Genomic DNA, 64,887 nt, shown 5'->3' on the forward strand with positions numbered 1-64,887 from the left:
TTGATGGAGTAGCTACGCTCAGGAGTAGAGAAGGCCTTAGAGAAGAAACCGAGGAGGATTTCTGAGTGAGCACAGCTCCAGCCCCTAACGAGGATGCGTCCACCTCTAGGAAGAACTGCTTGTTCAAATCCAGGAGATGCAGGACGGGAGCGGTGCAGAAGGACCGTTTAAGAGAGTGGAAGGCCTCTTCAGCCTCGGAGGACCAGTTCTTGAGATCAGCTCCCTTTTGGGTCATAGCAGAGATGGGAGCAGTCCGCGGTGGAGAAGTGAGACGTTTTGGTCAGTTATTAGAACTTCTTCAAATGGAATATGTGCATAAATAGACCCGCAAAGAAATGACTGCTTAGTGAAAAATGGCTCATGTATGCAGAATGCTGTGTCTCCCAAAAGGATAGTGCTGCAAGCACTTTCATTGCTATTCCACGTTGGCCCTGGCGTGGTTGAACACATTATGGGAGTGAGAGGATCCGATCCCATCATTGGCTAATGGTGTCATTGTAGCAGGCATAGCCGGATGGGACTAGTAGTCCCATTGGACGATGCCTGCCTACACACACACACACATACACACACACACAGCCCCGTAGACCTCTGCACACAGACACAGATTCACGTAGACACCCGCACACAGACATGCACATATTCTCCGCACACACACATTTCCCTCCGATCTGCAGCGTTTCTCGCACCCACATCCGCAGCAAATCTGCAGATCTTTTTTAACATCTGCGGTTTTACTGCGGATGTGCCTGACTCAGTGGAAGTCAATGGGTGCAGAAATGCTGCAGAGCCGCAAAAAGAATTGACATGCTGCGGGAAAAAAAGCTGCAAATCTGTGCGGATTTTTCCGCAGCATGTGCACACCAATTCTTAACTTCACATTGACTAACATTGGCTGTGCATTACACTGTGGATTTGATTCAATTCCGCGAGTCCAAAAATGCTGTGGAAATGCATCTAAATCCGCAACGCGTGCACATAACCTTAAACATCCTCTCGTTTTTTTTGCAGATTTTTTTGCGTTTTTTTTTTTCATGTGGATTTGTATGCGTTTTTGTCAGCTAAATAAAGATCTATTATTTAACAAAAAAATTGTGATGTCATTTCTTGTCCAACCTCTTCTTTTACATACTCCATTGAACACCATATCATCACATACCATGTTCACATATAATGTACACAAAACAAATACACAGTAAGTGAATATCTATAGATACAGCTATATATCTATAGATAGATAGATTTATAGATAAATAGATCTATGGATAGATAAATCTATTTATCTATCCATAGATATATCTATAGATACATATCACTATCCATAGACATATCTATCTATATGTTTAAATTTAAAAAAATAACGGAAAAAAATGGTATGGGCTCCCCTGCAATTTTCTGGACCAGACAGGGAAAGCCAGCGACTGGGGGCAGATGTTTATAGCCTGGGAAGTGGATAATACCCATAGATCTTCCTAGGCTATTAATATCAGCTCTCAGCTGTATATTTAATCTTTACTGGATATTAAAATAGGGGGCCCCCCTATAATTAATAGCCAGAAAAGGCTATGCAGACAGCTGTGAGCTGATATTCATGGCCTAAGAAGGGGCCATGGATATTGGCCCCCTCCTGGCTACAGACACCAGCTCTCAGCCGCCCTAGAAATGGCGCCTCTCTAAGATGAGCCAGTTCCAGCGCTTAGCCTCTCTCTTCCCTCTGCCATGTAGTTGTGGTATATGGGATAATAGTTGGGGGGTTGATGTCACCTTTGTATTGTAAGGTGACATCAAGCCCGGCTTAGTAATGGAGAGGTCTTAATAAGACACCTATGCATTACTAATCCTACAGTTGTGAAAGAGTTAAATAAATACACCGCCAGAATAAAGTAAATAATGAAATAAAATACTACACAGTTTTGCCATCTTAATTGTACCCCTAAGGCTGGTTTCACATTAAATTTTTTTTGCGCAGCACATCATACGCTTCCATGTGTCATGAGTACCTATGTTTAACATGGCGTGCGCATGGTCTTGCGTTTGCATGCATTCATATATGTATTCGTGCGCATGCATTTTTTCAAGGTGTGCGCCTAGGTGCGCCAGACGCAACCTGTTGCATTTTTGGGTCCGCCGAAAGGCGTAAAAAAAGCATGCGCAAGCTTACGCATGGAAGGCAACAAAACAACGCGTTAGTCTATGGGAACGCAGGCATGCGCATGGACATGCGTTCGTCTGCGTTTTCGTGCGCATGCGTTTTTGGCGCAAAAAATGTGTAGACACTGGTTTTAACTCCTAGAGAACGAATGTGCATAAAAAACGCAAACGCATGCAAAAACACTTGATGCGTTTTTTTGCATGCGTTTCTATTGCGCACGATGCGCAAAAATACGCTAATGTGAAATTAGCCTAATTCCTGCAACGCCCTTGATCACCTAAAATAATAAACCAACAGTATACTCCCTGTTCTGATGTAATCCATTTAATAACGAGTGTCCCATGACGATCTCCCCTATTGTGCTGTCACATCAGCAGATGTGACTGCTCTACAGGGCCTTCAATAACACGCTGACCGGTGTGAGGCAGCAACCAGAGTTATATGTGAGGGTCGCTATGCGTCCCCCAGAATGCGCTCAGAAGTGTATTAGATCCGCTGGAGTGCCCTGTCGTTGCAGCAGTGAGCCTGTGACTCACAGGACGGAATAAAAGTGAGTTTGAGCCTGGTCAAGTTATTTGTACCAAGGAGTTTATTCAGGAAAACCCGGTATGGGCTTTTATCTTTGAAACGGACTGCATGAAGGAAGTGGGGTCCGGTCCGTTTCCTCCAGCCCAGGTCTTATAAGTGGCCTTTGGCCACAGATAGGAGAAAGGAAAAAAAATCTCTGCAGAAAGGGTTTGAGTGTGTCAGTTCTGACTTGCACAGAGACAGGCCAGTGGTCTGAAGAGTTCCCTGTGTGAGGCAACACAGGGCCAAGCTGAGCCAAGGTCTGGCACCCCTTTCATATCCGGGCAACGCGGTCGCTCACGACATCTGGCCACGGACTGTTTTGTTGCTTACCGGCTGTGATCCGGAGGATACAGCGTGTTGGACACTGTGGACAATAAACACATTTTTTTTGTTTGAACTTGCTGGGTCACTACCTCATCTCTGCACAGCGTGGATGTCGCTGCTTTACACTTGGTTGGAGAATGCGGGCAGTGTGAACTGAGGCATACCCAAAGCGTGCTGCATGTCGTATATTATGCCTGCAACGCTGCAACTTAAGTCGACTGATAAGTTGGAGGAAATACTGAGACAGTTGGCTGCCTTGCAGGTGCGACAGCAGAAGCTTCAAGAGGAGCAGCAACAAACCAGCAATTTAATTCTGCAGCAGATTGCGGCTCTGCAAGGGACAAGTACCTCTGCCACCACATACCGATCGGAAGCCCGGTACAAGGTCCGCTCAGCACTGAGGATGATGGCACCTGAGGATGACATGGAGGCCTTTCTCACCATTTTTGAACGCACTGCAGAGCGGGAGAACTTGCCGGTGACTCAGTGGCCTGAGGTGGTATCCAACTTCTTGACGGGAGATGCACAAAAGGCCTGCCTGGACCTCATGCCCTGGACTATGGGAAGCTGAAAGGTGAGATCCTTGCCCGACTGGGGGTTAATACATATGTGCGGGCCCAACAGGTGTTCCAGTGGTCCTTTTCTGAGACTCGCCCTGCTCGGTCTCAAGCATATGACTTACTGCAACTGGTTAAAAAATGGCTACAGCCTGAGACTTTAACCCCGATCCAGATGGTAGAGAGGGTGGTGGTCGACCGGCTGGTGAGGGCCCTGCCAGCCGCCATACGTTGGGTGGGGCAAGGGGACCCGGGCACTCTGGACCAGGTGGTAGGACTGGTTGAGCGGTATACAGCCACTCAAGACTTTATATGGGACACTGCCCCACTTCGGCTGTCACGTAAGGCCCCGTCAGCTCAGGAGCCTGGGAAAAGTCTACAACCCTCCACCAAAGCCAATACGGATCGTGCCCATACCGAGGGGATATCTCGGAAGGAGAGTGTCAACCGCCCCGTGTCCCCTAGCATAGACCCAAAGTTCCCTTGGGCCCCAGTCCTTAAGTGTTGGCAGTACCAAGAGCCTGGACATGTGATTACTAACTGCCCCCTAGCAACCGAACCCATGGACTGCAGGTATACCTGCCGTGTATCTCTGTATGCCCAGCCAGTCTGCACTGCCACTACAGACCCTGCCTGTACTGAACCTCAGTGGTGCGAGGTACTTGTCAATGGGTACCAGACGGACGCTCGATTGGACTACGAGAGTTTGGTGACCCTGGTACACGGGTCCCTGGTTGCCGGGGATAGACCTAATGGACGGAAGGTGGGGGTAGTGTGCATATATGGGGACCTCCGTGAGTACCCGACTGAGGAGGTCATGATCTCCACCCGGTGTGGAGAGATAAAACATGTGGGAGTGGTGAAGACTCTTCCGTATGGGACTGTATTAGGAAGAGACTTTCCCCTGTTCTGGTCCCTATGGGAGACCAGGGTTAACCCTCTCATGGTAAAAAGTATTCCGGACGCTGAACCTGAAGATCCCGAGTCAGGGACTCCTGCCGTAGGGGTCACCAACATAGGGACAGAGTGTAACCCCCGATAGGTTCCCCTAGAGGTGTTGGCAGGAGAAGTTGAGAACTCACTGATCCCTGAGCTGGAGGTGTCACCTGGTAAGTTCGGGACTGCCCAGCTCCAGGAGCCCACTTTGACCTGTGCCAGGGACAGAGTAATTGTGGTAAATAGGGTTGCCCAACAACCAGGTGCAGAGAGGGAGTTTCCCCGGATGGAGATCAACCAAGAGTTACTGTACAGGGTTGATAAAATCAGGGATGAGGTGGTAGAACAGCTGGTGTTGTGTTGTGAGTTCATTCTCCCCTTCACCTTTGATGTCTGATGAACTCCCTCTGCTGGTGAAGAGAGGTAGTGAAATTGACTGGGATGGGAAGAACCTGTCATCTGAGCAGGCGGAGTGTGATTGGACATCTGGAATTTCTGAGTGGATATAAGGCAGCCGACGCCCTGCAGGGCTGCTGGTGATCCTTTCTGCTCTGAGCTCTTGCATCCAGCTTAGTACCTGTCTACTAAAAGCTAATTTATTTCCCTGCTATTATTCCATGAGATTTTGTCTGGTTTCCTTAGTGTTTGTATTCAGCCAGTCCTGGTTGGGACTGGCTGAACTCCATTTTTGTCTCTGATTAGTTGATCTCTTTGCTCTGTTTTCAGAATATACCTGAGTGCTGATATAGTGATTTTGAAGTCTAGCGACTTTAGGGCCTTTTTCCCTATCAGACGGTTGGGACATTTTTGGTAGGGTTTTTTGCGGATTGCAGCCAGCATCTTTTCTGTCCTGTCCTATCTAGTTAGTTGGGCCCCATCGTTTGCTCAGCCTGTCTTTCTGTCTGTGTTTGTGTTTTCATCTGTTTTTCACCGACAATACATGTTGGGGGCTGTCTATTGCTTTGGGGTCTGTTCTGGGGCAGTTTAGATTTCCCCTTTCCTTCTTTAGGCTTATGTAGTTCTCCAGCTGTGACGAGGGGTCTAGGGCACCGTAGGAACCCCCCACGGCTACTGTTAGTTGTGGTGTATAGGATCAGGGGTCTGCAATCCGATAGCTACCAACCTCTCCGGTTTTCTGGACTTAGCTTGTATTTTTGTTTTCTCCTCCTCCTGTGACTCATTCATAACAGTGGTGCCTCAACCCTATCATCAGGAAGTGCTCAATATGGCTCACTCTCACATGCTGGGAAGGCATTTGGGGGCCAAAAAGATGCTAGAGCGCATATTGCAGCGTTTTTTCTGGCCTGGGGTCTATATTGCGGTCAAAAGGTATTGCGACACATGTACGGAGTGCCAAATAACCTCACCCACCACGAACTACCTGAGTCCTTTGGTGCCTCTGCCCATTATAGAGGTACCTTTTGAGCGGATTGCGATGGATCTGGTAGGGTCATTAGTAAAGTCCGCCCGGGGCCACCAGCACATATAAGTAGTCGTAGATTACGCCACCCGGTACCCAGAGGGGATACCCCTCCGCCACACTTCGGCTAAACTAATAGCCCATGAACTGTTCGCCATGTTCTGTCACTTAGGGCTACCCAAGGGGGTCCTTACCGATCAAGGTACTCCATTTATGTCTAAGGTGACCAAGGAGCTGTGTAAGCTGCTCCAAATCAAACAGTTACGCACGTCAGTTGGTGGAGAGGTTTAATAAGACCCTCAAAGCCATGCTCAAAAAGGTAATTGCCAAGGATGGGAGGGATTGGGACATGTTACTGCCCTATCTAATGTTCGCCATTCGCGATGTACCGCAGGCGTCAACAGGGTTCTCCCCATTTGAGCTATTGTATGGCAGGCACCCAAGAGGATTGGTAGATGTAGGCAAAGAGACGTGGGAACAGGAGCCCACTCCCCATAAGAGTGCCATTGAGTATGTAACAAAAATGCAGGATCGGATTGCCATCGTGCGGCCCATAGTAAAGGAGCATCTGTTGGAGGCCCAGGCCGCTCAGAGCCGCACGTATAATATAAGGGCCACGGTCAGGACCTTTAAAGAAGTAGACCGGCTGTTGGTACTAGTACCCACCTGTTATGAATGGGTCATCGAGGAGGAAAACAAGACCAAGCTAAGTCACAGAAAACCAGAGAGGTTGGTAACTACGCGGATTGCAGACCCCTGATCCTAACCACACAACTAACAGCAGCCGTGGAGCATACCTACGATGATTCTAGATGCCTCGTCACAGCCGGAGGACTAAATAAGCCTAAAGCAAGAAATGGGCAAATCTAAACTGCCCCAGAGCAGACCCCAAAGGAACAGACAGCCCCCACACATGTATTGATGGTGAGACAAGATGAAGGCACAAACACAGGTAGGAAAATAGGCTGAGCAAATGATGAGGCCCACACTAACTAGAAAGGACAGGAAAGGAAAGATACTGTCTGCAATCACGCCAAAAAACCCTGCAAAAATGTCCAACACTTCTGATAGCAAAAAATACCCTGAAGTCACTAGACTTCTCCCACTATATCAGCACTCTGGCATATTCTGAGAACAGAGCAAAAAGAGCCCAATCTAATAAGAGACAAAAAGCAAACTAGCACATACAATGACATAAGAGTGGAAATTCAGCACAGCCCCAGCCGGGGCTGGCTGACTGCACAAAAAACTGAATAGACCAAACCAAATCAAATGAGAACATAAGCAGAGAACAACTTAGCTTGAGAAGGCAGGAACTGAGCTGGAAACTAAGACCTCAGGAGGTAGGAAAAAATCACCAGCATGGGAATAGGGAGTCGGCTGTCTTAAATCCATTCTGAGACTCCAGCTGTCCAATCCTCTTCCTCATTATCAGGTGGCAGGTCTCTGTTAATTAGATCAGCTTCACTACCTCCTGCCACCACCAGAGGGAGCCCAGAAAGAGAACTCACAACTCCTCTGTCAGCACAACCAGCTCCCTCACCAGAAACCAGAGGCAGACCAGAAAATGAGTTCACAACACCCACCTGTGAAGAAACCAGAGTATATCTTAATTGCCCAGACGGCTATGTTTTACCAGGCCTGGAGGAATTGACTTTTTGTCTGTATATTTGGCTTGTGCATTTAAGTGTGGACACTAGAGTTGAGCGATACCGTCCGATACTTCAAAGTATCGTATCGGATGGTATCGGCCGATCTTTAAAAAAAGTATCGGTATCGCCGATTCCGATACCGGAAGTCCCATTCAAGTCTATGGGACTTCCGGTATCGGAATAAGAAAAACCCTTTCCTGCCCTTGTACAGCCTCTCTGGGGTCTGTACGGGCCTTTCGGGGGGCTGTGCCGGCCTGCCAGGGGGTCTGTGCAGGCTCCGGTGGTCTGTGCCGGCCTGCCGGTGGTCTGTGCAGGCTCCGGGGGGCTGTGCCGGCCTGCCGGGGGGCTGTGCCGGCCTGCCGGGGGGCTGTGCAGGCTCCGGGGGGCTGTGCCGGCCTGCCGGGGGGCTGTGCCGGCCTGCCGGGGGGCTGTGCAGGCTCCGGGGGTCTGTGCAGGCATCGTCCGATGGGACTACAAGTCCCATCGGGCGATGCCTGCTACCATGACAGTGATTGACACATTAGCCAATGATGGGACAGTAGTAGTCCCATCATCCGGCTAATGTGTTAAATGTAAAAAAAAAAATAAAAAAAAAAAAAAATTACATGCTACATACATACAACATGCATACTACATACATGCTACATTCATACTACATACTACATACATGCTACATTCATACTACATAAATACTACATGCAACATACATACTACATATATACTACATGCATGCTACATACATACTGCATGCTACATACATACCACATATATACTACATACATACTACATGCATGCTACATGCATGCTACATGCTACATACATAACACATATATACTACATGCATGCTACATACATACTACATGCTACATACTACATATATACTACATGCATGCTACATACATACTACATATATACTACATGCATGCTACATACATACTGCATGCTACATGCATGCTACATACATACTACATACATGCTACATACATACTACATATATACTACATACATACTACATACATACTACATGCATGCTACATGCATGCTACATACATACCACATATATACTACATGCATGCTACATACATACTACATGCTACATACATACTACATGCTACATACATACTACATATATACTACATGCATGCTACATACATACTACATGCTACATACATACTACATATATACTACATGCATGCTACATACATACTACATGCTACATACATACTACATATATACTACATGCATGCTACATACTACATGCTACATACATACTACATATATACTACATGCATGCTACATACATACTACATGCATGCTACATACATACTACATGCTACATACATACCACATATATACTACATACATACAATACATTCATACAATACATACATAGACATACAGTACATATAACATAGAGTAACATACTTACCAATACTTGTCACATTGTTCCCCGAAGCCATTGTCTTTTCCGGGATAAATATTAACATAACAAACCACAAAAATACTCACCCACGATCCGAAGCAGTCCACGAGTGTGTCCCACGACGATCTTGGGTAGAGAACTGCAGCATCAGATGATGCTGCCGTTCTCTACGGGCTGCAGGAATCCAATGACGGAAGGTAGGTATCCTTCCGCACTGTATTCCTCCGCCACTTAAAAAAAAAAAAGTCCCTAGTCTCACTTTATGCCATTGCTGTGTGGGAAATTCCGTCATTGGACAATGGCTTCGGGGAACAATGTGACAAGTATTGGTAAGTATGTTACTCTATGTTATATGTACTGTATGTCTTTGTATGTATTGTATGAATGTATTGTATGTATGTAGTATATATGTGGTATGTATGTAGCATGTAGTATGTATGTAGCATGCATGTAGCATGCATGTAGTATGTATGTAGCATGCATGTAGTATGTATGTAGCATGCATGTAGTATGTATGTAGTATGTATGTAGTATGTATGTAGCATGCAGTATGTATGTAGCATGTATGTAGTATGTATGTAGTATATATGTAGTATGTATGTAGCATGTAGTATGTATGTAGCATGCATGTAGTATATATGTAGTATGTATGTAGCATGCATGTAGTATGTATGTAGTATGTATGTAGTATGTATGTAGCATGCAGTATGTATGTAGTATGTATGTAGTATATATGTAGTATGTATGTAGCATGCATGTAGTATGTATGTAGTATGTATGTAGCATGCAGTATGTATGTAGCATGTATGTAGTATGTATGTAGTATATATGTAGTATGTATGTAGCATGCATGTAGTATGTATGTAGTATGTATGTAGCATGCAGTATGTATGTAGCATGTATGTAGTATGTATGTAGTATATATGTAGTATGTATGTAGCATGCATGTAGTATGTATGTAGCATGCATGTAGTATGTATGTAGTATTTTTTTTTTTTTTTTTTAACATTTAACACATTAGCCGGATGATGGGACTACTACTGTCCCATCATTGGCTAATGTGTCAATCACTGTCATGGTAGCAGGCATCGCCCGATGGGACTTGTAGTCCCATCGGACGATGCTTGCACAGACCCCCGGACATCAGCACAGCCCCCCGGCAGGCCGGCACAGCCCCCCGGCAGGCCGGTACAGACCCCCACAGGGTGCACAGACCACCGGCAGGCCGGCACAGCCCCCCGGCAGGCCGGTACAGACCCCGGGCAGTCCACACAGCCCCCCGGCAGGCCGGCACAGCCCCCCGGCAGGCCGGCAGAGACCCCCGGAAGGCCCGAAATGACGGCGCATCATGATGCGCACACACCGCGCATCATGATGACGTCAGGCTGTCAATCATTTTGAACTTCCGATTCCGATGCCGAATTCCGATATTGAAAAAATATCGGAAGTCGGTATCGGAATTCCGATACAGCAAGTATCGGCCGATACCCGATACTTGCGGTATCGGAATGCTCAACACTAGTGGACACTGGTGTGTCTAGAAGGCTGACTTGCACAATGATATACCATGTAACATAGTGTGTGCTTATCAGATGTTTGTTTATATTCTGGAATCAGTTTGTTGACTTGCTTGTAGATAGGGAAAGGGTGAGGGTGTACTGAAGGACACTGTGTAATTCTAATAGCTTACCTGCCTTGGGTATAAAAGACCCTGAGACAGAGAGACAGGGTCTCATCTCATCATATAGAGCTACTAGCCGGACATTCTGCTACACACTTAACGGACAAGAAACTGTTCAGGATCCCAGCTGAGGGTATGTCAGACCCGGCTGAAAGAACACAGGACTGCTCTCCCTACGCTTGTCGTAACCTCCTCTCTGTGTGTTATCACAGGTGGAATAGCGACCCTGGGAGCTCTGACATAACATCCACTAGCATCCCGTTGAGTCAGCGGAGGGGAGAGACCTTGTAATGTGCACCATCTTGGGGAAATTGCTGGAATTGTTCTGTTTGCTACTGGGTGTTGTGGTTCAATAAAGTATTGTCACACTGTTTTACCCTAACCCTGCGTTGTCTGTGTAGTATGTTGCCCAGGGGGAGATAGAGCGGGCGCTCATTGGTATGAGCCCTGGTCCATGCAGTCATTCTAAAGGCAGCCGGGCCAGCGGACGAGAACACCCTCTGACCCCGTTTCTCCACACTTGGTGTCAGCAGTGGTATACTACTCAGCCCGGCGGAACCGGGGGAGCTGCAGGGGACTGGTGTTCATAGACACCGTCCAGGGCTTCACAACCAGGGAGGCATACAGACAGACCCAGCAGACCATTGATGGGGCATACACAGTAGGTTTCAGACTGCACCACGTCCAACCCCACCATCTTGGCCTTGGGAAGAGGACCGTAGTGGATGTATAGCCGTAACAAAAAAACGACAACTACAGGAGCTGTGCCAACTACGACGTATTGAATACCGGACCACGGACACTCGTTCGGATTTGATCAACGAAGTAGTTCGTTGGGATACCCAGAACGTTGTGGAGGATGAAAACTCTGCTGAGATGGACTCAGAGGAATTGCCAGAACCAGGACCCTGTGCCGGTCTGGAATCTACCCAGTCACCTGCAGTCCGAATCCAGGAGTTGTGGGTTGCATTGGGACCTGGAGCCTCAATCGGTGAAAGAGCTTGTGTTATGGAATCAGTCTTGGGAGTTCCAGTACCCTTACAGCCAGCATCGAACTCTACCCCCATGGTACTTCCCCAACAAATAATGCAGCTCCGCTACAGAGACGTACCAGTGTTTAATGAGTCAAACACCGAAGTCGATGAACTTCTGCATGATTTTGAGACTCTAGTGCTGATGCACCAGGTGCCCATAGCTGATTGGGCTAAATACCTGTGGACTAGTTTGACTGGTCGGGCACGGGATGCTGCCCGGTCACTTGGGTCTCAATACTGCCAGGATTATGAGACTATTAAGAACACCCTGCTGGCTTATGACGGGGAGGAAATTGAATGTCGTGTATTCTTCTATATGCAATGGAGATGATTTGAAAGCTTTGCTTGAATGTAATTATAACGACATTTGAATATAATAAAAATCTTTGGTTTAAAAAAAAAAAAGAACACCCTGCTGGCACTTTTTACCATTACACCAGAGAGATATCGCACGAAGTTCTGGGCATTGTCTTGCCAGGGGGTCTCCTATGTAGAATTTGGCAGTCAACTTCGGAGACACTGCAACCGCTGGCTTGACGGTAGGGCTGCCCACTCTGCTGCTGCCCTTCGGGATGTGATTGTGCTTGAGCAACTTATGGAGAAGATGGCCCCAGAATTCGAGAGTGGGTAGCCGACCGGAAGCCCGACACCCCAGAGCAAGCAGTGTTATGAATGAGTCACCGTAGGAGACAAAAACAGAAATACTAGCTAAGTCCAGAAAACCTGAGAAGTTGGCAGCTATCGGATTACAGACCCCTGAACCTATAAACAACAACTAGCAGTAGCCGTGGGGGCTTCCTACGGTGCCCTAGACCCCTCGATCACAGCCGGAGAACTACATAGCCTAAAGACAGAAAGGGAAATCTAAACTGCCCCAGAGTAGACCCCAAAGCAATAGGCAGCCCCCAACATATAATGACGGTGAAGCAAGATGAAAAAACACTCACACAGATAGAAAGATAGGCTGAGCAAACTATGGGGCCCAAGCTAACTACATAGGACAGGATAGAAAAGCTGCTGTCTGTAATCCGCCAAAACCCTATCAAAGCAAGAGCCAACAGCTGATAGAGAAAAAAGCCCTGAAGACGCTAGGCTTCAAAAAGACTATATCAGTACTCAGGTATTTTCTGAAGACAGAGCAAAAAGGAATTCAGCTCACCCCAGCAGGGAATGGCAGAAATCCAGAAAAACAAGGCAAAACAAAAACCAAAACAAAAATGCAAAAAGCACAGCAGAAAACTTAGCTTTTGAGGAGCAGGAATCAGACTGGTCTAGAATCCCTCAGAGAGATCACCAGCAAGGCAGAAGGGCGTCGGCTGACTTATATCCAGTCAGCAATTCAAGTCACCCAGTCATCATCATCCTGCCCAGATGCTTGGTAATCAGCCTCACTACCTTCCTTCACCAGAAGAGGGAGTTCATCAGACCTCAATGGTGAAGGGGAAAATGAACTCACAACAAAGCAGCCCGATGGGCTGACGAGTTTACAGCCAACCGACCCCGCTGGAGAAACGATATGCCCACCAATCCAAGAAGTCCCTTCAACCAAGGATTTGACCATCAGGCCAAAGGGTTACCAGCAGCACCTGTGAGTTGCCTAACTCACGGCGCTGCTATACATGTGGGCGCCTTGGACACATTGCCAAAGATTGCTTCCAAGGCCAGGGCCCCATGCCTGGAGCCCCTCTGCTGGCAAATCCAGTCAATGTCTGTCAAGACAAGCCACCAGGGTCTGAGGGTCACTACCCCTGGGAAACCACAACAAAGGATGAAGTGATATACCCTGTTCACACTATATGGCAGGTTGACCACTCTACACCAGCCAACCTCCATAGCCACTGTCAGCCAGTCAAGGTCAGTGATATCGAGGCCCAGGGACCTCAGAACACTGGGTCTTCCATCACCCTAACCAGCCCAGATATTGTACCAACAGAACTCCATTTACCAGACTGCCAAGGGGACTTCTCCAGGACTGGGGGTCAGCGCTTGTGAAATGTGCATATTTTTGTGGGCAATTTAAGGGCAATGTACAAGAGAAGGAGCTGGAGGAGTTGTTCCATCAGTATGGGAGGATCCGTTCCATCAAGCTGAAGAACCATGGGGGAGGCAGGGCCCCATCATTCGCCTTCATCACCTTCCAGGATCCACAGGAGGCGGAAAACGCTGTGAGTGGAAGCAATGGATACAAGTTTTGTTCTTGTTTACATGTGCAGTTTGCCAGGTCATGCAGGAGACCACGGGGAGGTTATGAAGGACTCCGCTGGAGGAACGGATTACTTTCTCAGCGAACTGAATACAGAGTCCTCGCCTCAGAGCTTTCCCCCTTGGGAAGTTGGCAGGATCTAAAAGATCATATGAGAAAAGCTGGAGATGTCTGCTATGCTGATGTGCACAAGGATGGCACAGGGATTGTGGAGTTTGTTCGCAAGGACGACATGGAATATGCTTTGAGGAAACTGGATGATACAAAGTTTTGTTCTCCTAAAGGTGAGACCTCTTACATTCGTGTCTCTGTTTAAAGACATGCTAATGGATTGTCCCGACAAGCAGAGAAGGATGACAGGAACCCTATCACGTCTGGTTAATTAAGATGGGGGAGCAATGTGAAGAAACCAGAGTATATCTTAATTGCCCAGATGGCTATGTTTTACCAGGCCTGGATGAATTGACTATTTGTCTGTATATTTGGCTTGTGGATTTAAGTGTGGATTCTGGTGGGTCTAGAAGGCTGACTTGCACAATGATATACCATGTAACATAGTGTGTGCTTATCAGATGTTTTTTATATTCTGGAATCAGTTTGTTGACTTGCTTGTAGGTAGAGAAAGGGTGAGGGTGTACTGAAGGACACTGGGTAATTCTAATAATAGCTTACCTGCCTTGGGTATAAAAGACCCTGAGACAGAGAGACGGGGTCTCATCTCATCACATAGAGCTACTAGCCGGACATTCTGCTAAACACTTAACGGACAAGAAACTGTTCAGGATCCCAGCTGAGGGTATGTCAGACCCGGCTGAAAGAACACAGGACTGCTCTCGGTTATCTCCCTACGCTTGTCGTGGCCTCCTCTCTGTGTGTTATCACAGGTGGAATAGCAACCCTGGGAGCTCTGACATAACATCCACTAGCATCCCGGTGAGTCAGTGGAGGGGAGAGACCTTGTAATGTGCACCATCTTGGGGAAATTGCTGGAATTGTTCTGTTTGCTACTGGGTGTTGTGGTTCAATAAAGTATTGCCACACTGTTTTACCCTAACCCTGCATTGTCTGTGTAGTATGTTGCCCACGGGGAGATAGAGCGGGCGTTCAGTGGTATGAGCCCTGGTCCATGCAGTCATTCTAAAGGCAGCCGGGCCAGCGGACGAGAGCACTCACTGACCCCGTTTCTCCACACCACCCCAGAGAGTAAACTCATGGCTAAGTGATAAGGGCCTTATGAGATACGGGGGAAGGTGGGAGAAGTGAATTATAAAGTGTACCAACCTGGGAAAAGGAAACCCGAGCAGCTGTACCATGCCTGGAAGGACCGAGAATGTTTGGTTACCAAGGCGACTCCGGTCACACAAACGGGGGTCCCTCTAGCTATGGCCAAGGACCCGGCTGGGTGTGAGGTAAAAGTAAATGACGCCCTCACAAAACAGCAACGATGGGAGGCTCGAGCTTTAGTGCAGCAGAATACGGATGTATTCTCAGAGTTGTCGGGATGAACCTCGGTGATACAGCATGACATTATCACCGAGCCCCAGGTTAGGGTACGGATGAAACCATACCGAGTGCCAGGAGGCAAGCGATAGCAGCTGAAGTGAAGCAAATGCTTCAATTGGGAGTCAATGAAGAGTCCCGGAGTGAGTGGACTATCCCCATTGCGCTAATACCGAAACCGGACGGGTCGTTACACTTCTGTAATGACTTCAGGACGTTAAATGAGGTGTCAAAATTTGACCTCTACCCAATGCCTCGGGTGGACGAGCTAATTCAAAGACTGGAAAAGGCCCAGTACTTCTCCACGCTCGACCTCACTAAAGGGTACTGGCAGGTTCCCCTGACAGAATCAGCTAAAGGAGAAGACCGAATTTATCACGCCAGAGGGTCTGTTGTCTTACCCTTTGGGTTACATGGGGCTCCGCCCACATTCCAGAGGCTGATGGACATAGTATTAGAACCTCATCGGGAGTACGCATCAGCTATTTAGATGACATAGTCATCTTTAGTACCAACTGGGAGACCCACTTGTCCCAGGTACAAGCCGTGTTAGACTCGCTCTGAGTCGCGGGGTTAACAGCAAACCCAAAGAAATGTGCGATAGGGCTCACGGAAGCTCGGTACTTGGGTTACGTGATCGGTCGCGGGGTGATGAAACCTCAAGTAAACAAGATTGAGGCCATCCAAAACTGGCTCAAGCCCTTAAGTACTAAGCAGGTGAGGGCATTCCTTGGCATCATTGGCTACTACCACCGGTTTATACCCAATTTTGCAGGGGAATCAGTACCCCTAACGGACCTCTTAAAAGGTAAAAGGACAGTGATGGTCCAATGGAATCCTCAGGCGGAAAAAGCATTCGAGTCCCTGAAGTCGGCGTTGTGTGGTCAGCCGGTCCTCATCAGTCCCAACTTCAAAAAGACCTTTATTGTACAAACCAATGCCTCGGAGGTAGGTCTAGGAGCGGTGCTGTCGCAAGAGGAGAAAGGGGATGAGCATCCAGTCACCTACTTGAGCAGGAAACTGACCCCGGCAGATAAAAATTATAGCGCAGTGGAGGAGTGCTTGACGATTAAATAGGCCTTGGAGTCCCTACGCTATTATTTGCTCAGGCGTCAGTTTCGTTTGGTAACAGACCATTCTCCCCTCGTCTGGATGAGAAAAGCTTGAACAGAGGGGGGTATATGAGGCAGTGACCGGAGTCATGCGAGGGTCGCTATGTGTCCCCCAAAATGTGCTCAGAAGCACATTAGATATGCTGGAGTGCCCTGTCGTCGCAGCAGTGTGCCTGTGACTCACAGGGTGGAATAAAAGTGAGTTTGAGCCTGGTCAAGTTATTTGGACCAAGGAGTTTATTTAGGAAAACCCGGTATGGGCTTTTATTTTTGAAACGGACTGCATGAAAGAAGTAGGGTCCGGTCCGTTTCCTCCAGCCCAGGTCTTATAAGTGGCCTATAGCCGCAGATTGGAGAAAGGAAAAAAAAACCTGCAGAAAGGGTTTGGGTGTGTCAGTTCTGACTTGCACAGAGACGGAGCGGTGGTCTGCAGAGCTCCCTGTGTGAGGCAACATAGGGCCAAGCTGAGCCAAGGTCTAGCACCCCTTTCATATCCGGGCAACGCGGTCGCTCACGGCATCTGGCCACGGACTGTTTTGTTGCTTCCCAGCTGCGATCCGGAGGATACAGCGTGTTGTGCACTGTGAGTGTTTTTTTTGTTGACATTAAACACATTTTTTTTTTCAACTTGCTGGGTCACTACCTCATCTCTGCACAGTGTGGACGCCGCTGCTTTACACTGGAGATAATATTCCCGCAGCGTATCATCAGAGTTTGTGCTCTCACTTTACGGCACCACTGCCGTGTGAGAATTTTCTCATGCAGCGGTGCTGCAAGTGATAGGATGAACTCCCGTGACCTCTAGGCAACGGATTGATCCACTGCGGGAGGATTATCTCCAGTCACTGTACATCAGAGCCCCTGTAGAGCGGTCACATCTACCGATGTGACAGCTCTATAGGCAAGATCGTCGTGGGACAATCGTTATTACATGGATTACGTCGGAACAGGGAGTATACTATTGGTTTATTTTAATTTTTTTTGGAAGGTGATCGAGGGCGTCGGAGATTAGCTGTATGGTGAGTATGTACTGTTTGTGTATATGTTTTTTTTTTTTTTACTATTCAACACAGTAGCCGGATGACAAGTAGTCCCATTGGACGATGCCTGCCTACACACAGACCCGCGCACACACACACACATACACACTCTACCTCTTCACTATCTGAAGCGTTTCTCGCACGCAACTATGCAGCAAAACCGCAAATCTTTTTACACCTGCGGATTTGACTGATCCAATGGAAGTCAATGGGTGCAGAAATGCTGCGGATCCGCAAAAGAATTGACTTGCGGAAAATTAAATGCTGCAAATCCGCATGTATTTTTCTGCAGCATGTGCACAACAATTCTTAATTTCCCATTGACTATCATTGCTTGTGCACTACACTGCGGATTTGATGCAATTCTGCGCGTCCAAAAACACTGCGGAAATGCATCAAAATCCGCAACATGTGGACATAGCCTTAGGTCTCCAACTTAGTGGTTAAGGACTGCAACTGTATGGACAGCTCTTCCTGTGCATCTTTCTGTCGGCAAAGCTCCTGGTACATGGTATGAACGGGCAGGATCCAGGGTCCTCTCAACCCTTGGCTGGGGAGGAAATAGCAAGTGCACGCGCTGGCCCTTTAAGAGGGCGGAAGCATGCGCACATGCCCTAAGGACATAGCTGGAAGTCCGTCTGGAAGCGCTGCTGGGAGCACGCGGAGCATGAGGAAGCGAGAAACCGACCGCAGCGTGAGTGAACGGACACGCCGGAGACCCTGCTTCTCAGAGAAGGGATCCGGCATGGTGCTAACACCGGTCATAATTTTTCTCAGCAGATGACAGTTATTTGAAAAATAAGCACATGGTCGCCATTTACCAGGAGACGCACCCTGCAAAAATTCAGCCCCCACTCCCACCTCAGACGCATCGACCTCAACGATAAAAGGTTGAGAGACGTCAGATTGTATAAGGATTGGCGCAGATGAAAAACACCTCCTCAAAGTATCAAATGCCCTCCCTGGCAGGACTGTACCACTTGGAGAAGTCTGTCCCCTTCCTAGTCATATCCGTCAGAGGTTTGGCTACTACTGAAAAGTTTTTGATAAACTTACGGTAATAGTTGGCGAAACCTAAAAACCTTTGTTAACGCCTTCATATCCTCAGGATAGTCGCAATCCAACACTGCCCGGACTTTCTCTGGATCCATGCGAAAATCTGTGAATGACAACACATATCCTAGGAAAAGGATGTCCTCAGCCGAGAACATACACTTCTCAGGTTTGACATATAATTTATTGTCTCTGAGTATATTTAAGACCAGCCTGACCTGTTCCTATTGTGACTCAAGGTCGAGTGAAAAAATTGATATGTCATCCAGATAGATAACCACAAATCTGCCTACTAGGTGACTAAAGATGTCATTTATAAAGTTCTCCAAGACGATGGGCGCATTCGTCAACCCAAAAGACATCACCAGGTTCTCATAAGGCCCCCCGGCGTATTGAATGCAGTTTTCCACTCATCCCCCTATTTAATGCGAATGAGATTATATGCCCCCCTGAGGTCCAGTTTTGAGAACCATTTTGCTCCCACAATCTGAGTAAAGAGGTCCGGGATGAGAGGAAGCAGATAAGGATCACAGACAGTGATCTTATTGAGTTCATGGAAATCCAGGCACGAACGTAACCCCCTGATCCTTTTTCTTAACAAAAAAGAACCCCGCAGAAATGGGGGATGAGGGTGGTCTGATATGACCCTTTGCCAGGCTTTAAGGGATGTAGTCCTTCATGGCCTGCTGTTCTGGACCAGAGATGTTATATAGTCTGCTTTTAGGCAGCTTGGCTTAAGGGCGACCAGAGCCATGGTCCTCAGGCTCTCGGACGGGATGATCAGCCGAGGCTCCTCCTATGACACCACGAAGCGGGAGAGAGCATCGGCCCGGACATTCTTGTCACCGGAGAGCAAATGGAGGGTGAAGTGGAACTGGGAGAAGAACAAGGACCATCTGGCCTGGCGAGAATTTAGCCGCTGGGCTGTGTGCAAATACACCAAGTTCTTGTGGTCGGTGAACACCTGGAAAGGATGGCGAGCCCCCTCCAGGAGGTCTCCATTCGAGAAGGCCAACTTCATCACTAGCAACTCCCTGTCCCCGATGGAATAATTCCTCTCCGCCGGTGTGAAGGTCTTGGAGACAAAGAAGCATAGGTGCTTCCGACCTTGCATGTCCTTCTGAAGTAGGACCGCTCCAGCACTGATGGAAGAGACATCCACCTCCAGAATGATGGGTTTATCTACATCGGGCGATGTAGAAGGGGAGCGCTAGCGAAATTGGACTTAATAGAGAAGGCCTTGGAGACAGGTTCCAACCACAACTTGGGATTTGCATCCTTCTTGGAGAGGGCCACCAAGGTAGGGAAGTGGGGGATGAATTGGCGATAATTTATGAACCCCATAAAGCGCTGCACCGCTTTGAGAGAATGGGGCTCCTGCCAATCCATCACCGCGTGTAGCTTGGCAGGATCCATGGCCAATCCCTGGGCGGAGATGATATAGCCCAGGAAAGGCAAGGACTCCTGCTCAAACACACACTTGGCGTAGAGGGAGTTTGCCCGTAGGAGGCCGAAAATTTTGCAAACATCTCTCTGGTGAGAGTCAATATCTGGAGAGTAGATGAGGATATCATCAAGATACACTACAACTGAGGTGGTGAGCATACCCCGGAAGATGTCGTTCACAAAGTCTTGGAAGACGGCTGGAGCATTACAGAGCCCGAAGGGAGTCACCAGGTATTCATAGTGCCCGTCCCTGGTGTTAAAAGCCGTCTTCCATTCCGCCCTGTCACGGATGCGAATCAGGTTGTAAGCCCTCCACAAATCAAGTTTAGTAAACACTCTTGCTCCCCGTAGCCTATCAAACAGTTTCGATATCAGGGGCAGAGGATACTTATTCTTAACGGTGATAGCGTTAAGACCCCTGTAATCGATGCAGGAACGTAGTTCTCCATTTTGGACGAAGAAGAATCCCGCCCCCGCTGGTGACACCAACTTCCTAATGAATCCCCTTGCCAGAATCTCCCTGATATACTGAGACATGGCCTCTGTCTCCGGGAGAGATAGGGGATAGACTCAACCCCGGTGAGGCTCAGCACCAGGCAAGAGATCAATAGGACAGTCGTAGGGGCGGTGAGGCGGAAGGGTCTCCGCCACCTTCTTGGTGAACACGTCTACATACTGTCGATAGTATTTGGGGAGAGAGGAGAGATCTGCGAGGACTTCAGTGGAGGCAACCTGAACGCACTCCCTCTGACATCTACCCTCACAGGATTTACTCCACCCGAGAATTCTCCCTGAGGACCACTCTATATGGGGAGAGTGATGACGCAACCAGGGGACCCCTAAGAGGACCTGGTTGATACCCTCAGGCTGAGAGGGTAGTGTCGCTCCATTTACCACTCTGATCGTGACTGGCTGAGGTAGTAAAACCAGAGGAATTGCGTGCCGTTGGGCGAAGGCAGATGACATGAAATTGCCCTCCGCCCTGGAGTCCATGCAAACCTCCACCGCCAGAGTGGAAGAGCCAAACTCAAGCGTCCCCGCAAAGGACAGCTTGGAGGAAAACGTTGCAGTATCTAGTAGGCCTCCTCCAACAGCCACTAGACGCGAGCGTTTTCCTGTCCACTGTGGGCACCTGTTGGCAGGGTGACCAGAATGTGACAGACCATGGGTTCTCGCGCGGACCGGTACCTGGATCCCGCGTGAGAATTCCCCATAACCTCTTGGAGCTCGGGCGCCCGATCGGGAGGTTGCGGAGGTTTAGCAAAACTGGGTGCTTACCTAAACCTCTGCCTACACTGGGACTGCTCCAACCTTCGCTCCGAAAAATGAAGGTCTATGCGGGTGGAGATGGTGATAAGATCCTCCAGTGTGGCGGGAATCTGCCTGGTGGCCAGGGCGTCCTTTACATGGTCAGACAGACCTCTCCACAACACCGGAACGAGGGTCTTACCTAACCACTCCAGTTCTGAAGCCAGCGCCCGGAACTGGATGGCATAATGGCTGACCAGAGACAAGCCCTGCGATGCCAGCAGCTGGAGCGCGGTATCATGGGTGACTTGCAGTCCCAAAAGACCTTCTTCAGAGTGTCCAAGAACTGCACCACATGATCACCACTCACCCACAGCAGTGTGGCCCACTCCAGAGCCCTGCCTGACAAGAGGGAAATAACAAATCCCACCTTAGCCCGCTCGGAGGGGAATCATGCAGCCAGCAGCTCCAGTTAAATGGTACACTGGCTCAAGAAACCCCTACAAGAAGCACTATCACCCGAGAACTTCTCGGCCAATGGGAGGCGGGATAAAGTCGAGGCAGGGTTGGCAGGAGACACACGAGAGACAGCCTCCGTGGCTGCCTGAACAGTGACTGTGGTAACATCCACAGCTGAGCGCTCGAGAGCCGCCAACCTGCCCTCCAGCAGCTGGATGTACCGCTGCAGTCGCAGTTCGTCCGCCATTACTAGCCAGACCCTGGCACTAGTAAAATGTTACGGTTGCGGATCGCACTAAATATGCAATATAAGGAAGTGCGATTGCAACCCGGGGTCCACTGTGCAGAGATGGAAAACTGCTGCTCAGTAATGGCGGCGCACTAACTAAACACTGGCGAGTTATCCCCTGACCCGGTATGTACAGGAGGGAACTCTGTTACCTCACAGAGCCGCTGGAATAAGTGCCAGAGCCTGTTAATCCTCACAGGCCTCGGCAGGGGAGCGCTAGTGCAAAGACAGAGGACTCTGCCCCAAGGACACAGGGTTAGAGTCCCTCTAGCCAACAGCGATGCTTGGACAGACGCTTATAGAATGATGTGCCCTGTTAACAGTCACAGAGTGTAGATGATAGTTGCTTACCGCACTAAGTGCGTACAGCGCAGCTCTGGCAGACGCCACTAACCAGCCTAGCCTTAGGACTGGAAAGCGCGTAAGACGCGCACGGCGTCGCTCTAACGGATGCTGCGGGAGCGAGGTGCCCAGAGCAGAACGGCACCGTATGGCGCTGTGAGATGTAGGACAGTGGCGCAAGACGAAACCACTAATAGGCGCTGACTCCAGATCCTAAACCCTACAAACATGCGGATCCAAGGGAGGGGTGTTATAATGAGTCAGTCACCAGGTTCATGCATATATCATCACTCACACAAATAGCATTAAGATTCTATACTGGCGCATGGCCAAGAGGCCATGCAAACCTTTTATAGCATCGTCCTTCCGGGATCTTCCTGATGGTCCAATCCGAGCTGCTTGAGGACCTGAGCATGTGACCTCCGACCTCCAATGAGGTCGTTCCGCGGGCATGCTCAGTAGCCCGAAAGAAGGACTTAGTCCCAGGAGCTGCTTGCTGCTGACCAGTGCAGGCTGCTAGAGCTGACCCTGAGATGGCAGCAGCAACTGAACTGGCAGCACTTATCCAGACGCTGGGAACGGCGTCTTTGCTGAGCAGCCTCTTCTGTGGCCGGGACTGAATGGGTGACCGCAGAAGGCAAGGCTCGGGATTCCTCCTATGCAGAGGCAGGAACCCGATGCCTAACAGGTACAGGGACCTTACAACTGGTTAATAGGAAACTGACTAATAGTAACGTAGCTAAGGTACCTCCCAACTGGGGAAGGTGCCCTAAATAACAAATGTTTCCGAGCCATCGGCTAGGGACATTTTCAGAAGCGTGTGCAGCTCCTTAGCATTCTCCCAGGAAACTTGCATGCCATATGCAGGCCCTGGGAGTAGACAGAAATGGTGGGGGCCGATGCAGCATGGAGAGGGGAGTGAATGTGCCAGAATCCCTGCTAAGAAGGGGGAAGGGGACTCATGCAGGGTAGCCAGCTCTGTCCTAACAGTTAGTTGGCATCCATGCCAGTTCCATTAACTGCTTACTTGTTCATGCTCTACTCCATCACTTGGTAACACTGCTGTTTTGTAGGCAATTTTTGCCTTGGACCTTGTGATAAACCCAGCCTTTGTAAATTGCTAAATCAACATTACCATTCTGCTGTCAGCTTTGCATTGGACTTTGTGACAAATTCAGTTCTGCTATATAGCTGAGTTCACCTTGCCATGTTATTGTGAACTTTAAGCTTTGATTCAGTGGTTTCCTTAGTCTTTCCTGCATCATCAGATTCCATTATTTCCATTTGAGTCTCCTGTTGCTGTTCTAGCATAACAACATCTGTAGTTCCATCATCTGGACAAAGGACTATGAGGATGCACCTCGCCTAGTGATAGACAAGGAGGAAGCGTGAAGAGCAGTGGGAGACACAGGCAGTAGTACCAAGGATCCTTTAATCTTCTATTTGGAAATCCTCCAAAGCCAAGTGCTACACATTCCTTAAAAGCTTCAATGGAAAATGCCACATTGATGAACAAACCATCTCTTTGTACTCTTAGCACTGTTGGTTTGCAGCCGTGGGGTCTTTGCTTCATATCCCACCAAGGATCGCATCGGCATGGAGTTTGTATGTTCTCCCTGTGTTGGCGTGGGTTCCTCCGGGTACTCCGATTTCCTTCCACAATGCAAAGACATATTGTTAGTGAATCTAGATTTTGAGCCCCAATGGGGACAGCGCCAATAATGTCTGTACAGTACTGTGGAATTAACGGTGGTCTATAAGAAAAATAAATATATCCACTGTAGGATGTCGGGGCTGTAGACCAGTACAGGAGGACATGGCGCAGTATAGTAGGGCTCTGTGGCTCGCAATGGAGGCACTGGGGTTCTGTTTGTGACAGACGGGTTTCTATAGCTCTCACAGGGGCAGGGAATTTGACTGACCCTGCTCTGGGTGACGTGTGTCTCGGTGCAGAAAGGATATCAGGGGTATACTAGGCATCAGGCACAATGACGCCACTTACACGATCTTCATGGCGCCCTAATAATAATCCTATGTCCATCATTACTGACTGGAGCTACAACCACCGCCCCTCACACCACAAGGTGCCCCCGATACCTGCCTCCTGGAGCACTAGGGTAATACTGAAGACTATGGGTGACAATATTGGGAGAACACTGATGTTTAAGCCCAAATGAACTCCTGCTGAAAAACTCGTCAGTAACCATGTACGGAAAATGTGCAAAGGTCTCAGGTGAAATACTGTGTAGCCATGGAAGCGAAAAGGACGGAGGCAGCACAGACGACACCACACAGCCCTCGTCACTCCCAAGGGCAGCAGAAGGGAAGCTCACATCACACTGGTGGGAGGAGCCACTTCCTGTCACATGACACACCCGCCGTCTTCTGCCGGTTCCGGTTGGTGCCGCCAGCTGGGACTCCTGTGTTTCCATAAAACGCCGGAGGAATCATGTCCGCAGATCTGCTGGGCTGGTGTGTGGGAGAAATGGAGCGCCGCTTCGGATTAAGTGTCAGCGAAGACATCGTCCAGTAAGTGCCTCGGGGGCAACATGCCACCAGGTAACAGGGCAGCGTGCGGGGGGCAGGGACTGTGGGCATTACTGTCAGTGCGGGGGCAGGGACTGTGGGCATTACTGTCAGTGCGGGGGCAGGGACTGTGGGCATTACTGTCAGTGCGGGGGCAGGGACTGTGGGCACTACTGTCAGTGCGGGGGCAGGGACTGTGGGCATTACTGTCAGTGCGGGGGCAGGGACTGTGGGCACTACTGTCAGTGCGGGGGCAGGGACTGTGGGCATTACTGTCAGTGCGGGGGCAGGGACTGTGGGCATTACTGTCAGTGCGGGGGGCAGGGACTGTGGGCATTACTGTCAGTGCGGGGGCAGGGACTGTGGGCATTACTGTCAGTGCGGGGGGCAGGGACTGTGGGCACTACTGTCAGTGCGGGGGGCAGGGACTGTGGGCACTACTGTCAGTGCGGGGGGCAGGGACTGTGGGCACTACTGTCAGTGCGGGGGGCAGGGACTGTGGGCACTACTGTCAGTGCGGGGGGCAGGGACTGTGGGCATTACTGTCAGTGCGGGGGCAGGGACTGTGGTTATTACTGTCAGTGCGGGGGGCAGGGACTGTGGTTATTACTGTCAGTGCGGGGGCAGGGACTGTGGGCATTACTGTCAGTGCGGGGGGCAGGGACTGTGGGCATTACTGTCAGTGCGGGGGGCAGGGACTGGGCATTACTGTCAGTGCGGGGGGCAGGGACTGGGCATTACTGTCAGTGCGGGGGGCAGGGACTGTGGGCACTACTGTCAGTGCGGGGGGCAGGGACTGTGGGCACTACTGTCAGTGCGGGGGGCAGGGACTGTGGGCACTACTGTCAGTGCGGGGGGCAGGGACTGTGGGCACTACTGTCAGTGCGGGGGGCAGGGACTGTGGGCACTACTGTCAGTGCGGGGGGCAGGGACTGTGGGCACTACTGTCAGTGCGGGGGGCAGGGACTGTGGGCACTACTGTCAGTGCGGGGGGCAGGGACTGTGGGCACTACTGTCAGTGCGGGGGGCAGGGACTGTGGGCACTACTGTCAGTGCGGGGGGCAGGGACTGTGGGCACTACTGTCAGTGCGGGGGGCAGGGACTGTGGGCACTACTGTCAGTGCGGGGGGCAGGGACTGTGGGCACTACTGTCAGTGCGGGGGGGCAGGGACTGTGGGCACTACTGTCAGTGCGGGGGGGCAGGGACTGTGGGCACTACTGTCAGTGCGGGGGGGCAGGGACTGTGGGCACTACTGTCAGTGCGGGGGGGCAGGGACTGTGGGCATTACAGTTATCGTGCCGAATTGTACAGTTGGAGCATTCTGGCAGTGTTCTTACTTTTTGTTGTAGTCCCTGATTCTGAGCGGTGACTGCAGCGCCCTCGCTCCCACCATATATGATAAATGTGTGTACATGGGGACAGGTGTATCCATCTTCCAAACAAGTGCTTACATTTGCTGTTCCAGAAATGTTAAGGCCAGATTCACATAGCGTTAATGCTACTCTAATATTCTGATCGTGATAGCGCAGATGCTTCATCTGCGCTAGCAGTGACGGACCCTCGAATGCTGCAGACCGTGTCCGAGGGTCCGCCACAGAATGACGGCACATCGCTAACGCATGCCGACTATAACATGCGTTAGCGATGCACTAGGTAATGGTAGTATGAATGGCAGCATTAATGGATGCGTTACATTGCGTTAATGCCGCTTTGTAACGCAATCCGTTTAACGGACTGCCTAAACGCAGTATGAACCCAGTCTAAGAAAGAAGAATTACTTATCTTTTGAATCCCCCATTACTCCAGAGCTGCCACTCTGTTGGTCCCTGCTTGTACGAGAAGTACACCTGACCGCTGCAGGCAATCACTAACCTCAGTGGTTATGAGTAGCCAATCTCTACTCTAAGGAGCATTGTATGACTCCTGTCTAATCATAGCCTGTATCGAGTCTATAGAGCCTTACACCGCTGCTTTGTTTGGATAACATTAATCGGGTGCGGGACAAGGCACTGTAGTCTATTTGTAATGTTGGAAGTAACTGTCACCCACAGGTATATCCTTTCCATCGACACAGAAGAAGAAATTGATGAGTACATAAGTGACCTTATCCAGGGCTATGATGAGCAGAAACAAACTTTCATCAATGATCTAAAAATACGCTGGCAAAGAATAAAGAACCCTCACAGTTCCTCCTCAGCACCGATCTATAGGAAAGATGGTCAGTGACTACTGCAGTAACAAAATAAAGCTGCACTCTGAAACGCCGTAGTATGTAAACTGTGAATATATGAAAGTGGAACTACATTACTGCTGTAGAAAATGTGATAAATAATGGAGGTGCTTGGCGCACAAATTGGCCTGTTCATGTGAGTCCAACAGCCAGTGATTGTGCACAGTAACCTACAGACAGTGTCAGGTCAACGCCGTTACACTGATTACAATGATGCCTTGGTTGATGAAATCCGTCATGTGGTTGTTGTTTTAATCTTTATTTTCAGTTTTGAGTTAATGATATGCTCGTGGCCTGTGGGGGGTCTTCATGTGGTGCTCTGATTAGGTATTCATAATGCAGTCTGAGTGATTATGACCTGTGCCTCCACATTGTAACTAATTCAAACAGAGCACCAAAAGCATTTTAGCCGTTGACTGACCGCCGATACGCATGAAAACAGTGGTTATGTGTACTTTTTCCCTCATTGCCGTTTTAAAATGGCAATGGGGAATAAGAGAATAGCGGGTGTTGGCTATAAATAACAGCTGACACCCTGAGGTATCAGACCTGGCCGGTTTTGCGACTGATCGGGGCTGATTAACCCCTTTAATACCACTGTCAATTGCCCCTTTAGTAACCATTGGGCCCCCGCAATGAGAATAGCAGGTCCTGGTGGTTACTATGGTACCCTGAGGTGGCCTGAGATTCAGCAATAGGCCGGAGTCACAGTACCGTATAACATGGCTGAGTGCTGTGTGATAAAACATCACATAACACTCGGCCCAGCGTTACTCTATGGGGCAGCTCAGATCTTCAGGTTTGGCATGAGATCACAATCGCAGCATGCTGTGATTTGTACCGAAACTCTGCTCAAACTAGTCTATGGGTGCAAGTGAAACATAGCACTGCACTTGTATATCACCCGAGTGCAGTGCGATATACGCCAGCAACAGAGGAGATAGAGAAATTACTTTCTCCGTCTCCTTCGCAGCTGTGTTCCGATCCTGTCATGCGAGATGCTTGGAGCACTGTCGCATAACACTCTGCTCCTGCTCACAGCAGAGCTGGAGCCGAGGGTCGTTAGCATATCGCATCAGATGCTCTCGCATACGCTAGTGTGACACTGACCATAAGCAGAGCCTCACAGGCACAGTCACTCCTGTAAATGGGTACTGCAGGGTATGAGGCCAGTGCTCAAAATAAAAATTATACATGGCCCACAGTGGGACTAAGTTAAAAAGTGGAAAAAAAAGTTAAAATTAAAACACAAAAAAAAAAAATAGAAAAGTTCAAATCGGCCCCCTTTCGCCCCATTCAAAATAAAACAAACAAAACATCAAATATACACATTTGGTAGCACTGCATTCAGAATCTCCCAATTTATCATGCTATGAAAAGAATTAATCTGATCAGTAAATGGTGTAGCAAAAAAAAATTGAAAACCCCAGAATTAGGTTTTTTGGGTCACCGCAACATTGAATTAAAATGCAATAACGGGCGATCAAAAGATCGCATACAAACCAAAATGGTATCATTAAAACATCAGCTCGGCGCGCAAAGAATAAACCCTCATCCGGCCCCAGAGCACGAAAAATGGAGACGCTACGGGTGTCGGAAACTGACACTATATTTATTTTTTAAACAAACTTTGGATTTTTTTTTTGACCACTTAAATAAAAAGGAACCTGTTGGTGTCTAAGAACTCGTAATGACCTGGAGAATCATAATGGCAGGTCAGTTTTAGCATTTAGTGAGCATGGTAAAAAAAATAAAATCCAAAAAACAGTTGTGGAATTACTTTTTTTTTGCAATTTCACCGCACTTGGAATTTTTTTCCCATTTTCGAGTACATGATATGGTAAAACAAGCCCTCACATGGCATATTGACAGAAAAATAAAAAAAGTTATGACTCTGGAAAGCAGGGGAACGAAAAACAAACGCAAAAACAAAAAGGCTCCATCATGAAGGGGTTAAAAGTTTAAGTTTTCAATACCCACTATTTAGTACTCTCGATTGATTCTTCCTATGTGAATATTGCTAGTGTTTCTCATGCTCATGTGACCCTTACTTTTTTTGTAATAAAACTAAACAACTCGAAGAGATTGTACCAAGTTAATAAGTTGTCCCCTATCGGTAGAATAGGGAATGACTTATTGATTGCTGGGACCCCCACTGATCCTGAAAATGGTTCTTTGAAAAGTCCTGTCTGAATGGGGTGGTGGGGTATACTTGAGCATCATCGATCCATTTATTCTGTATGGGACTGACTGACATTACCAAGACCTGTACTTGGCTTTCTGTGTCAGTCCCATTGAGGATGAATTTAGTTTTAAATGATAACTTACAGTGGGAAAATTTAAGTATTTGATACACTGCCAATTTTGCAGGTTTTTCCACCTTTAAAGAATGGAGGTCTGTAATTTTTATCGTAGGTATACTTCAACTGTGAGAAACAATCTAAAAATAACAGAAAATCACATTGAATGATTTTTACAAAATCAGCAGTGTATAAAAAACACTATTTTTCCCCACTGTACATGTTCGTCAAAATATTGGCAATAAAAATGCACTTTGTTGTGCAAAAAAACAAACCTTCATACCACTATTAATTAAAAAAAAAAAATGTTTAGCTCCTGATGTGCAACGGTAGGCATTGCTTGGTCTGTGGGGTGGAAAATGTGGTATTAACAGATTAAAACAAATGTTTTCACATGTCAGATACACCGGGCATGCAGGGGTCGTCGTTTATAGACCAGACAAAAAAAGGCAGACGTAAAGGAAGGAACAAACTGGAGCCTCTCCCAACATCCGCTGTGACTACGTCGGCTGCTGAAGAGGTTAAGACCCCAATGGACTTGGCTAAGGTCAGTGCAAATTTAGAATACAAAATACATATGTTTACCTGAAGCACGTATATTACAATCCCTTCTAGAGAGCCCACACCAATTTCATATTATAATATGTCAGAAAAATGCAGGGAGCATCTAAAATTCAAGCAGGTAACAAGCCTTGCTTTTATCATGGGTGGGCAAAAGGGGGTGATTTGAACGTTTGTGTTTTTTCTTCAATTTTGATCACAAGTGCTCGCTACTTGCGTTTGCATCGGGCGCTCGAGTATGCACAGTGTATCGTGAATCCCCAGATGTCTTTTTGGGGGTGTCTAACAACCATGAAACATGAGGGACAGGGACTAGAGCATGTCGCTCGAGCACCCGTGATATTTGGTGCATACCTGAGCACCTGATGCAAACTGGAGTAGCGAGTACTTGCGCTCAACACTAATGATGACAATCTATATGGCAACATAATCTTATCAAATTCTATGTCATGCTTGTGGGTTCATAATGCTCACTATATTTTTCGATAAAATCCTTAAGGGGTGTAGTTTCCAAAATGGGGTCACTTGTGGGGGGTTTCCACTGTTTAGACACATTAGGGACTCTCCAAAAGGGACATGACGTCCGCTCTCGATTCCAGCCATTTTTGTGTTCAAAAAGTCAAATGGTGCTCCTTCCCTTCCGAGCTCTGCCGTGCACCCAAACAGTGGACTCCCAACGAACACGAACGAACACGCACGAACTCGGCGTACTCAGGAGAAATTGCACAACACATTTTGTGGTCCATTTTCCCCTGTTACCCTTGGGTCTAAAGCACGTTTTTCACAAATAAAAAAAAAAAAAGTTAACTTTTTTTCTTTGCACTTCAGTTCTCGTGAAGCTACTGAAGTGTTAGTAAATTTCTTGAATGTGGTTTTGAGCACCTTGTGGGGTTCAGACTTTATTATGGTGTCACTTTTGGGTACTTTCTGCCATATAGACCTGTCAAAGTCACTTCAAATGTGATGTGGTACCTTAAAATTGTGGGGGGGGGGGGGGGGGGATGAGAAATTGCTGGTCAACTGTTAACTCTTATAACGTCCTAACAAAACAAATTGTTTCCAAAAATGTGTTGATGTAAAGCAGACATGTGGGAAATGTTATTTTTAAACTACAGGTCAGGTGCATTTAGAATATCATTAAAAAGTTTAATTTATTTCAGTTCTTCAATACAAAAAGTGAAACTCATATTATATAGTCATTACAAACAGTGATCTATTTCAAGTGTTTATTTCTGTTAATGTTGATGATTATGGCTTACAGCCAATGAAAACCCAAAAGTTATTATCTCAGTAAATTAGAATACTTTATAACACCAGCTTGAAAAATTATTTTAAAATCTCAAATGTTGGCCTACTGAAATGTATGTTCAGTAAATGCACTCAATACTTGGTCGGGGCTCCTTTGGCATCAATTACTGCATCAATGTGGTGTGGCAAGGAGGTGATCAGCCTGTGGCACTGCTGAGCTGTTATGGAAGCCCAGGTTGCTTTGAAAGCAGCCTTCAGCCCGGAAAGTTTAGAGCACTTCATGCTTCTCTCTGGCGACAAGCTTATTGGAGAGGGAAACTTCATTCTCCAGCAGGATTTAGCACCTGTCCACACTGCCAAAAGCACCAATTCCTGGTTTAAAAACAACAGTATCACTATGCTTCATTGGCCAGCAAACTCGCCTGACTTTAACCCCATAGAGAATTTATGGGGTATTGTCAAGAGGAAGAGGAGACACCAGACCCAACAATGCAGAAGAGCTGAAGGCTGCTATTAAAGCAACCTGGGCTTCCATAACACCTCAGCAGTGCCCCAGATTGATCGTCGCCATGCCATGCCATGCCGCATAGATGCGTACAAGCAGGTTTTAATCTACCAAATAATTTTTTCGGGTCATATTCTGACGATAAATGATGTTCGGTTGATCAGGTAAGCTATTATACAGAATAGGGTCATCTTTAATAATCGGCCAATATTTAGTAATTTTTTTTAGTAAAATTTAGTGATCGGAGATTCTTATGACATTGATTATAGGTGGTGATGAAATTATATTTTAGCCTATTTGTCAGCCTAAGATCATTAGGTTCAGTATTTTGTCTAATTTGGCAATTTGAGTGAGTACTTAAGTGCATTTATAGGCATCTCTAAATTCTGTTTGGGATAATTCTTCTCCTGGAAGCTACTATTTTTAGTATTTTTTTTGCATCTTTTTTTTAAAAAAAAAAAAAAAAATGACCATAGGTACAATTCTTTTTTTATTCTTCTCTACTGTCCATACGGAATATTATGTATCCTTCTATGGCAGTGACCGCTAGAAAACGCCCAAGTAGCTATTGAGGTCTACAATTTTAAGATGTGTATTGGTAACAATCCTACCCTGCGCTTTGTTAGAGTGAGATCAAGATAGTTGATTTACGTCTTTGAGAGAATAAGAAAAATTCTATCCGCCAAGTGTTCAGATTGAGGTTGTGAGCAAACCTTTCCGCCTCCAAACGCGTTCCAGTCCAGATAGAAAGTAAATCATCAATGTAACGCCTATAAAAATGTACGTGTCCCGCTGGAAGGAGGGACTGAGCGATGTGCATGGATTCAAAACATCCCATGAAAAGATTCACATAACTTGGGGCTAATTGAGTACCCATTGCACAGCCCCTCAACTGCTGATATGGCACACCCTCGAAAGTAAGTGTTATGTTTCAATATAAATAAAATACTCTGGAGGATAAAATGAGCTTGTGAATTGGGTAGGGAGGAGTCTATTTAATAGTCTGATATGGAATATTGTGGATAAAACTATGAATGGTAAAATAATATGTTTAATCTAGAAACCTGACTTAATAAATCGACTGCCGTAACCAGTTTTGTTGTAGCTTTGATTCAGCCTAGAAGTTCCACTTATCTCGTTTAGTTATATTCAACTGGTTGTAAAGTCATCTATTTTCATTAATCCTTGTGCTATGGTAAAGGTCTTCCTCATGTAATGTATCATATTCCCCCGCAGCAGGCTCAGGCTCAGGCACAGGAAGTGGCGGCTTTGTCCTCCTCCAAGAAAAAACAGAAGTTTGTTAACCTGTACACCAAAGAAGGACAGGATCGCTTGGCTGTGCTGATCCCGGGCCGTTACCCATGTGAATGTCTGGCCCAAAAGCATAAGCTTATTAACAACTGCATTACTTGTGGACGTATTGTGTGCGAGCAAGAGGGATCGGGACCATGTTTGTTTTGCGGCAACCTAGTAAGACTCCACACTTTTCTAAAATGTAAAAAAAAAAAAAAAAAAAGTTTGAAAACGCTCAGCATTTATTTATGTTCTTGTTTTAATATTGGTTGTTCTTAGGTGTGTACAAAAGAAGAAGCTGATATTCTAGTAAGAGACTCAAATAAAAGTCAGAAATTACGAAAGAAACTCTTGGGCGGTAAGTAAGATCTATGGCAGTATTGAACTCTTGAAGGGGAAAAAATAATTCTAAGGCTTTGGGTTTTTGTTTAATTTCAGGTTGGTCTACGTGAACAAGACACAAACCATCATTATTTTTCAAAATACATAGTTGTCCTTTTTATTACTGCATGATATGGCCATTTCTACAGTACTAGGCTAAAATTACATGACTACTCAGTAATATGTGAATCACAATGCAGTTTGTATTAGTCCATTTTGTGGAAAGCCTACATATAACCCTGTAAATATGGCACAATCACCTAATGTGTTAAAGGGGTTATCCGGGACTTTTTTTTAATTAGTTAGGTCCATATATATTTGGACAGAGACAACATTTTTCTAATTTTGGTTCTGGACATTACCGCAATGAATTTTAAACAAAACAATTCAGATGCAGTTGAAGTTCAGACTTTCAGCTTTCATTTGAGGGTATCCACATTAAAATTTGGATGAATGGTTTAGGAGTTTCAGCTCCTTAACATATGCCACCCTGTTTTTAAAGGGACCAAAAGTAATTGGACAGATTAAATAATTGTAAATAAAATGTTCATTTCTAGTACTGGGTTGAAAACCCTTTGTTGGCAATGACTGCCTGAAGTCTTGAACTCATGGACATCACCAGACTCTGTGTTTCCTCCTTTTTGATGCTCTGCCAGGCCTTCACTACGGTGGTTTTGAGTTGCTGTTTGTTTGTGAGCCTTTCTGTCTGAAGTTTAGTCTTTAACAAGTGAAATGCATGCTCAATTGGGTTGAGATCAGGTGACTGACTTGGCCATTCAAGAATATTCCACTTCTTTGCTTTATGTTTTGGGTTATTGTCCATCTGTAGTATAAAATGACGACCAATCAGTTTGGCTGCATTTGTCTGGATCTGAGCACACAATATGGCTCTGAATACCTCAGAATTCATTCGGCTGCTTCTGTCCTGTGTCGCATCATCAATAAACACTAGTGACCCAGTGCCACTGGCAGCCATGCATGCCCAAGCCATCACACTGCCTCCGCCGTGTTTTACATATGATGTGGTATGCTTTGGATCATGAGCTGTACCACGCCTTCGCCATACTTTTCTCTTTCCATCATTCTGGTAGAGGTTGATCTTGGTTTCATATGTCCAAAGAATGTTCTTCCAGAACTGTGCTGGCTTTTTTCGATGTTTTTTTAGCAAAGTCCAGTCTAGCCGTTTTATTCTTGATGCTTATGAGTGGCTTGCACCGTGCAGTGAACCCTCTGTATTTACTTTGATTGAGTCTTCTCTTTATGGTAGATTTGGATATTGATACACCTACCTCCTGGAGAGTGTTGTTCACTTGGTTGGCTGTTGTGAAGGGGTTTCTCTTCACCATGAAGACTATTCTGCGATCATCCACCACTGTTGTCTTCCGTAGGAGCCCAGGTCTTTTTGCATTGATGAGTTCACCAGTGCTTGCTTTCTTTCTCAGGATGTACCAAACTGTAGATTTTGCCACTCGTAATGTTGTAGCAATTTCTCGGATGGGTTTTTTCTGTTTTTACAGCTTAAGGATGGCTTGTTTCACCTGCATGGAGAGCTCCTTTGACCACATGTTTCCTTCACAGCAAAACCTTCCACATGCAAGCACCACACCTCAAATCAACTCCAGGCCTTTTATCTGCTTAATTGAGAATGACATAACGAAGTGATTGCCCACACCTGTCCATGAAATAGCCTTGGGGTCAATTGTCCAATTACTTTTGGTCCCTTTAAAAACAGGGTGGCACATGTTAAGGAGCTGAAACTCCTAACCCTTCATCCAATTTTAATGTGGATACCCTCAAATGAAAGCTGAAAGTCTGAACTTCAACTGCATCTGAATTGTTTTGTTTAAAATTCATTGTGGTAATGTCTAGAGCCAAAATTAGAAAAATGTTGTCTCTGTCCAAATATATATGGACCCAACTGTATGTGCCTAAGAACTAACAGGCAGTTGCTACCTACTTGCCTGTTGTGCCCGCGCCGATGACCACCGGCACAGAGAGGTCTCGGATTCATCCAGCTGGCGAGTCGGTGGCTTAGGCTTATGTCGTATGTCGACAGAGCAGCTGCTTTTTTTCTGCTGTGCTCTGACAGTTTGAGAATTTTGACGTTATGCTGATTGACAGCAAAGTAGAGTTTCTGCAATATTTGCAAGGTTGTTCGAAGCATTTTCCCCATTGGGAGCAAGAAAAGATTTGTGACCAAGTTACAATGTAACGTCTGCCATGGTGGTTTTTTTTTTTTTTTTTTTTTTATTTTATTTTTTACGTTTTGTGGGTGACCATAAATGATCTTGTTACAGGTGCTGAAACGGGTTTGAAAATGGATCTTCTACCACATCAAGAAATGCGACTAAATGAAGGTTTAGAAAGAGCAAAGCAGCATCGTGACAAGCTCCTGGAATACGATAAGACGAGGTATTACTCGGTTATATTGTAATATTTAATGGCGGTAGGGACTGATGTGAATGTTAAGTACTGTGGAGTTTGTACTTTGTTTCCATGATACCTGTATAAGTAACTGGAAACAGATGCAAAATAATAGAGAAGAAGCTGACTGCATTCTCCACGTAATAAAGTCCTCTTTATTACTGGCCCATTGAAATGTCACTAGACTCGAAACGGACGTCACCTGCTATGTGTCTTGCCACAATTCTCTCCTTGCCTGACCATACGAGCTTTTAATGGATTAAAAAGATTTGCTTACATGAGCGGCCTTCTTCATTTCTTCAGCATTGGAGTCTTTGAAATGACTGCATATGGCAGATTAAGGCTGATTATCACGGTAGCTATATGCAGGTAATAACTACAAATGTAAAACCACACCTTAAAGAAGTGAACACCATGCCAAGGGACATCTTCTGCTCTCATTTTCAGTACTAGATATCTTCGGTTATCCACTTTTTAATCTAGTACATTTTCTCTGGTTAGGATTTGTTGTGTTTCTGACTGTAATTGACACAGACTTACGTTTTAGACCTTTTCTGACCTCGTCTTGTCTCCTCTTCTCTTGCTGTGGATATACAGTGTGCGACGCACCCATGTAATTGATGATGAGTCTGATTACTTCTCCACTGATTCCAACCAATGGTTGTCTCAGGCTGAACGCGAGACTCTTCGCAAGAAGGAACAGGAATTGCAAGAGCTGCGTCACGCTTCTCGACTTTCCCGCAAGGTGACTATAGATTTTGCAGGACGTAAGGTTCTAGAAGAAAGCGGAGATCTGGATGAGTATCACAAGAGGTAAGGAAGAGCCATATGGTAATCTCATTCATCAATGGATGTAATGCCTAGCGTTTAAAGCCCCAGAAAACAGTTTGATCTTTAATCTATTCCTGACATTGGATGTACTGATACTTCTAAGGACAGAGCTTGCATCATTGCGGCAGACTGAGTGTTTTATTGAGCCATCATCTCCTTCTAAGAGCAATAGGTAAACTTGAGCTCAACCCACCATAGGTAACTCTTTCAATCTGACAGTGTCCTTTAATGCGAGTGGACCAGTGGGCTCATTTGTTCCACATGCCAATCAACCTCCTCTGCAGAGTGATTGCAGGGCTTCAATGGGTTTCTATGCCAGCTAAGAATCTGCTAAAGGCCCCTGTGTCTGCCATCACCGTGCTCCTATGAAGACCTGCCTGTGTCTGGCATTGATGGGAAACCATGATTTTCACTATATTCCTATATACTTTAATATCCTGGTATTGCTGTATATAGTAGCAGTGTTGGACTGGAGCACCTTGGGTCCACCAGAGAAAATCATTCTTGGGGCCCTCTATGTAGCTACATAGAAATATACAAGACCACCAATTGTGTGGTAAAACATGCTAATATTAGGGTATAATTTAATGTAGTACACATCTTAATGATATAGCAGGGGTTGGTGTAGCCACCCTCATAGAATATAGTGTAGCCCCTCATATAGTATAATGCTGTTCTCCCATAGAATATAATACAGCCCCCTCATAGGGTATAATTTAGCCCCCTCAAAAGGTATAATGCAGCCCCCATTGAATATGATGTAGCCCACCATAGAATATAAGCCCCCCTCCATAGAATATAATGTAGCCCCACAGTGTTTTGGCCATCAGTACTCACTGACCTGGGAAAAAAAAAAATTTCTATATCTCCCGGCTCTCCTCTTGGATTCAGCAGTTGCACTGTCGTCTGCCTGGCTCACACAGCGATGAAGTGGCGTCGTCGTGCACCAGCTGTGTCAGAGGCAGAAGGGAATGATGGGGGAGAGCGCGTCAACAGACCCTCTCTTCCATTATTGCTTTCAACTGTATCATAGGATACAGTTGAATGCAGCGTGCGCTGAGGGGGCAGCAACGGTGGAGCAGTGGGTGACAGGAGGCAGGAGCTGGCTACTGCAGCTAAAGCTTGTGCCCACTGCTAAAGAGAAATGCATATTCAATGCTCTTCCCCTCCCCGACTCACGGAGCCTGTAGCAGCTGCGTAGTGTGCCGCTATTAGTGATGAGTCACTGGCTGGGGGCGCCTGGGGCAGCACGGACCCTAGGCAGCTGCCGACCCTGTATGCCAACAGATGTCGGTGCCTGGGCCCACCGGAGAATCCTACTGTTTTGCAGTGGGCCAGTCCGTCCCTATATAGTAGTATAAGTGATGAGAACATTACTTCTGATCACTGAACATTACTTCTCTAAGGGTACTAAAAACAAAGATGAAGAAAAGAATGTTTTTAAAGTTATAGAATAAAATAAAAACTCGAGAGATCCTCCAATTCCATTTTCACCCATTAATAAAAAAGAAATCATAACTTTTTTAAAAATAAGTGTGGCATCGCCTAGTCTGTGAAAGTTCAAAAAATAAAATTTATTAATCCGATTGGTAAGCGCCAGAATTGCGGGTTTATTTTTGTTTTGTTTTTGATGCTGCAAAAACAAATGCAATAAAAGGCGATAAAAACATCATAGCTACCCCAGATGATATCAATAAAAATATCATCTTGCCACTGAAATAACCAAGCCCTCCTTACACCGCTTTGTCACCCCCACACACACACACACACACACACACACACACACACACACACACACACACACACACACACACACACACACACACACATGTTACGGGTCCCGGAAATTTAGGTTTGCTTTTTTTTTTTGTTTGTTTGTTTTTTTTTTTTTTAGAACTTGGATAAAATAATTGTAAAAGTTTGAAATTGCCATAATTATAGTGATCTGAATTTCTTGACCTTCTAGGATCTCTGGCTTGTCTTATGATTTGCTGTGCTGGTGCGTTGTCATACGCCGCACAGATGTCACACCAGGCTGGCAGATCAACCACTTCACTGAGGAACCTGAAAGGTCACTGAATTTGCGCAACTCCTGTCCACGGCTAGAGATCCTGGACCTGGACTGTGAACTGGGGTTTAGCAAAGCGATCGTCTCATCTCTAGTTAATGAGGTTTAGGAATTTAACAGCACTGAAGCCCTGTTCATGCTTTTTCATTATACATCTTGGTTTGTGTGTTTTATAACATTTCTTCTATAAAGGATTGTTGCATTCAAATTATTTCCCTGCCCTGACAGGTTTGATGAGGTTGTCCATGCAGTCAACTCGGGCACAAAAGCAAAACCAGTGAGAAGCTCGGGAGGGAATACACGCGATTCCCTGCTTTTGAATCCAGCTGTGATGTTTCCCCCACCAGTGGTAAGTAAACTGGAGCAGAAATGCTTGTAAAATAGAATTGGATAGAGGAAATTTTAATGTGTTTCTAATATATGAACGCTTTGCCACAAGTTTATTTAGTATTTGTACAATGGATTTTATATGTTGGTCCAGAAGAATCAATGGAATTGTGCAGCAGTGAAACTAAGCAATATTCACCCCCCACATTACACTCTCCAGCAGGGCTGTGGAGTCGGAGTCGGAGTCGGTGCTCATTTTGGTGGAGTCGGAGTTGGTATAAAATGGACCGACTCCTAAAATATATAATAAATTGGGTACAGTAATTCAATGCAGGATGTGCTGAATATTTTTTCATAGGAATTTGGGAAAGTTATGAAATGTCCTATAAATGGCTGTTCTATTCCTGATCTAAGGCTACATTCACACACAGCGTTTTTCCTGTGTTTTTTGAGGATACGTTTTTCAGCTGCAAAAGCTGATCATCTATTTAAAAAACCGCATCACCTGAAAGGTTTTTGAGCTCATAGATAATGTTTTCAATAGCAAAAGCAGATTAGAAATCTGCTCTATCTATCCATTTATCCATATCTGTCTATCCATATCGTATCTGTACCAAAAAGAATGAAAACCGGGTAGTACACCAATATATATTCTGTTCTATCTAAATATCTTGATTATGGGATCATAAAAATGATTAAATGTCTGAGGTTCACATTGTACTACAACAAATTTTTCACTTAAATATAAGCAATATGTGTGGGAGTCGGAGTCGGTGTAAGGGAAATTGAGGAGTCGGAGTCGCAGGTTTGGCTTACCGACTCCACAGCCCTGCTCTCCAGAGTGGTACATATTATCCTGAGGCAGCTTTTATGCATTAAGTATTAGTTCTAGTCCTACTATTTATCTAGGTTCATTCCGCCCTTGGTCCTTTCATTTCTCATGCAATAATAATGAGCGTCTCCCTCCCGTATTGGAGTTTTTTTTTGTTTTTTTTTGCCCTGTCTTTTTATCGTCTTATTTATGTCTTTTATCCTATTGTTATAAATGAACATTTATTTTTAAACCTAGTGTCTTTAGTTGGAATCTTGTCTTGTCTAGCAGCCTCCTACCGCATTAGACTATGTTGATGTACTAATATTATAATGCAAAACATTTTCTCACAATATGACTACAGTGTTGAGCGCACTATAATGACCAGGACACTCTGCCTTCATTCAGTGACTGTACCATGTGCAACTTGAATGACATGCATAATCCAATGATGTATCAATTAGATTAGTGGGTGCAGACATTCTGATAATCAGAGCTTTTAGTTTTGGCATGAAGGTGAGCTGAAAAGCTAACCCCGCCCACACCAGGCTCTCTCTGTACAATATCTATAGACAATGAGCTGACTATCACAGACAGGGGTGTGCTGGACCAGGAGGCAATGATGTGTCCCAGCAATGATAAGCTACTGGTGCTAAAACAATCATTGCAGGCAAATAAAACCAGAAAGCTTGATAAGAGAGGAATCGCTGAAATTTGTGTTAACCCTTACAGTATGCTGTTTTCAGCTTACATAGCAAAAACCTACTTGCAGATACCTTTTAATATGTTTTTGTTCTCAACTTTCTGTTGTCTTTGTTTTTCCAGTGGGTTGATCAGGTGAGCTCCACTTCAAGTAGGAAAAGGACTGGTGTAGAAGATTCAGATGAGCGTAGTAGGCTCCGGTTACAGGATAAGGAACTGCAGGAGATTAGTGATCAGGGCATGTGTCTGAGTATGCACCAGCCATGGGCGTCTCTTCTCGTTGCTGGCATTAAAAGGTAAGCATAGTGTCCGAACACTCTTTTGGCTTTGTGTACTATTACCTTTAAAGATACTCCGATCCGAGACTCCTACCACTTATCAAGAAGATATGGTGTATATATTTGATGCTTAAAATAGAATTTTAAAAGAGCTTGTTCGCTTTCAGGTATTGCTCTGACCTGGCTGCAGTTTGTTAAAAAAAAAAAAAAAAAAAAAAAAAATCAAACAAGCTGTACTTGCATTCCTCTGGTCCCCTGGTGATTGTCTGCTGCTGGTCCCAGTGTCCGATACTGGCTGCACCGCTGACGCCACATCAACAGCATGAAAGCCAATCTGTGATCTCAGCAGCTCTGAAAGGAGGTGTTCTGTCTACACTAGCGGACGCATTCAGTTCACTGATTCACAATGCCAGACATCGGGAGCAGTGGCCGGAGACTTGCTGGTGGACCAGGAGGGGAGTACAGTATGAACTGAGCATTATCTGAAAGGGAACAAATACATACATAACCAAACAATGTCATATTGTTAGAATCCACTTTTTGAAATATATATTTTTTTTTTTTTAGGCTTCTTTTATTTAAGTGTGACTGTTTCCGTTGTAGAGATCACTTATCAGCAGCCATCTCATTAACAGTAAAAAGATAACTGTAGTCCGAACATGCCATTTTAAGACAACCATAAATTATGTAGGGAGGGTCACCAGACTCTCACTTGACAGCAGATTTTAGGAAGAGGAATTGGTCATCAGGCACGTTGGGTTTCAACATGCCCAATCTCCCCCAAGAGCTGGAAAAAATATCCACCATAAGTTAACCCCTTCACGACCTTTGACGCCACATAGGCGTCATGAAAAGTCGTGCCAAAACGACCCATGACTCCTATGTGGCGTCATGGCTTTGTTCTTCACCACAGGGGGCGTGGCTTCGCCCCCACGTGGCTACGATCACTCTGATTGGCTGTTAAAAGTGAAACAGCCAATCAGAGCGATAGTAATATTTCATCAATTTTCATTGAGTAGCATCGCACATGGCTGGAGACCGTGATCCGACCAAACCCCCCCCCCCCCCCCCATCGACTCACGGGGCCAATAGGCCCCCGATACCGACCGCCGCCGTCATCATCAGCTCCCCTCCCCCTTCTCTGCGCCTCCCCCCCCGTTACCTCCGATGTCCCTCTCCGCCTCCCGGTGTCCCGCTTCATGGGCGCCGCCATCTTGGAAAATGGCGGGCGCATGCGCAGTGCGCCCGCCGGCTGCAATTTCACTTCATTCATTTTGATCACTGTGATAAACTCACGGTGATCAAAATAGAGTGAAAAGTAAATAACCCCCCCTCCTGTTTATCACCCCCATAGGCAGGATCAACTAATAAAATAAAGAAATTATTTTTATTTTTCCGTTAGGGTTGGAGTGAGGGTTAGGGGTGTGTTGGGGTTAGGGTTATGGTTAGGGTTGGGATTAGGGCTGTGGTTAGCGGTGTGTTGGGGTTAGGGTTGGAGTTAGAATTGAGGGGTTTCCACTGTTTAGGCACATCAGGGGGTCTCCAAACGCGACATGGTGCAACCATTGATACCAGCCAATTTTGCGTTCAAAAAGTCAAACGGTGCTCCCTCCTTTCCAAGCCCCGACGTGTGCCCAAACAGTGGTTTACCTCAACATATGGGGTATCAGCGTACTCAGGAAAAATTGCACAACAACTTTGGTGGTCTAATTTCTCCTGTTACCCTTGGGGAAATAAAAAATTGGGGGCTAAAAAGTTATTTTTTGGGGAAAAAAATGATTTTTTTTATTTTCACGTCTCTGCATTATAAACATCTGTGAAGCACTTGGGGGTTCAAAGTGCTCACCAGACATCTAGATAAGTTCCTTGGAAGGTCTAGTTTCCAAAATGGGGTCACTTGTGGGGGGTTTCTACTGTGGCTCTGCAAACGTAACGACGACCGCAGACCTTTCCATCAAAGTCTGCATTTCAAAACGTCACTACTTCCATTCTCAGCCCTTACGTGCGCCCAAACAATGGTTCCCCCCACATATGGGGTACCAGCGTACTCAGGACAAACTGGACAACAACTTTTGGGGTCCAATTTCTCCTGTTACCCTTGTGAAAATAAAAATTTGCGAGCTAAAATCATTTTTTGAGGAAAAAATTATTTTTTTATTTTCACAGCTTTGCGTTATAAACTTCTGTGAAGCACTTGGGGGTTCAAAGTGCTCACCACACATCTAGATAAGTTCCTTGGGGGGTCTAATTTCCAAAATGGGGTCACTTGTGGGGGGTTCCACAGTTTAGGCACACCAGGGGCTCTGCAAATGTAACATGACGCCCGCAGACCATTCCATCAAAGTCAGCATTTCAAAATGTCACTACTTCTCTTCCAAACCCCAACGTGTGCCCAAACAGTGGTCCCCCCCACATATGGGGTACCAGCGTACTCAGGACTAACTGGAAAACAACTTTTGGGGTCCAGTTTCTCCTGGTACCCTTGTGAAAATAAAAAAATTGCCCACTAAAAAATTTTTATGAAAAAATTTTTTTTTTTATTTTCACGGCACTGCGTTATAAACTTTTGTGAAGCACTTGGGGATTCAAAGTGCTCACTATGCATCTAGATAAGTTCATTAGGGGGTCTAGTTTCCAAAATGGGGTTATTTGTGGGGGAGCTCCAATGTTTAGGCACACAGGGGCTCTCCAAACACGACATGGTGTCCTCTAACGATTAGAGGTAATTTTCATTTCAAAAAGTCAAATGGTTCTCCTTCCCTTCTGAGCCCTGCCGTGCGCCCAAACAGCGGTTCCCCCCCACATATGGGGTATCGGTGTACTCAGAACACATTGCACAACAACTTTTGTGGTCCAATTTCTCCTGTTACCCCTGTGAAAATGAAAAATAGCGTGCTAAAAAATCATTTTTGAGGAAAAAAAATTATTTTTTCTTTTCACTGCTCTGCGTTATAAACTTCTGTGAAGCATCTGGGGGTTCAAAGTGCTCACTACACATCTAGATAAGTTCCATAAGGGGTCTAGTTTCCAAAATGGTGTCACTTGTGGGGGGTTTTCACTGTTTAGGCACACAGGGGCTCTCCAAACTCGAAATGGTGTCCGATAACGATTGGCTAATTTTCCATTTAAAAAGTCAAATAGCGCTCCTTCACTTACGGACCCTGCCGTGCGCCCAAACAGTGGTTTATGACCACATATGAGGTATCTGCACTCGGGAGAAATTGCCCAACAAATTTTAGGATCCATGTTATCTTGTTGCCCTTGTGAAAATGAAAAAAACTGAGGCTAAAAGAAAATTTTTGTGAAAAAAAAGTTTTGTGTTTTTTTTTTTTGTTTTTGTTTTTTTACCGATCAATTTGTGAAGCACCTGGGGGGTTCAAAGTGATCACTATGCATGTAGATAAGTTCCTTTGGGGGGTCTAGTTTCCAAAATGGGGTCACTTGTGGGGGAGCTCTTAAGTTTAGGCACACAGGGGCTCTCCAAATGCGACATGGCAACTACTAAATATTCCAGCATGTTTTCCATTCAAAAAGTCAAATGGCGCTCCTTCCCTTCTGAGCCCTGCCATGCACCCAAACAGTGGTTTATGGCCAAATATGAGGTATCGGTGTACTCAGGAGAAATTGCCCAACAAATTTTAGGATCCATTTTATCCTGTTGCCCATGTGAAAATGAAAAAATTGATGCTAAAAGAACATTTTTGTTGTAAAAATTAAAATGTCCATTTTTCTTTCCACGTTGCTTTAGTTCCTGTGAAACACCTGAAGGGTTAATAATCTTCTTGAATGTAGTTTTGAGTAGCTTGATGGGTGCAGTTTTTAGAATGGTGTCACGTTTGGGTATTTTCTGCCATATAGACCCCTCAAAGTGACTTCAAATGTGAGGTGGTCCCTAAAAAATGGTTTTGTAAATTTTGTTGTAAAAATGAGAAATCGCTGGTCAACTTTTAACCCTTATAACTTCCTAACAAAAAAAAAAAAATTGTTTCCAAAATTGTGCTGATGTAAAGTAGACATGTGGGAAATGGTATTTAGTAACCACTTTGTGTCACATAACTCTCTGGTTTAACAGAATAAAAATTCTAAATTTGAAAATTGCGACATTTTCTAAATTTTTACTAAATTTCTGATTTTTTTTCACAAATAAACGCAAAAATTATCGACTTAAATTTACCACTAACATGAAGCCCAATATATCACGAAAAAACAATCTCGGAATTGCTACGATCCGTTGAAGCGTTCCTGAGTCCTTACCTCATAAAGGGACACTAGTCAGAATTGCAAAAAATGGCCATGTCATTAAGGTCAAAATAGGCTGGGTCATGAAGGGGTTAAACATGCTTATTTTTAATGGTGCCCATGTTTCCATTCATTGTTTCTTTTAAACTCCTTTCCCATGTGAAACCCACAATACTAAAGATTCAATCACAAACTGATACTTCTCACAATATTAGTGATATTCTCCTTTTTTGTTTGTGCAAAATATGATCTTTTTATTTTCACAATAGCAACATCATTTTCTATATTTGACAGCCTGCTACTACTAGCTTGTACTACATTTGTCAGCTTGACTGAGCCTCCTCTTTGGCTGGCTTTGCACTATTTGGAAAACTTCCCGGCTGATAAGTGTAATTAACGTGATTTGGTCTGTGTGACTCCCGTGATATTTGGTATGTGATTGAACAAATATGGAACTGCAATCAGAGACTGTTATGTTTCTTTCTGCTATCTTTTTCAGGGTGGAAGGCAGGTCATGGTACAGTGCGCATAGGGGCCGTCTGTGGATAGCAGCTGCAGCTAAAAATCCTTCCCCACAGGAGATCTCTGAGCTAGAGGCATCATATCGTGTGCTACTTCACAAAGGTTGAGTTGGCAAATCTGAAAATTTAAAGCCTTAGTAACATCACTTGAGGGATCCTAACTTATTAGGGACAAAGTGGGATGCATTACAAAACATATGGATACCTATCCCATGTCATAGACCGAACAGACAATTCATATGCAGTACAAATCCACCATTAGATCCATTATATGATAAATTGCCTTTGAGTTCAGCAGTATTTCTGTGATCTCTGGCGGGAGTTACGGTATGTCTATGGTTAAGCAATGTAGATTAAAGGGATTGTCCAAAAATGTAATTAACTCTCCTCCATCACATAATTCAAACGGCAACCTGTCCTAGTTACATGTTAGGATGGTCTGCAGTCTGAAGAAGCAGCATGCCCCCAGACCTGTCACATTTGTTAGAGGAAGTGTATTATTAAGCACACATATGGTGAGCTTCCAGAAAAGGACTGACATCAGAAGAAATAAATCATCTCAGCTGACTGAGCACAAGGGCTTTTTTCTCCAGTGTCAGACCCTTGTGCTCAGTCAATCAAGGAGATTTTTCTTCTCCTGTCACAGCCCTTCTCCAGCAGCTCCTGTATGTGTTTATGATACAGCTCCTCTGTCAGTTGATATACAGTTCTCGGGAGCCATGTTTCTGCTGAGTGCAGCCCCTTCTGACACGGGACAGGCTGTTTGAATTGCATGAATACTATTTCACATTTGGCGATATGTAACTTCAAGTTGTTCGGAGGAGTACTTTTAGTTTTACATTGTCAAAAAAAATGGTAACGTGGTAAAACAGTCATGGGGGTTTTATTAAAATAATGCATAATAAATTCCCTTCTGGCCACTAATGTTATCGAAGACATCCTTCATAATATGGCACATAGTACATCAAAATGACATTCAAATACCTTGCATATTAGACCTTTGGATATTATATGAAAGACATTTGTGACTCCAGGAAGGCACTGAAGAGGGCAGTTTTGACAGTAGTATTCTGAATAATAATAATCTTTATTTATATAGCGCCAACATATTCCACAGGGCTTTACAGTATAACAGTTTCAAAACACAAGCCATAAGTAACAACGTTAACAATACGATAATTAAAGCAAAATAAGATGAAATAAGATGACCCTGCTCGTGAGAGCTTACAATCTACAATGAGGTGAGGGAGATACAAAGTACAGGTGTATATTTACAATGAAGGTCCAGCCATCTTGAGGGAGTGATGGATGGATATAGTGAATGGGCTACACACGCACACTTACACATAGAATGACTTTGATTAGTGAACGTGATAAGCCACTCTGAACAAATGTGTTTTGAGGGAGCACCTAAAACTATGCAAATTGTGGTTAGTCCTAATTTCTTGGGGTAGAGCATTCCAGAGGATAGGAGCAGCACGGGAGAAGTCTTGGAGTCGGGAGTGGGAGGTACGGATTAGTGCAGAGGTTAGTCGAAAGTCGTTTGGAGAGCGCAGCAATCGGCTAGGCCGATAGACAGAAATGAGGGAGGAGATGTAGGTGGTGCCGCACTGTGGAGAGCTTTGGGGGTGAGAACAAGTACTTTGAATTGGATTCTATAATGAATGGGCAGCCAGTGTGATGACTGACGAAGAGAGGACACGTCCGAGTACCGATTAGCCAGATGGACAACCCTGGCTGCTGCATTAAGTATGGACTGGAGAGGGGATAGTCGAGTAACGGGGAGGCCAATTAATAGAGTGTTGCAGTAATCCAAGCGGGAGTGGATCAATGCTACAGTGAGGTTTTTTGTTTCCATGGTGAGAAAAGGGCGGATTCTAGAGATGTTCTTTAGGTGTAAGCGGCAAGAGTGGGCAAGAGATTGACACCAATCTCTCCTTCACATCCCATATACAAACATAATGCCTAGACAGCACGCCTGCTGCCGGGGTGTTATTGTGCTACCACCCACGGAGAGGGAAATGTCTGATTTAGGGAGGTTAGTAGGTGGCGGGAGCAGAAGTTCAGTTTTGGAGAGGTTGAGTTTCAGATAGAGAGTGGACATGATATTGGAGACTGCGGACAGACAGTCACTGGCGTTCTGTAGTACAGAGGGGGTAAGGTCGGGGAATGACGTGTATAGTTGTGTGTCAAAAGCATAAAGATGGTACTGAAAGCCAATTCTGCTGATGGTCTGTCCAATTGGGACTGAGCCCTGAGGTACGCCGACAGCAAGAGGAAGAGGAGATGAAGTGGAGCCAGAGAACAAAACACTGAAGGAGCGGTCAGAGAGATAGGAAGGAGAACCAGGAGAGAGCAGTGTCCTTAATGCATAGTGATTGGAGCCTAGAGAGTAGGAGATGGTGGTCAGCAGTATCGAAAGCTGCAGATAGGTCAAGAAGAATGAGCAGAGAGTGGTCACCATTACGTTTTGCTGTCAGAAGGTCATTGGTCACTTTGCTGAGTGCAGTTTCAGTTGAATGTAGGGGGCGGAAGCCGCACTGTTAAGGGTCTAGAAGGGAGTGAGTGGAGCGGTAACAGGTAAGGCGGGAGTAAACTAGGCGTTCCAAAAGTTTAGAGATGAAGGGGAGATTGGAGACTGGTCTGTAGTTGTTTGTGCAGGATGGGTCGAGAGCGGGTTTCTTTAGTAATGGAGTAATGATGGCATGTTTGAAGGAGGATGGGAAAATGCCCGAGGAGAGTGAGATTAAAGATAGTAGTTAGGTAGGTTGTGACGACTGGAGAGAGAGACTGGAGGAGATGTGAGGGAATGGGGTCTGTAGTGCATGTAGTCGGACGAGAAGAAGAGGAGTCTGGAGACTTCTTCTGTGATGGGATCAAATGTGGAAAGTGAGCCAGGGGAGATGCAGGAAGGGATGGGAGTCACAGCAGTTGGGAGCAGATTTCCTGACAGATATTATCTATTTTTTCTGTAAAGTGGGAGGCCAGGTCATCAGCACAAATGTCTGTGATAGGGGCTTGTGCTTTTGGCCTGAGGAGGGAGTGAAAAGTGTCAAAGTTTCTTGGGGTTGTTGGCTAGTGAGGAGATCAGGCTGGTGAAATAGGTCTGTTTGGCGAGGTGAAGGGCAGCGTTATAGGTTCTTAAAATAAATTTCAAGTGGATGAAGTCTTCTGGTGTGCGGGTTTTTCGCCATAGGCGTTCAGCACTCCTATAGCATCGCTGGAGAAGTTGAGTTTGCGATGTGAGCCACGGCTGTTTAACTCTGTGCTTGGAGGTTCTTAGGGTGAGGGGAGCTACTTGGTCAAGGGTGCTTCTAAGAGTGTCATTGTAGTGAAGAACAGGAAAAAGAGGAGATTGGGGACAGTGATAAGTGTAGGGAGTCTGAAAGTGTCTGAGGGTTAATGGCTTGTAGATTTCTGACTGTGTGGTAGGTAGGAGTGAGCTGGGGTGGGCGAGGATTTGTGAGTGTGAAGGAGAGAATGTTGTGGTCAGAGAGTGGAACCAGTGAGTTATTTAGGTGGCAGATTGAGCAGAGCCGGACAAAGACCAGATTCAAGGGTGTTACCGTCCTTGTGTGTCTCAGAGGTTGAAAGCTGAGAGAGGCCTAGAGAGGTGGTTAGTGATAGAAGCTGGGATGCAGATGTGGAAATAGGGCTGTTAATGGGAATGTTGAAGTCTCCCAGAATAAGGGTTGGAAGTTTTGAGGACATGAAGTGCAGCAGCCAGGCTGAAAAGTGGTCAAGGAAGTGGGTGGGTGAGCCTGGGGGCCGGTATATGACCGCTACTCTGAGGGAGAGGGGGCGAAAGAGCCTGATGGTGTGGACCTCAAAAGAAGGGAATAAGAGTGATGGAACTGGGGGGATGACCTGGAAAGTGCATTGTGGGGACAGGAGAATGCCGACTCCACCACCATATCTGTGTGTCTCGGGGAGTGGGAGAATTGTAAGCCACCATAGGAAATGGCAGCAGGAGAGGCAGTGTCAGAATCCTGAATCCAGGTTTCAGTGAGGGCCAACAGATTAAGAGAGTTGTTCAGAAAGTAGTTGTGTAGGAAAGGAAGCTTGTTACAAGCAGACTGTGGATTCCAGAGAGCACAATTAAAAGATGGAGATGAGGGAGTGCAAGTAATATTAATAAGATTATTATGGTTTCGATATGAGGTAAGGTAGGGGTTGGGGGATGGTGGGCATCTGAATTGTTTTGTTTAAAATTCATTGTGGTAATGTCTAGAACCAAAATGAGAAAAATGTTGTCTCTGTCCAAATATATATGGACCTATCTGTATTAATTGTGTATGGATGTTAATTGTATGACTTAATACTGAGCAGAATTAAGTATGCTATGCTGACATCCCCCTATATTCCCTATGAATTCACACACAGCCCCTTTATACTGTATAAACTCCCCACAAAGTCCCCTAAATACAGTGAGCCCTCGCATCACCCCCCTATAAATGAGCCCCCACACAGTCCAGTATGAGCCCTTACATACAGTTTTAACCCTCGCTGCACCCTGTACACCGGCAGTCCCCAACCTTTTTGACCTTGAGCCACATTCAGCTCTGAGAGGGGGTTACAAGCAACATCCTGCTCCTGTCCCCCTCAATGTAGTGTCAACCAAAGCCCCCATTACGGGTATAATGATAACCAAAGCTTTTCCATAGAAATCACTGCAAAGCAGTACACTGAGATCCAGGGGATCTCAAAATACCCCCATTTAGTATTCTCCCAACACACATCCAGCTTCAAGAACCTTCCCTAACAGGTAGTATCATCCTCCAGCGTACAATACCTAAAAGATTTCTAAACCCCTAAGTCCAGTATATGTACATCCAGATCTGCTCTTCTCTGCAGGGTTATTCAAATTCACCATTTTTAAATGTACTCTTCATACCTGTCTGCTAGACATGGATCTAATGCACCAACTGGCAAATAGTCAAGAGCCACAATTCCTGGGACTGCGAGCCACATGTGGCTCCTGAGCTACAGGTTGGGGACCCCTGCTATATATAGCGTTAGCACCTATATATTGGATTGCTATTTCCAATAGGTGGCACTAGAGTTCTAGTCCTCTTCCTCTCTGAAGAGACAATTTGCATAACCCCTATATACAGGAACACATCCCATACACATATTAAAAGAACATCACATACTCGCCTTGCTCTTGTTCCCCTAGTTCGGCTCCGGTCTCCAGTGCACTTACTCTCCGCATAGCAAATGCAATTAAATAACTTTTTCATGTCTGCTGTCTGTAACACACGCTAAATGGACTTAGAAGGAGTCGTCTGTGTCCTCTATGAATGTATTTAATGATATCTATAATATAATTTTCTTAAGGGTCTCTCTGTCCGAAGCCTTTATAGACTGCGCAAGCGCGACGCGCCTGCGCACTCTGGCTCCAGACATAATTAGGCATTTAGCGGTGAGGAGTGTGTATGGCGGCGGAGATCGCGGTATGCGTACACACTGCATGCCACTATTTCCGGCGCCATACTTACCTGACCGGGAGGAGCGTTGCCGTGGCGCTTCTCTTCAGCCGGAGACCAGGGCAGGAGTGCGTCCGGAATCGCGCATGTGCATAGCGCGATCCGGCGCCATTTTACTGAAGACACACTTGCAGTGTGTCTTCAGCAATATGGCGCCGGACAGCGCTATGGGCATGTGCGCACTCTGGCGCCACACTCCTCCCTCGGCCTCCAGCAGAACGTGACAGCGCTGGAGCACAGGGAAGAAGGAGGAGTATAAGGATGAGTATAAATGTGTTGTGTGTGTGGTTTTTTTTTTTTTTTTTTTTTTTTTTTGTTTTTTTTTTTCCCCCCCCATGTGTGTAGTTTAATAGGGATGAGGGGGACCATGCAAACCAGGATAGGGGGTGAGAGGTAGCATGCATACCAGGATAGGGGGTCAGGGGACCATGCATACCAGAATAGGGGGGTGAGAGGTACCATGCATATCAGGATTGGGAGGTGAGGGGGCCATGCATACCAGGATTGGGGGGTGAGGGGACCATGCATACCAGGATGAGGAATAGGGTGCCATGCATACCAGGATTGGTGGGTGAGGGTACCATGCTTACCAGGATAGGGATGAGGGGTGCCATGCATACCAGGATAGGAGGGGGGCAGCACATACCAGGATGGGAGACCATATACCAATAAAAATGCCACCCGGGCGTAGAACGGGTTCATAGCTAGTAGGATATATCAAGATGCAAGCAGCAGAGGGTGTTTTCAGCCCTTCGACTCTCAGTCCACGGGCCAGACTGTAACAGCCAATGGGCCAGATGTGGCCTGTGAGCCGTAATTTGCCTGGATCTGCCCTATAGGCCTAAATACAGTCATATTAGCAGTTAGTTTGATGGTAAATTGCTTTTGAACATGCTAACATAATATCAATTTTTAATAAACTAATTCAAATGTATGGCAAATATGGCTACAAAATGACCAACACAACAAAACCCAAAAATTCTGACACATGCAAGTAAGGATCTGTTATCATGGATCACCGAGCTGCACAATACAACCGCTGATCTGTAAACCTTTTAAAGAACAATGGTTCGTAATTATCTTTCAGTGTAAATACAGCTTAATAGAGAATATAGCCTTATTTACAGCCACATAGCCATTCTGAAGCTTTGTGTGGAAATCCTCTTTAAAGTAATTAGCATTTTCCTATTTACTGTATACAGTGTAGGTGAGTTAACTAGATCTACCTTACAATTGGCTTCAGACTGTTTTTATATATTTACCTCTAAATGCAATTGTTTTTTTGTTTTTTTTTAACTCAAATGTGTAAATAAAAATGTTTGGATTTTCGGAGCTTAAGTAAGCCTTTTTATATTGGTAGACATTAAATTTCCAAAGGATTACCCCACCTCCTGTCTGCTGGGCTGTGTGGAAGTAGTTGACTGCCTGCCACATGAGCAATTTAAGGAACAGGTGAGCACCTATTTCTTACACTTTTTTTTGTGTAATATTATTTTTAGACAGAACTGGAGACACACAAAATATAGTTTGAAGATGTAAATTGCAACTTGATAACATACAGGGAATTAACACCTTTGAAATTAATTGCATCCCTATGCCCTGTTTCTTCCCTACATTTTTGTGTGAAAAGGTTAATTCAAGAGAGATTCACATCTCCAAGATCCTATCCCAATATGTAGTAGGTGTAGTTTTAAAAGTATTAACAAATTTCTCCAATTAGAACTGTAGTATAGTTTTTCTGATTCGCTATGTCTTTCCTCAGTTGGAGGCACTGCAGGACCTTAGGTATCCATGGTTATGACTAGCTAGTGAGTTAGCTAGTTGCTAGTGGTCGTACCCATGTATACCTAAGGTCTTGCAGTGCCTTCAACTGAGGAGAGAGACATGGCGAATCAGAAAATCTATAATGCACTCCTCATAGGCCTCTATACTACAATGCACTCCCTATAGGCAGACTCTATATAGTATAATACACCCCCATAGGCCTCTATACTTTAATGCACCCCCATAGGCAGACTCTATAGAGTCTGCCTATGGGGGATGCATTATACTGTACAGAGTCTGTCTATGGGGGGTGCATTATACAATATAGAGCCTCCATATGTGGGGGTGTATTATACTATCTGGAGTCTCCCTATGGGGGGTGTATTACACTATATAGAGTCTGTCTATGGGTGGTGCATTATACTATATATAGTATAATACACCCCCCATAGGGAGACTCCATATAGTATAATACACCCCCACATATGGAGACTCTATATTGTATAATGCACCCCCCCATAGACACGCTATACAGTATAATGCACCGCCATAGGCAGACTCCATATAGTATAATGCACTCCCGATAGGCAGACTCCATATAGTATAATGCACTCCCGATAGGCAGACTCCATATAGTATAATGCACTCCCGATAGGCAGACTCCATATAGTATAATGCATTCCCCATAGGCAGACTCCATATAGTGTAATGCACTCCCCATAGGCAGACTCCATATAGTATAATGCACCCCTATAGGCCTCTATAGTATAATGCCCTATAAAAAAAATACAATACTCACCTCTACTCTGTTCCCCTGCTGCTCTGATCGCCCACATCTCTGACAACTGGCGCCGAAAAGTGAAGTCATCGCGCCCGCTGTTATTGACGTCCGACGCAGAGTGGGAATAATGGGAGAGGGAGCTCACGGGTCGTAGAGTGTCCGAGTGGCAGTGTAGGGAGATACTCTGCGGCAGAGCAGGGAGACTCTAACTGTATGGGTGCCGTGCACGCCGTTACAGTTAACAGCTTAGCTCCGGGTGGGTCCCTCAGAGGGCTGGTCCCCCCCCCTACCAGCCCCTGATACCTATGCTACTGGATCACGTGCAGTCCGATGTATGCGCACAGAGATAATGGATGAGTTGGAGAAATTAAGTTCTCTATCTTCTCTGCACCTGTGCTGCGGTTCTCTTATGAGAGAATCTTGTCATAATCACCTGATTCTCTCGCATTTGGGAATCTACCCCAATGTGAGCGTACTTTAAGGCCACGTTCACATGTTCAGTATTTTGGTCAATATTTTAAATCCGTGTTTGTAAGCCAAAACCAGGAGTGGGTGATAAATCCAGAAGTGGTGATGTGTTTCTATTATACTTTTCCTCAGATTGTTCCACTCTTGGTTTGGCTTATAAGCACTGACCAAATACTGATAGTGTGCACATGACCTAATTCTGAGAATAACCGCTGAGTCTGCTTGCGTTCCAGTGTGAGGTATGGCCCGTAATAACCAGGACGTATATTATACATCCTTGGGTACTGAGTTTTCACACTAAAAGGACGTATTAAATACATTTTTGGCAGAGAAAGTGCTAAAATAAAAGGATTGTGCAGAGTATTGCAGTATTGTCCCATATAATAAAATGGGACCATGGTGTGGAATCAGACACAGTCATACCTAAGTAAACTGCGTGCAGGTATATAGGTCAGTGGACACATTGAAGGGGTCGTGGCACATGCAGCCTCTTCAAACAGCTGATCAACGGTGGTACCAAAAGTCAGCCCCCTATGATCTGATGGTGCGTCTTCTGAGGATAGGTCATAAATATTATGATCTTGAAAATTCTCTTCCGCAAATTGACTTAGCTGTACTTCCAGATTGCTATGTACTTAACCTCAATAGGGCTTACAATTATGTCCTAAGGACGGCACAGGCGTTGTGCCATCTGCAACTCGAGCTGACTGTTAAGGTACTGTCACACTTAGCGATGTACCATCGATCCTGACCAGCGATATGACGCGGTCAGGATCGCTGGTACATCGCTAAGTGGTCGCTAGTGAGCTGCCACACAGGCAGATCTCACTAGCGACATCGCTGGGGACGGGGATCGCTACTTACCTGTCACACCAGGCGATCCTGCGTCCTCCCGCCCGGCTCCACGCGTCGCTCGTCGTAACAGCAGGAAGCGCCACAGGAAGCTGACGACGAGAAACAGTCCTGAACGTTCTCGCGCGATCAGCAGCGGGGGAGCCGGTCAGAGGTAAGTATCAGACATAGCGATATCGCTAGCAATATCGCTATAACGTCACTAGTTATAGCGATATTGCTAGCGATATCTCTTAGTGTGACATGCCCTTAATGCACTGGTCGGATCTTCTGCATGTACTGGGACTTTACAGCCCTGATCCCAACACTGGGATTCTCAAACAACACTAAATCAAAAAAGTAGTGGTGGTGGGGGGGAGCAGTTACAGTGTAATTAGGGAAGGATAGCAAATATTCAAGTATATTAGAAATAAGTTATAGGGCCAAATAGCTAGAGCCTTCACCATGAAGATGACGAGAATTCGGACCACCCCTTTTTTTAATGGTGTTTTTTTTTTTTTATTTTTATATAATAAGGGATTGAAAAGTTCTGTGTACCCAAAAATGCTACCAGTAGAAAGTATGGTTTGTCCTGCAAAAAAAACCCAGAGCTCATACAGCTTTATCTATGGGAGAGTAATGGTTATGGGTTTTTTTTTTTTTTTGTTTTTTTTTTACTGTGCAATAGTATATTAAAAAAAACTATAAAAATTTAGTATTGTATCAAACCACAGACTAAAAATAACTAACAAGTTAATTACATTTACCAATGAACGGTCTTTAAAAAAATCAAATGTAGAATTTATTTTCTGTTTGTTTTTTTTCCTCTTGAATGGTGCAATAAAAGGTGCTCGAAAAGTCGCATATACAACACAACGGCACCAATAACATCTATAGCCTGCCGTGCAAAAAATAAGCCTTCATACAGTTCTGCTGCTGGAAAATTGTCACACTTATGGCTCTTGGAATCAAATTTAAATTTTTTTTTTTTTTCACCAAGCATTTCTTGTATAAATGTGCTAAAAAAAAAAAAAGGTTAAGAGTTTGTTTTATGTACCCCAAAATGATGCCACTGGTACATACAACTCATAGGGGGAAAAAAAACAACCTAATTTGGCTTGGTCACTGAAAAAAATAAAGCTATTACTTCTGAAAAGTGGAAAAAAATTAAGACTTACGACTTAAGACAAACTTTGTTTTTAGGTGTGTGAATACTGCACTAAACTTGAATATTGTGTTCTATGTCAATATTGTTTTCCTCCACAGTATTCCTCTCTCAGCCATGAATCAGCCTCTCCATTTGTGTTTATTTGTACAAACCCCCAAGAGCTGCTCATAAAGTTCCCGATTAAAGGACAGCACAAGATCTGTAAGTGCTCCAATGTATAGACCAGCCTGGTACTTATGTTTGGGGGGGGGCTGACAGAACTGAGTAACAGGGGGTGTTACCAAAATTGTGTGAATCTAGCCTGAGGGATTTCTGACCTCAGTTTGTCAGTCCCAGCACGGACTGTGATGCACTGAGCATCCGCCGGTGTCCTGACCTGATCATGTATGCCTATGAGTGTGGGTCAGCGGACCCGCGGCTACACCGGACATTGGAGTGTGACAAACTGGTGTATGAATCTAGCCTTTGGGATTCTGCTGAGTGAAAGCTTTTCTTAGTATGCACGGCCAGCTGTCCCTTTCCATGGCCGTATGCATATAATGGCTACTGTACATGGCAAATATAGATGTAGAACAAGATCAAATAATTGGAAACAAAATGACCAAGTTATGATTGAATTAAGCAGAGAAGAACTGTGCTGGATACTGGAGAGAGCAGCGGTGAGTATATTAACTCACTACTACCTTGTCATGCATGTATACTCACATTCACTGCATAGAAAAGAGTGGGAGTGCTCCTCTAATATACACCATTAAATACTACATTGCACACAAAACAGGATATTGCTCCACAAGACATTCCAAAACTTCTTTCCTTTATTTCCTCCAGTTGCAGAGTTTTCATTAGTAGGTCACCAGGTTTTGTCTCATTGGCTGTATTCATTGCAGTTCTGCCAGTAATATATATCCATTATTTATCTTATGACCCATACACATGCCTCAAATAATCCAGCACCTAGTAATGACTCTGCGATGGGTTTTATAATTTTCTCAAAGATCCTATGGTGACAAAGATAATCCATGGAATAGCTGAATTTCAGTGACGCGAAGACAGAAATCTGAGTTTCAGCCATCAATTTAATGTGTTCAAGGGCATTCTGACTTTCCCCCAACTGCTGATGTCGGGGTAGATGAGGGTCACACTGTGTGAATTTAACCCCCCCCCCCCCCCTCAACCCCTTTGTTCTCCAGGAGACAAGATGCAGCTTCATTGTAAGCATATGAATGCTCAGCTAAGCTGTGAATTTGGGAGTGATTAATGTCAGCCAAACAATCGTTCAGCCAAAAATGATCCCATGTATATGAGGAGCTTTATAATGGCCTAAATATCTGTGCCATCCATGACTAGAGTATTCCAGATCTCTTCTACTGGTATATTTTGTCATGTTCTATCCCTTTTGTCTCAGACTTTGTACACAATTTGCTTCCCCTCCTATATAGACTCCCTGCACTCTTGTAAAAGTGTATCTTGTTTATGGCACCTGCCTGCAGGCTGATCCTCCCACAGATGTACAACATTTTCTTTTTTTGGTCTATGGGCCACCTTGCCTAACTGAACCAGTCCCAAAGGTCGACTTTTTTTATTAAAAGGGTATTTACGTTAATACATTGCAACAAGCAAGTTTTGAGTATTTGTAGAGTTTCTATTCCAAAAAAATCAGTGTGGACACACACTTATGTTAAACTGAGTTTTTGGAGCAGAAACTTGCCAAATCCTTCTCATAGTCTCAAATCTCTAAGTTTTGAGGATTTGTAAGTTTTAATATAGCCATAAAACATGTTATAGATTGCTACATGTCTACAAGATCAGAACCACCGTTAACACATAAGTGCAGCTCCAGAAACCTCATCAGTACATGGACATAGCTCTAGAAACACTGTCCGTACATGAATGCAGCACCGGAAGCACCATCAGTATATGAATGGAGTGCCAGAATTGCCATCAGTACTTGTTTGCTTTACTAACAATGGTTCTGTAATCCATTTCAATGTCAGTAAAGCCCCATTTACACTTGTATCGCATGAACTTACCTTTCCCAGTATGTCCTTAACAATGGTAAGGAGATACTGGGAGGAGTTGTTACCAGGAACCGCAGTACTAATGAGACGTAGTCAGTATCAAACATTTACATTCAGGTACCTTTTCATAGGTGACATCTGCTCTAAAGAAAGCCATTCCCATCCCTTTGTCTCCATTTAGTACAGAAGCTATGATGAGTTCTGACACCCAGAGCTAGTCTCCCCAGACCTCCCTCTTCTCTGTCTTCAGCAACACTTCCTGTCACGGTTCCCTTTAAAATCAAAGTATCATTATACTTCTCCATAAACATAAATATCTCTCATGCTGCTCCACTGAATAAAAACTGCCCCTGTGCTTTCTGCACAAAATATCCACCCCCACACTGCCTCTCTCTCCAATATTCCACCCACACTGCCTCTCTCTCCAGTATCCCCCCCCCACACTGCCTCTCTCTCCAATACTCCAATATTCTGCCCACACTGCCTCTCTCTCTCCAATATTCTGCCCAAACTGCCTCTCTCCAATATTCTGCCCCCACACTGCCTCTCTCTCTCCAATATCCCCCCACACTGCCTCTCTCTCTCTCCAATATCCCCCCCACACTGCCTCTCTCTCTCCAATATCCCCCCCACACTACCTCTCTCTCTCTCCAATATTCCCCCCACTCTGCCTCTCTCTCTCCAATATTCCCCCCACACTGCCTCTCTAATATTCCACCCACACTGCTTCTCTCTCTCCTGTATTCCCCCCACACTGCCTCCCTCTCCTGTATTCCCCCCACACTGCCTCTCTCCAATATTGCACCCACACTGCCTCTCTCCAATATTCCACCCACAGTTCCGCTCTCTCCAATATTCCGCCCCCACACTGCCTCCCTCTCCTGTATTCCGCCTCCACACTGCCTCTCTCCAATATTCTGCCCCCACACTGCCTCTCTCTCCAATATCCCCCCACACTGCCTCTCTCTCCAATATCCCCCCCACACTGCCTCTCTCTCCAATATCCCCCCCACACTGCCTCTCTCTCCAATATCCCCCCCACACTGCCTCTCTCTCCAATATCCCCCCCACACTGCCTCTCTCTCCAATATCCCCCCCACACTGCCTCTCTCTCCAATATCCCCCCCACACTGCCTCTCTAATATTCCACCCACACTGCTTCTCTCTCTCTCTCCTGTATTCCCCCCCCACACTGCCTCCCTCTCTCCTGTATCCCCCCCCACACTGCCTCTCTCCAATATTGCACCCACAGTTCCGCTCTCTCCAATATTCCGCCCCCACACTACCTCCCTCTCTCCCGTATTCCCCCCACACTGCCTCTCCAATATTCCCCCCCACACTGCCTCTCTACATAGTTCCCTAATAGTAACACAACCCCCCCATCTAAATTAATAGCACGTCATCTTCGGGTTCTCTATGGAGTGCTTACTGGAGCATCCACTTCCTCTGCGGTGCCGTTAATAGTGTGCTAACATCCTTATGCTGCCAAACAACGCACAGATTTAACTTTACGATACGGCAGTCGCTATGAACATTTGTTTTATTTTTCTTTAAGACCGTTTTGATAAATGAGGCACATTTGTTTATCATATATCTTAATATATATTATCAAATGTGTTGTGTTATATATTTTTTGGCATGTATTTGTTTTAATACTACTTCTTTTTTTTTTTTTTTTTTTTTTTTTTTTTTTTTTTTTTTTTTACCTCTCCCAGGGAAACTGGATTCTAAAATTCACCAAGGTGCCAAGAAAGGATTAATGTTCAAGAAAGCAAGTACGGGACAAACTGCAAAGAGTGGCACTGGATTGTACAGATGAAGGATTCAAGATTGTTATGCTTTTCTAGATTGCAATTTCTAAATACGGATTGCTCTAAAGTTGTTATATTTTTTGGAAAGCATTAGCAAATCCAAAATTAAATAATAAAAAGCTATTAGTTTTGTGGACCGTATGTAAAATGGGCACAGGAGTGCTACACGGGGCATTTTATTGTGAAAAGGTCTGGATCCCTGTGCCTGCTATATATGACGTACTGTATAACAGGGAGGAAGCTTTTCATTAGGACAACACTGCAATACCTTGCATTATGGCTTAGAAGAATACCATGCGGGTCAGTATGAAGCTACTGGCAAACCAGTGTAACCTAATATAGGATTCTGCTGATAGTCTGCCCCCCACAGATCTGTTGTTAAGGGTGCAGTTAGATGGCCATATAAATCGGACCGCAATATACGGACTGGCCAGCGGCCATCCCAAGCGTGATGGCTATATATATTTCTATGCAGCTGTCACGTTCTAGTTGGGAGCACCGCTGCCAGTGTGAGCATCGGGGTCCGATTTATACAGGTGTCTGACACCGCCCTAAAGGAAACTTGTCACCTGGTTTTTGCTTCCCAATCTGAGAGCAACATGATGTAGGAGCAGAGACCATTTTTCTAGTGATGTATCCTTAGTGATGAGCGAACATGCTCTGATCAGGTGTTATCTGAGCACTCTCGTGTCCTGAGTATTGTCGGCATGCTGGAAAAAGAAAATGCTCGAGTCGCAGCGGCTGCATGTCTCGCGGCTGTTTGACAGCTCCAACACATGCAGTGATTGCCTAACAACCAGGCAGTCTTAGCCGTGTCGACTTGAACATTTTTTAGAGTACACTAAAAATACTTATATGAGCACGCTCGTGTCCTAATTATCACCTTAGCAGAGCACGCTCGCTCATCACATTACTGGAATGAGGGTCTCTGCCCCTTCATCATGGTGCTCTCACATTACATAAGAAAAACCTGACGAGAGATTCTCTTTTTAAGGCTGGAGTAACACACAACGTAGAAAAATACGGAACGTATTTTATGGCCGTAATACCCATAAATGGTCCCTAAATAGTGCTCCGTATGTCATCCGTTATCAGGGTGTGGCCGCATATTTTTCTCATGTAAGCATCTGCATGTAATCCGTATGGCATCCGTATACAGGTTTTTTTTTGTTTTTGTTTTTTTTTTCCTCGCAGGCTTGCAAAACTGACATATAATGGAGCCCAATGACAGGTTTTCAAATCCAAATGAAAGACTAGATCTAGACACATAGAATACATATACAGTGGGGCAAAAAAGTATTTAGTCAGTCAGCAATAGTGCAAGTTCCACCACTTAAAAAGATGAGAGGCGTCTGTAATTTACATCATAGGTAGACCTCAACTATGGGAGACAAACTGAGAAAAAAAAAAACCAGAAAATCACATTGTCTGTTTTTTTCATTTTATTTGCATATTATGGTGGAAAATAAGTATTTGGTCAGAAACAAAATTTCATCTCAATACTTTGTGATATATCCTTTGTTGGCAATGACAGAGGTCAAACGTTTTCTGTAAGTCTTCACAAGGTTGCCACACACTGTTGTTGGTATGTTGGCCCATTCCTCCATGCAGATCTCCTCTAGAGCAGTGATGTTTTTGGCTTTTCGCTTGGCAACACGGACTTTCAACTCCCTCCAAAGGTTTTCTATAGGGTTGAGATCTGGAGACTGGCTAGGCCACTCCAGGACCTTGAAATGCTTCTTATGAAGCCACTCCTTCGTTGCCCTGGCGGTGTGCTTTGGATCATTGTCATGTTGAAAGACCCAGCCACGTTTCATCTTCAATGCCCTTGCTGATGGAAGGAGGTTTGCACTCAAAATCTCACGATACATGGCCCCATTCATTCTTTATTCGGACTCCCATGACAGCACGAGAGGGGATCCGCCCTTTAGGAACAGGAAACCTACAGATACAAAAGGGGCGGCACCTCTCCCACGCATCAGTTGGTTTCCTGTTCCTGAAGGGACGGGATCCTACAGAAGACCAGGATCCCAGGCCGGCCGATACAGGTAGCTGGGGGGTCTCCTACCTCGGCCTGGTGCGGATCCCTGGAAGACGCCACTGTGGCCCAGGATGGGTAGCACGGCGGTGGCGTAGTCAGCAGGGAGCGGCGTCCGGAGGATGTCCGACTCCAGAATAAAGGCCGCCGCCGGTGAGTATGTTTCCCCCCGGGGGCCCCCAGATCCGGCGGCGCTGGTGCGGTGGCTGGCGCGCTGCGGGGGACGCTGCGACCGGGGAGCGCGGTATCCCGAAGCTCCCGGGCGTCCCGCGTGACTTCCGGTCGGGCGGGGTCGCAGTGACGTCGGGGCGGCCGGAGGAGGTGCTTCCGGGTCGGCGGCGCCACTGCGCATGCGCGAGAAAAACAAGATGGCGGCGCCCATCGCAAACGCCGATGAGCGTCGGCTCTCCGCCCGGGTGCGGCGCCAGCTGGGGAAGGGAGCCCTATTAGGGGGGGAGGGGCGCGGCACGCATACTGCTGTCCGGAGGAGGGGTATATAGGCAGGACCTGGGCAGGGTGCCTTGCCTTGGCCACATTATTGCGAGCAGTAATGGAGAGCGAGCAGGAGCAGCGGCGGCAGCAGCAGCAGCAGCAACGACGGCAGCAGCGACAAACATCTCTGCCGCCCCTGGATGACCTTCGGCAGGTCAAGCAGAAAAAGAAAGAGTCATGTGACAGTGAACGTGCGGGACGAAATGACCAGTCCAGCCATAAAAGCTCCTCTAAGCAGACAGGAGCATCGTCTGAGAAGAATCCCCCTCATCCTCCGGTACTTGAGAGTGGCACTGGTAAGTGATCTTCGTGAAAGTTCACTCAGTGACGGGGCCCCCCTTCTGTGCTTTATTCTGGGGGAAGAAGGCTTCAAGTAAAACTAAACACAGGGAATGCACACTCTGTGCATGCCCATTACCGGACTCATGCCCCAAAAGATTGTGCCCCCCCTGTATTCAGCAGACAGTGGCGGAAGAGTCGCCCGCGGTAGCAGCAAGTTTGAGAGACATTGTTAGGGCAGAAATGAAGGAAACCCTAAAGTCACTGTCCCAGCCGGAAACTATAAAGGGCGGGGTCCCGGTGGAGTCCGATTCCTCGGCAGAATGGAGGAGAAGTAGAGACTCCCAGGCTTCATCTCCCTCGTCCTCCTCAGGAGAAGAGGACTCTGGGCGGTTTTGTCTGCCTCTTGACCGGGTAGACAAGCTGGTCAAAGCAGTCAGAGGGACAATGGAAGTAGAGGAACCTAAGCCCCAATTATCCATGCAGGATGTCATGTTCAGGGGGCTGGAGCAGAGGAAGCATAGAGTCTTCCCGTTAAATCAGAAGATCCAGGATCTAATCCACAGAGAGTGGAAAAAAACGGATAAAAGAGGGTCGCTACCACCAGCCCTCAAACGCAGATATCTCTTCGACGATCCGGCAGTAAATACTTGGGACAAGGCCCCCAAATTAGATGCGGCCATTGCAAAGGCATCGAAAAGATCCTCGCTGCCCTTTGAGGACATGGGATCCCTTAAAGATCCCCTAGACAGGAAGGCAGACACCTTCCTTAAGAATACTTGGGAGATGGCAGCCGGTTCCTTAAGACCAGCAGTGGCGTCAACATGCACAGCCAGGTCCATGATGGTCTGGTTGGACCAGTTGGAGTCACAATTAAAACAGGGTACGTCAAGACAAACAATTCTTGGGGCCCTACCAACAATCCAAGAGGGAGCAGCCTTCCTAGCAGATGCCTCGGCGGATGCAGTAAGAATGGCAGCCAGAGCAGCAGGTCTCTCTAATGCGGCTCGTAGAGCCCTGTGGCTAAAGTGCTGGCAGGGAGACATTCAGACCAGGGCGAAGCTTTGTACTATTCCGTGTGAGGGGGAATATTTGTTCGGCGCAGTCCTGGACGAACTGCTTGAGAAGGCTGGGGACGACAAGAAAAAATTCCCAAATCTCTGGCCTACATCCTACCGACGCCCATTTGGTAGAAGGAGATTCCGTCTGGGGAGAAGGCCCAATTCTTCGCCTACTAGAGACCGTCCCAGATGGGAAGATAGAAGGAGAAGAGGTACGGGCTACATGTTTAGACGCTCGTCTAGAGATCAAAAGAGACAGAATCAATGACTAGCAATTCCCGTGGGAGGCAGACTATCATCCTTCCTTCCGGCATGGTCACAGATTACAAATAGTGACTGGGTGCGCAATGTAATATCCACCGGGCTTAGATTGGAGTTTACCCAGGTCCCACGGGATACCTTTAAATCCACTCCTTTAAGATCTTCACCCCTTGAACAAGCAGCTTTAGAAGCGGAGGTCTTGAGCCTATGCCAGAAAAACGTCCTGATAGAAGTTCCGGAAGCTGAGAGAGGAAGAGGGTTCTACTCTCCCTTATTCCTGATCCAAAAACCTGGTAAGACATTTAGAACGATCATTAACTTACGTTTCCTCAATAAGTTTTTGGTGAACCGTACTTTTAAGATGGAGTCCATCAATGCGACAATAAAAATATTGTTTAAAGGGTGTTTTATGGCAGTCATAGATTTGAAAGATGCGTACTATCATGTACCTATCCATGCAGACTTCCAGCAGTTCCTGAGGGTGGCGGTTTCAATAGACGGCACAGTCCGTCATTATCAATATAGAGCCCTTCCCTTTGGTCTCTGCAGCGCTCCGGGTATTTACAAAGATAGTGGCCGAAGTGATGGCGCATTTACGGGAGGTGGACATCCTGATTGTTCCATATTTGGATGATTTTTTAATTGTGGGAAAATCAGGGGGCCATTGTACATCCCAGATAGAAAGAGCTAAGTCCAGGTTAGAAAACCTCGGATGGATATTAAACTACGAGAAATCCCGACT

The 64,887-nt window shown here is 45.9% G+C and overlaps 1 protein-coding gene and 1 pseudogene across 4 annotated transcripts; both read left to right on the forward strand.

The window, feature by feature from the left end:
• The first annotated feature begins 13,753 nt into the window (after positions 1-13,753).
• Positions 13,754-14,268, forward strand: LOC141093117 (serine/arginine-rich splicing factor 9 pseudogene; annotated as a pseudogene).
• A 10,547-nt stretch (positions 14,269-24,815) lies between these two features.
• On the forward strand, positions 24,816-60,137 carry TRIP4 (thyroid hormone receptor interactor 4). Of its 4 annotated transcripts, none has more exons than XM_073579527.1 (13): positions 24,816-24,970; positions 27,020-27,186; positions 29,900-30,045; positions 33,049-33,282; positions 33,385-33,463; positions 35,784-35,898; positions 36,508-36,723; positions 39,038-39,158; positions 40,773-40,945; positions 45,666-45,790; positions 52,534-52,625; positions 56,284-56,386; positions 59,919-60,137. In XM_073579527.1, exons 1-13 carry the CDS (start codon positions 24,891-24,893, stop codon positions 60,020-60,022), a joined length of 1,755 nt encoding a protein of 584 aa, XP_073435628.1. In that variant the 5' UTR covers positions 24,816-24,890; the 3' UTR covers positions 60,023-60,137. The 4 variants fall into 4 exon arrangements, 3 of the variants coding, with proteins under 3 accessions (XP_073435628.1, XP_073435629.1, XP_073435630.1); XM_073579528.1 differs by having other exon boundaries at positions 33,052-33,282; XM_073579529.1 differs by having other exon boundaries at positions 24,869-25,000.
• Positions 60,138-64,887: the final 4,750 nt, after the last annotated feature.

The sequence above is a fragment of the Dendrobates tinctorius genome, unplaced genomic scaffold (assembly GCF_039654945.1).
Source record: "Dendrobates tinctorius isolate UK_male_01 unplaced genomic scaffold, ASM3965494v1 ptg000062l, whole genome shotgun sequence".
In the NCBI taxonomy this organism is placed as follows: domain Eukaryota; kingdom Metazoa; phylum Chordata; class Amphibia; order Anura; family Dendrobatidae; genus Dendrobates; species Dendrobates tinctorius.

What these genes read in the sequence shown, in the direction of transcription:
- TRIP4 (XM_073579527.1), top strand. Translation starts at nt 24,891, where the DNA reads ATGTCCGCAGATCTGCTGGGCTGGTGTGTGGGAGAAATGGAGCGCCGC. An exon ending in ACCGATCTATAGGAAAGATG is followed by an intron (nt 27,187 to 29,899) that starts GTCAGTGACTAC and finishes TTCACATGTCAG; the next exon opens with ATACACCGGGCATGCAGGGG. An exon ending in GTTTGTTTTGCGGCAACCTA is followed by an intron (nt 33,283 to 33,384) that starts GTAAGACTCCAC and finishes GGTTGTTCTTAG; the next exon opens with GTGTGTACAAAAGAAGAAGC.